This window comes from Triplophysa dalaica, chromosome 18, assembly GCF_015846415.1.
Source record: "Triplophysa dalaica isolate WHDGS20190420 chromosome 18, ASM1584641v1, whole genome shotgun sequence".
Taxonomy (NCBI): Eukaryota; Metazoa; Chordata; class Actinopteri; order Cypriniformes; family Nemacheilidae; genus Triplophysa; species Triplophysa dalaica.
In genome coordinates, this window is record NC_079559.1 from 21,992,353 (window position 1) to 22,057,834 (window position 65,482).

General features: G+C 39.6%; 2 protein-coding genes and 1 long non-coding RNA gene across 6 annotated transcripts; 2 read left to right on the forward strand and 1 right to left on the reverse strand.

Moving 5' to 3' along the window:
• Positions 1-2,530: 2,530 nt before the first annotated feature.
• LOC130406967 (uncharacterized) lies at positions 2,531-7,893 on the reverse strand. 2 transcript variants are annotated; one of them, XM_056729564.1, is made up of 14 exons: positions 7,537-7,893; positions 7,221-7,338; positions 7,082-7,144; positions 6,802-6,870; positions 6,236-6,574; positions 6,069-6,170; positions 5,209-5,440; positions 4,947-5,125; positions 4,774-4,867; positions 4,557-4,686; positions 4,122-4,463; positions 3,893-3,984; positions 3,633-3,750; positions 2,531-3,188 (listed from the first exon to the last, which is right to left on the reverse strand). In XM_056729564.1, the coding sequence occupies exons 1-9, from the start codon at positions 7,573-7,575 to the stop codon at positions 4,863-4,865; spliced, it is 1,146 nt and encodes a 381-aa protein (XP_056585542.1). In that variant the 5' UTR covers positions 7,576-7,893; the 3' UTR covers positions 2,531-3,188; positions 3,633-3,750; positions 3,893-3,984; positions 4,122-4,463; positions 4,557-4,686; positions 4,774-4,862. The 2 variants fall into 2 exon arrangements, with proteins under 2 accessions (XP_056585542.1, XP_056585541.1); XM_056729563.1 differs by having other exon boundaries at positions 4,122-4,239; positions 4,336-4,686.
• An 11,608-nt stretch (positions 7,894-19,501) lies between these two features.
• LOC130406969 (uncharacterized) lies at positions 19,502-21,820 on the forward strand. The gene is made up of 2 exons (XR_008904549.1): positions 19,502-19,758; positions 19,882-21,820. It is a non-coding gene; the product is annotated as an uncharacterized LOC130406969 (long non-coding RNA).
• A 776-nt stretch (positions 21,821-22,596) lies between these two features.
• LOC130407337 (uncharacterized) lies at positions 22,597-31,045 on the forward strand. 3 transcript variants are annotated; one of them, XM_056730130.1, is made up of 2 exons: positions 22,597-23,239; positions 26,324-31,045. In XM_056730130.1, exon 2 carries the CDS (start codon positions 27,316-27,318, stop codon positions 28,939-28,941), a length of 1,626 nt encoding a protein of 541 aa, XP_056586108.1. In that variant the 5' UTR covers positions 22,597-23,239; positions 26,324-27,315; the 3' UTR covers positions 28,942-31,045. The 3 variants fall into 2 exon arrangements, with proteins under 3 accessions (XP_056586108.1, XP_056586110.1, XP_056586109.1); XM_056730131.1 differs by having other exon boundaries at positions 26,353-31,045.
• Positions 31,046-65,482: the final 34,437 nt, after the last annotated feature.

The window sequence follows — 65,482 nt, forward strand, 5'->3', positions numbered from 1 at the left end:
ATTATCGAGAAACGCATCTTTGGTAGTTGAAGTAATCGTTCTACCATATTTGTAACAAGGAGTTTGATTTGCAGCCGTAGGCCATTGAAGCAAACATAATATCAGATAATGATCCGAAATATCTTCACTCTGCTGAACGATTTTAACATCGTCCACATTTATACCATAAGAAAGTATTAAATCTAAAGTATGATTACGAAGGTGAGTGGGTCCTGACACATGTTGACTAACGCCCATGGAGTTAAGAGTGTCTTTGAAAGCCAGTCCCAAGGCATCTGTATCATTGTCTACATGGATATTAAAGTCACCGACGACAAGGACTCTATCTGCGGCCAGTACTAGTTCTGATAAGAACCCACCAAAATCTTTAATAAAATCTGTGTGGTGCCCTGGAGGCCTATATACAATAGCTAGAATAAATTTTAAAAATGTTTTGTCCTTAGTATTAGGTGTCGATACGTGAAGTACCATGACTTCGAAAGAACTGTACTTAAAATTAGACTTCTGAGAGGTAATAAAAGAATTCTTGTAAAGTGCAGCGACACCTCCCCCTCTACCTTTTAGACGAGGCTCGTGTTTATAGTAATAATCATGGGGAACGGATTCATTTAGAGTAATAAAATCATCTGGCTTTAGCCATGTTTCTGTCAAACAAAGCATGTCTATTTTATGATCGATTATCAAATCGTTAACAAAAAGTGCTTTATTTGAGAGAGATCTAATATTAAGCAATCCGAGTCGTAACAGCTGATTATCTGTATTTTGTTCATGTTTGATTTGTTTAACGTTTATTAAATTACTTTCAAGAGGTTTACGCAATATCTTATGTTTGCTAATCCGGGGGACAGACACAGTCTCTATTTTATGTTGTTTGTAAGAAGGGATTATTACATGTTGTATATTTTGTGTATTCTGTAACGCGAGACGGCAAGCAGACAGTTGGTTAAGCCATTCTGTCTCCTTCCTGACCTGGGCCCTAGGTAGTCAGACTTTAGCAGTATTAAGACTGTGTGCCAAATTTCTAGAGAGGAGGGAAACCCCATCCCAGGAGGGATGGAGACCATCTCGTTTCAACAGGTCAGGTCTGCCCTCAAAACTCTTCCAGTTATTTATAAAATCTATATTATTCTGCAGGCACCACTCAGACAACCAGCCATTTAGTGATGATAATCTGCTATAAATCTCATCACCACGGTAAGCAGTAAGGGGGCCAGAGAATATTACGGTGTCTGACATCGTTTTTGCGAGCTCACACACCTCTTTAATATTATCTTTAGTGATCTCCGATTGACGGAGTCTAACATCATTTGTGCCGACATGAATAACAATCTTACTGTATTTACGATTAGCCTTAGCCAGCACATTTAAGTTTGACTTGATGTCAGGCGCTCTGGCTCCCGGTAAACATTTGACTATTGTGGCTGGTGTCTCTATGTTAACGTTCCGGACAATAGAATCACCGATCACTAGGGCACTTTCAGCAGGTTTCTCAGTCGGTGCGTCACTGAGCGGGGCAAACCTGTTCGAGACTTTAATCGGAACGGTTGAGTGATGTTTTGTCCTGCGACTATGCCGTCTCACCGTCACAAAGTTTCCCAGCTGCAGGGGATTTTCAACCGGAACCGAGCTGTGTGCGCTAACATTGCTCGCATCCGAAGTGTTTTCTACGGTTCTTACACTCTTACTATCCTCAAATAAAGATTGGATGCGAGACTCTAATTCTAAAATCTTCTCCGTCAGCCTAACTACTTCCCTGCATTTATCACATGTAAAACCCTCGCCGCTGACAGAGAAGGCTAAACTAAACATATGACATGAGGTGCAAGTAACAACAATAGGAATAGAAGCCATAACTCACCGGGTATGAAGTGCAATCCTAACTTACCAAGGTTGCTTGATGAGTCTTAGTATATACACTTAAAAAGAGAAACAGTTAGCACACAAGACAAATAGGGGGAGATGATATTCCACAATGTAAACAGAAGGCAAGCTAACACGCTAATATGCTAGCGGCGTTACGTTTCAATGAATATAGGTTTAAAATATAAAGTTATAAATAATTCGGCAACGACAGTGATATGTAACGATAGTAAAATACACTAATAATAAGACCAAGAACAAATGTGAGGTGAAGCAAGTGTCAGAGGATACAAACTAGCCGCCGGCAGCGATGCAATCAGGAACCGGAAAAAGGCAGAGTTAGGACAGTTCACTCAATGTACACTCACAGTATAAAGGTTACTAATGGTTCTTGTAGTAGAGTAGGCGGGGCGAGACCGTGGTTCGAGTCCGGTGAGTAATTGTGAATTAGTGCCAGCTGTGCGCACACCGGGCTCGAATCACGTAGGAGATTGGGAGCATATAAAAGGAACGAGCAACCGGACCGTCAAAGAGAGAGGGCTCGTTCCTTTTATATGCTCCCAATCTCCAACGTGATTCGAGCCCGGTGTGCGCACAGCTGGCGCTCATTCACAATTACTCACCGGACTCGAACCACGGTCTCGCCCCGCCTACTCTACTACAGTTCTATATGCACAGTGTACTGTAGATGTGAGACTTCAGTGTTCAGATGTGATAACATTTAAATAACTTAATAATATCAATACATATCACATTTTAAAATTAACCCCACAAGTACATGAGGGCATGGAAAGGGTTAGGAATTGAAAATTCGATTCAAATTCGGAATCGAATCGAATAAGAATCGAACACTTGAAATTTAAATTACACTTATCAATTCCTATGTGCATATTTTCAGAAATGTGCATGTGTTAACTTCGGATAAAGCAAATGAAATACAAATTTATCACACATTTATTTAACCATGATATAGTTGGTATTAAACTATGGTAATACATTTTTTATAAATCAGACAAAACATGGTTGCTATGTACACAGAATGGTGCTCATAAACCAATATTTTTGGCAAACCTGTCAATAAGCAGGCTTAAAGGACACTACAGGTCAAAGTTTTGCTTCAACTGTGGAATCAAAACTGGGAATCGATAACAATCGAAATCGATAAGCAGAATCGGAAATCAAAATCATCAAAATACCCAACCCTAGGCATGGAGCCTACTTACCGGTTAAACGATACAGATCCCTCTTTTTCTGCTGGATACCCAAGAATAGGCCTTAAATCAGATGTTGCAACGCCACTGGATCATCTGTTCGGAGGTCATCTGGAGCTGTAAATATTTAGTAAAGGTATTTAATCAATATCATGCACTTTCTGTTCCATCAAAAATAGAACAATTATACTATTTCTATAAAACACCTAATATAGACATTTTTAGGGATAAGGTGGTTAACATTTAGTAAAAAAAAAGTATTCAATAAGAATGTCATAAGAATATATGAAAATATTGACAATGGATATCAACAAGTGTTTTGCCAAAGAATCTGAGAACATTTGCTCAGTTTGCTAATTGGTGAATAAGTGTTATGAAGTTTTTAGGGAGAAAGTTTCATCATCTAAGTTTACTTTAAAATGAGAAAGAGCTCCCAATTATGCCAATTGTTTTGGTCATTCAATGTCACTAGAGGAGTCAGGTGTTTAAACACAAACCAGCAAGGAAAAATAACGTATTCAATATTTTTTTTATTTAAAGGAGGCAGCAACAAGTACTTACTGTCAACAGCCCACTGTCTCACATCAGTAACCCACTGTTGAAGTTCCTCATCAGACCTTTGCGTGGACTCCTTTATAGCCTCAATGTCCTCTTTGACTTCCTTTGTCTTCTGGATAGTCTAAAAGCATAATTAATGGAAAGTCAAACAAAACTGTGGCAATCCTAAATGTATAAGATACTGAGTACATACAAGTTATCAGTGAACATCAGTCAGATGGAATGTAACCTTCCTTGATGAATATTTTTTAGTTTTTACTTACCTTCAAGTACCGTGTAGACAAGTACTTGTGCAGGTTTCTTTTTTTTCGCTCATTCCATCCTCTGGCATGCAATGTGATCATATCTACTCGTGCTGTAAAGATGAAAGAATTAAATGAGCTTTTTGAGCAGTGATGGTTAATCTCCAAGTATGATTCTTGAAAAAAGCAAGCTGTTTTAATTGTAATGCTACCAAAGCACAATCCGTGAGCACTGAAAAAAAACACTTACCACCCTAACTCATGTATTTTGTAGTTAGAGCCACACGGGACAAAAAGCTGTTGACTTGTTCAACTTCTTCACCAATGGCAGTGACTGCCCCTGTTTGGTTTTTGCCACCCCACTGCACCTGAAGCATGCACACCAGATGTCCAAACCACAAATATTGAGTTCAAGGAGGTCAAACAGGAAAAGAACTTACCATATTGTTTGAAGATATATTTACCTCACATTTTGTAGAATGCCCCTTTGCATGCATGACCGAAAGAAATGGCTTCATCTGAGTCAATTTTTTCATTTCTGGGAATGCTTGACTCACCTTTTGTAGATAAGGCCAATATCTACACATGATGTCTGTGCAGAAGAACTTGCAATTTGTTTTTGTGGCCAGATCATTTTGCAAAAACAGAGGGTATGCAAATATCTCCCCCCTAAACATGTTCAGACCTCTAAGCAATATGCAGTGTCTGCAAACTGCCACCTCTAGGCCTTCTTCGTCACATTTGGAGTTTGTCTTCTTAGAGGTCTCCCTGGCTGCAGCCCATGTTGATGTTCCACAGGTGCCTTTTCCATTTACCTGTAACACAGAGTCATATCAAATATATACACAAAGTAAATGCTGATTTACTGACTACAGTCGTAAGTCTTTTGACAAATATCTTACTGGCTTGATCTTCTCACGAACACAATCAACAAATGTTGCTACAGCTTTGTCATTGGCCAGAAAAACTCCATCAAAAAATGGTTGTTCCTCTAACCTACATAAATAAAATATGTTAATAGCAAAAATGATTCACAAGACATTTTGACAGTGTAATGTTATCAATAATATTATACCCCTTTGTTTTGCTGAATCTATATAATTTTCTGTTTCCATCTGCAGACACAGCAACTGTATCTGGGGTGCAAGCTGGGCAAGAGAAGTGGTCAATGCCGCAGAGTTTTTCTCTTTCATGACGACAATATGTCCATTCAAGGAAAGCTTTTTGGAAGATGTCGCCACAAATGTAACCTCTCTGGAATTACAAAAATTTGAATACAGTGACATGCCAGTTAGACTTGCACAAATGAAGAAAACAAATGACCTTCCAAATGTTACCCTTCCGATTGTTGTGATCGCTGTTCTAACATTTTGACAAATGCTTGTCTTGAAAGACCAGGTGCATTGATCTTCAGGTCCTCAAAAGAGGTGAAAAGGTCTAGCTGGTATATGGTTTGAAATCCCACAGTGCCCGGCCAGTAACCACTACACAGCAGGTCTCCCACTTCAGGTGTCCATGACGCATGACATGTTCTGCAATTCATAACTGGCAGGTACATGTCATAGCGACCTGAAAAAAGATTAGATCACTTAAATTTTTTTATCCATTTCTGATTCCAATTACATAACAAAATTGTAGTTGGAAACCATCACAGTAGTAGGAATCCCATTAAATTACACATTTTAGGTAATAATAAGACAACTTTTAAATAACTTTTGACCTAAATTGTTTCAATGGGATAATATTATACCATATCATTATAAAAATACAAAGAGTAAGAATATTACATTTGTTTTTACTAACAACTTAACATTATATTATGTCAAGGTTTTCCAGAATGGTATTTGTGAAGGAACTGCGGGGGGTTTAAGAGTTTATATGAAAGGCTAACGATTAATTAAATAATACAAATGTTAAATTATAATAAATCATTTTAAAATTAAAATAAAAAACTACTAAAAAATAAAATAATTTATTTGTTTACACGCATGCGATTTTACCCTAACCAATGACAGAGAACCAATGAACATGCAAATGTAATAATTATTCAAAAAAATATTTTAAAATCTCTGGGGTATAAATGAAATTGAATAGAATTAACTGTAGTCTGATTAAAAGTATTTTAAAATGTAATTTAGCCTAATTACATCTATGCCAATAGACAAATACAATACAAAAATTGCGTGTCATACAGTACCATTTATGCAAATGAGTGCAACTGATCGTCCGGCGACAACAGACAGGTTTTGAGGGTCACAATCACACACTTTTTCAGGTTGTGTGATTGGCAGCAAGCACACTAGATGAAAGGAAAAATATATTAACAAAAAATAACATGATTTTAAGTTTTCCAGTAATTCCTACCTTGCTCATATATGACATTTTGGCCACTGAAGTCTTGCACAGCAGTTGATGGAGGGACAGGTTTATAGAACCCATCTATAAGAGTCTCTCTGTTGTGAAAAACTAGATGTTGATGCGTAGAAACATCACACTTCCCACAGTAACGGGGTTTAGGCAAACAGTCCTTGCACCTGATGACTGCTTCTTTCAAGTCTGAAGCAAGCAAACTGTCAAGGAGTTTTGGTCTTGCTTCCTGCCAGCGTTCTTCAGACAAGGATTGCCTCAATGCCCAATCATTAGATGCTGTTGATCTGGGTTCATCACAGTCCATTGCATCTTGGAGTAGATGTTCTTGTAAATCTTGCAATAAATTAATTTACATTACAATTCCTAATCATGAACAAGCTTGTAAACGAAGAACACAAACACAGTTTATGTTGTTTAAAAAAACAATCTCTTGAGTGCAACACCTAAATATTCTGAAGCAAATCTGTACATTTTCATAAAATGCTTGCTCTTTTATTAATTCAGAGACAGTTCTGATTGGTAAAAATTTACTACATAAAACAAATTTAAAGTAAGCATACCAATAATCCGATGTGCATCTACTTCTCCAAAATGTTTGGTAGTTGAGGCTTCAGATGTGTTTGTAGTTTCTAGAATTTTAATGCAGTAGCATGCATACAAAGAACAGAACAGATGCAATGGGAACTCTTTCCACTGTTGAGCAGCTCATATGGGAATGTATTTTATCAAATTACCTGTCTGTTAGTATAAACAGACTTCAGGGTATAAATGTGAAAGATAAACAGCATTTGGTTGAACACATGATTGTACATCGAATCAACAAAAACAAAAATTGCTTACCAAGCTCAACTTCTTTATTATTTGAAGAGGCACTGGTTGAGGCAACTGGTCTTTCAGATCGGTCTAAAAATAAAAGGGAAAAAAATTGTATTTACAAAAACTTAGTGAAAATCAAAGGGTCAAAAATATCAAAACATACCTGTCTTTCGTTTATGCTTCTCATAGACCAAGAATCCTTTTTGGTCTCTTTGTTTCCGCCTGAGTTTTATCTTCTTTCTTTTTCGTTTTTTTGGTGTTTCTTTTACTGCCTCCTCACTCTGTATTACTCAAACACAAGAGGTAGAACAACGACTTCAAAATATACATATTTAAGAATGTGTTGAACACGTTTCTGAATATCAATTTTCATGAAAGTTGCAAAAAATACAAACAGTGGAACACACACGCACGCGCTCACACATACAGTGAAATACTGCTTGATGCAGAATGCTGGTACATAATTTTATAAAAAATACCTGTATCTCCTCCAAATTAGGGGTGTCGAAATTAATCATTTTTACGATGCATCGCGATGCAAGCGAGGACGATTCGGTATCGGTTCAGTTACAGACCATAACCGGTTATTACGTACTTACGTTTTTCTGACGTCATCTCGCATACGTGCTTCAATGCTTTAGCATACAATAGCGGAGGAAGCCGAGTAATCAAAAATGCTCCAACTACTTTAAAAGCCGACATCTTGGCACATTTCGGCTTTTATGAAAAACCTGGTAAGCACGACCTGGAGAGGACACAAGATGTGTGTAAATCTCGTCACGCACAAAGAAAACACGCAGGGGTTAATACCACAAACTTACAAAGCCCGGGTTTCGCCACCTGTTGAATACACTGGAGCAGCGATATAGCCACTTCCCTCACGCAGTCACTTTTCAGAAAACACTCTGCCCGAACTCTACCACGAAACCACGGCCCAGGTAATGAAGTTAATGAGCCGAGCTCATCGAGTTCCAATAACATGCGATTCCTGGTGAAATGCTTCGCACAAACAGTTAATCTGGCGTCCCAGCGAGCGCTTAATGTGGCCGCACTCGCCAGGCTTCTGGGCAGAATCCGACGAATATCAACATTCTTCCATCGCAGCACCACAGCGAGCCACTTTACATTAAAATGTGTTACAAGTACATTGCAGTATTTACTGTAAGTACTAAAGTACACTCCTTGCATTGTGCACTTTAAGTATTTAATTTTTTGTATTTGCTCCTTTTGCTCATGCTAATGCCTAGACTTGAGTTTTGTATGATGTTTGATACTCGAAGAAGACCAGGTAAAATAAAAGTTTCAGTTCATATATCTGACTGCTTGTATTTATTGACAAACATGTGAACTAGTAAAATTTAAATTTGAGACGTCAATGCATCGTCAATGCATCGTGATATCGAATTGAACCGAATCGATGACATGGTAATCGTAATCGAACCGAACCGTGACACCAGTGTAGGTTCACACCTCTACTCCAAATCAGCCATTATTTCATCGAGATCAGGTTGTAATCTCTCCTCCATATTTTACACTGGTGTAGGCTGACGACCCTTTCTCAGTAATTTATTTTTTGACACCTGAGGGGCACAAGTACACATCAAAACAAATGAAAATATGTGGGTAATGGTTTGCATACAACTGGGAGGCCTCCTTGATTAAGTTTTTTTCCTACCCAGGCAGTGCCTAGGTAAATGTTCTCAATGATGGTTAATTGGGTGCCGGTGATGCATTGGGCAGTTTTCATCACCTGCTGGAGTGTTTACTGTCCGATGTGGAGCTCTTGCCATTCCACAATTGAGTGTGGTTTGGGAGTAGATTGAAATGTTAAATGCTTAAGTCAATGAACTGCATTCTAACACAAATTTTGATTGTTTGGTTAAGGAAGAGTGGAGCTCCTTTCTGGTATCAGGAGTGCTCACACATGATTCTATTGTCAACATTTACCATTACAATTACTACTGGTTTATGACTAAATATAAAAGCAAAATGCTTTCATTGTGATATTTTATTTCTGTTTCATCAGCCATGTTTTTTCATCAATGTATTTTTCTACACTTTTTGAAGTATCACATTAGAAAAGGTTGATGGAAACCGCAAAATTGAAACAGATTTGCCCAATAAATTCTGATGTAGTGAACATTTAACTGACATGACTGATCAGCTGTTAACGAAAGGAGAAAATCCACGGCTAAACATGTCTTTAAGGATTTTAAAGGACGACGTGAAGGCCAAGAAGTGCATAAAAATCCTTTAAAATGATCCAGTAAAAAAGGGTCAAATTGTTACGCTACATATCATTATAACATAAATTAACTTTTTTAAACTAGGTTGTTACTTTAAAGTCCAGCCACATGGGCAGTTATCATTAGCTCGAGCTCCACTCATTCTGTGGCAGGTACGGCTGCTACATAAAATGCATGTTCAATACATAAATAAATGTAGTAATATGTACTCATATGCAAGCATGGCATTGGCACAAGTTGGTGCTACATGGAAAGACTAACCTGATAGGTCAACGTTTCACTATACGTTTTTGAATTACCTGTAGTCTGATTAAAAGTATTTTAAAATGTAATTTAGCCTAATTACAACTATGCCAATAGACAAATACAACCAATTTTCATTGCTTAATGGAAAAGTGTTTTAAAGCTTGACGTTTTGCAGAAAATCTGAGTTATATTTGACATAAGAATACAAACTGTATTTAGGGATTACATTTTATGGAACATATATTTCCATAATTATTTATTAAACCTAGTCTGTGGGGTAAAACGACCCCGGCAGGTATCAGTGATAGTAAGTATGTACATCACGTCCTTTCTTATTCCATCATGTAGTTTCTCAGGTTAGATACATTTTCATATAAATAAATAAATAAGTTATTTCGGCTTAGTGCTTGTCACGTATGTAATGTGTTGAAAAACAAGTTAAAAACAGGGGTCACGCATGGATAAATGCATAACATTATAATACCACATCAACTGGAACGATGAATGATGCATGCGTTTTAAATTACTTTTTAACTTCTGTTACTATAATATTTCGTCTTTTCACGTAAACATTTCAAATTGACTTCGATGTGTCTACATTCAACGATGTCTGCAGATTAGGACTACACCAACAACTGTGGGTTTTGACCTAAGTGTGATATTCAGTTACAAATATTATCCTTAAACTGGACATGAGTAACTTGAATTCAGTTCACTGAAGACTCGCTATAAACGGCTCATTTGAATCATTGAGTAGTTCATACAATCGTAGATGAATCATTTGGCGTGATTTGCGAACCGATTTACCCGGTTCGTTAAAAATAATCATTTCTTTCATGAGGGGCACATCGTGATTTCTTTATTTCCAAATAAGGAGTAACGATATGCTTTATGTAATATAGCGGAGTAAAAGATAAAAACGTCATTACTGTCCACCACTGCGAACAATAAAACTGAATTATAAAGCGATCTATTTATATTTTCAAAGGTCGCCAAAAGCTTTATTAAGCTTACCGGATAACAAGCCACATACCTACTAACCCTACCGCAGAATTCGTAACGGTAATTGTAAAAAAAAACTTTAATTGTCGGCGGTGGGTAACGCTAGCTAAATTACTCATGCGTTAGCTTCACTTAACGGTCCTACTGGCGTCACGGGCAGTCGAATGATTCTAACGTTACAGTTTAGTTACCATTAGAGCAAACATGTTTCAGTAAAACAACGTGACACTTTACAATTTAACTAAACTAACGCAGACAGCATTAGGATAATGTGATATACTGTACATACCTCTGACTGTCAATCGTGTTGTATGTGGAGTCGACCGTCTTCGATGTGTCACACAGAGGTCTTCTCTTTAGCGCCCCCAGTGGACTTTCGTGTCGTAAAACTTTAGAAATATGTACCTGCTAGAACGTATTTAGTGGCGCTGCAAAAAGTGTGCATAGGTACGTCTTACCCATGAGACCAGGTTGTTCCTGATCCACTCTTTCACAATTTGAGCCCGATGAATCCTGGCATTGTCATGTTGAAATATGCCCGTGCCATCAGGGAAGAAAGAACCCATTGATGGCATAACTTGATCATTCAGTCAACTGACCTCATTCTCTGGGCACATAACGTTGCTGAACCTAATCCATGCAGTTGTTGACTGTTTTTGAACAGGCAGTGTATATAACTCTGCTTTATAAAAGGGTTTCTCATTCGGTCTGCATGAGCTTATTCAGAAATTGTTTAAAAACCAAAATGATAGAACTATATATTTACATTAACATTTAGTCATTTAGCAGACGCTTTTATCCAAAGAGATTTACAGAGAGTTCAGGGAGCAATAAGCGATTATGTCAAACAGGAGCAATCATACAAAAGGTACTGATACAAATAAGCCAAAGATAATTTGGATACTATCTACAGTACACATGGATGTCCAATTCACAGCATATCTTCAAAACTGTATGACAACAGAAGCCCTAGTTTAGGCACAACATGGTTAGCATATCTATAAATCTGGTCACCTACAGATAGTCATTCCACCACCAAACACATACACACACACTGCTCCCTCAAGCTTTATCTCAAACATTTCCAAAACATAGTGATATGTACATTCTCACAACCTGATAAAGCTGTTATTTTATACTGGTAACAAAGAGTCAATGTCTAAACTAAAAACTAAAACAAAAGACAAATGCTAAAACTATTGTTAATCATACATACAGTGAGGGAAATAATTATTTGATCCCCTTATGATTTAAGTTTGCCTGCTTACAAAGAAATGAAGGGTCCATCATTTTTATGGTAGGTGTATTTTAACTGATAGAGACAGAATATCAACAACAAAAAATGTGGGGAAAATGTTATATAAAGGTTATAAATTGATTTGCATTTCAGTCAGTGAAATAAGAATTTGATCCCAAACCAAAACATAACTTTGTACTTTGTAGAGAAACTAGTGGTGGGCATAGATTAATTTTTTTAATCTAGATTAATCTAGATTAATTCCAAAATTAATCTAGATTAATCTAGATTAAAATGGCTCATTTGAATTCTGCCGAAGTCATTCAGAATATGTGTGCTACCCAAATAATGACTAAAAGTAAGTCTTTGAGAACGGGTTTCTTAAGCCAGGTGGCGCATTAGACCAGGGGCTCATCTCCTGTTTCCAAAATGCATCACAAACTGCTTGAGAAAGCTGTTCTACTATGATAATTGGTGATGAAAATTAAATTATGTTCAATAAGATGAACTTGTGTTTACTTCCGCAATAGCTAAGGGATGATTTGCGTTCAGGTGGTACTTGAGACTGGAAGAGCTCCTACAGTACATTTACATTTAGTCATTTAGCAGACGCTTTTATCCAAAGCGACTTACAAAGAGTGAGGGAGCAACAAGCGATATGTCATACAGGAGCCATAATACATTAGATCTCAATACAAAGTTACTGGTTTCAACTAAAGCTAGACCACTACCTGTTGAGAGAAAGTGTTTTTTTAATCCAATTCCGCATTGCACAAGGTGCAAACAACCTTAGTCTTGTCGATGTTTCCATTGGGAAGCTTCTTAAAAATTAATATTCCCTGAAGCAAACCCGGCGGCTTCATAGCTGCATCCATGTTAGCACGTCACGTTTGATGTGGTCATTTCACAGTAACGTTATGTTGTGTTCAGACCAAACGCGAATGTCGCGTCAAGCGCGAGTGATTTATATGTTAATGCAAATAGCCAATAGACCTACTTGCTGCGCGAATCGCGCGAATGAAGCCCTGGTTATGAGATGATGAGGCGGCGCGAATCAAGGTGAAAGTCATCATAGCTTGCGTAGTATAGACCCAGCTCCCAACCCAACTTTGAGAATAGATTAACGGCGACATTTTTTTTATCGCGCGATAAGAGTCTCACTGCGTTAACGGCGTTAACGGCCCACCACTAAGAGAAACCCTTGTTGGCCAGCACAGAGGTCAGACATTTCTGATAGTTGGTCACCAGGTTTGCACATGTGTCAGGATATATTTGAGTCCACTCCTCTGTCAATCTTTAAGGTTTCTTGGCTGTTGCTCAGTAAATTGGAGTTTTAGCCTCCTTCACAGATTTTCTATAGGACTAGGGTCTAGAGACTGGCTATGACATTTAATGTTCGTCTCCTTAAGGAACTCTTTGGTTGAGTTAGTGGTGGAGAGGTTGAAATGGGAGATACAGATTCTGTTGGAAGGCATCTTTTATATACATAACAAGATGATTTAGGAGTACTGTCTTAAAGTGACAGGACTAATCTGTGGGCCATGTAGGCCCATAACCAATCTTTGGGGCCAGCTATTCTTGCTTGTTGGTAGGGGATCAAATATTATTTTCACTGACTGAAATGCAAATCAATTTATAACCTTTATTTCCACTGATATTTTGGTTGATTTTCAGGTTCTATCAGTTAAAATAAACCTAAACATTATAGATCCTGCATTTATTTGTGAGCAGGCAAACTTACAAAATCAGTGTGGGGATCTAATAATTATTTCCCTCTCTGTACTTACATACATGCATACTGTACATATAATTTACTCAGATCACAATAATTATTGGGCAGGAGAATATTGATTGAATTATTTATTATTGGAATATACTGTAACTGATCAATAATTGATTTATTTATAATAACTACACCAAAGGATGTAATTGAAGCTATCTAGTTGGAGCTAAGGAATCACATGTTTTTATAGATGACATGAACTATTTCTCCTTAAAGAATGTTCCCAATCATCATTACACAATGCTGTTTTAAGTTCAGCAATGTTCAAAAACTTGCACTATACAATTGTTGCTGTTGAAAGAAAATTGTTTGTGATAAATTGACTCAAATTTCTAAAACATTTCAGGTCACATTTCGTTTGGTTCCATGTGATGTTGTGAGAATAAAATAAACGTTTTTGCAGAATTAAATTTTGTGTTTTACAAACTGACATACACATCTGCATGCAGGCTCCCAACTGTGCAGATTCATTGATGTTCCTTATGTGTGATGTTTGTTCTCAGACATACAGCTACGACATATTCATGGCAGTACAGATTAAATGCATAGATATATTTGTTACTTTATCTGTATGGAGAGTGGATCAAGTAGATTGAAAGAGACTGACACTCCCTCTTGTGGACAGAATTAAGAATTATGGTCATCATGGAATTTTTGGAGTTTGATCTAAATTATCTGTAAATAACAATAAGTATATTTGTTGCAGAAAATGTCTTTTATTAACGGAGAAAATGCTAGCCTACCAAAAAGACGAACTGAATAAAAAGGACAAAAAACTGTTAAGTCTCTATGAACAATGGAAAGGGCTAATCAGAACATCTAGAGAAAGCCTAAAGTCGGACTTATAAGAGCACAAATTGTGTGAAATGGCCGATGATATTGAAAGGGGTTTGAATAACATGATGAAGGTGTACAGTGAAATAAGGGAGCATACTGTGCCATCCCCTGACACTAGACGCAAAATGGACTCTTGTGAAGCAGTAACTAAGGACATTATGAAAATACTTAATGAACGCATAACAGCAATAGACGGTGATTTTGAAGCAGATAGAGAAAGACGACGCCTTCATCAGCTATTGTCACACCAGTACGCCCGCTCCATCTACGGCACCGCCTCTCAGTCTAGTGTCGGTAAGCAGTCTGAAACTTCAAGCATCGCAGCCAAAAGGATTGATGCAGCTGCGGAGTTGGCTGCAAAGGAAGCAGAATATAAAATTGTGCAGGAGGAAATTTAACAAAAGGAAAAAATGAAAGATATAGAACATGAACTTGAGCGTTTAATGGCAGAAAAGGAAATGAAAGCTGCTCGCGCTAAACTTGAGATTTACAACAGAGAAATTAACATGGATATGGACAATCAGCAAATACAACCGATTAATATGCCTTTCTCTGTTGACCACCAATCCATTAATGAAGCACCAGCTCCCTCTAGTGGCTTACCTCTATTAATGCCTCAAAACAATGTGTCTATCCATATGTCAAATCACGCGGTGAAGAACCCAAACCCTCAAATGGTCACTCAAGCACCTCCCACAGACATTTCTCAGTTTGCCCAAGCAATTCAAAATAGTATAGCCATAAACCGAATCCCAATGCCAATGCCCACAGTGTTCAGTGGAGATCCGATTACCTACATTGAATGGAAGGCTTCATGCTCTTCACTTGTGGACTGCAAAGGCATCCCACCTGCCGATAAACTTCACTTGCTTAAAAGGTATGTCACAGGCCCAGCACAAAAATGTCTTGAAGGGACATTCTATCGCAGTGATGAAGAGGCATAAAGGGATGCATTGCAAAAGCTTGACCAACGTTTTGGACAGCCTTTTGTTGTCCAGAGAGCTTTCAGAGACAAACTGTCAAAATGGCCTAAAATAAGCTCAAAAGATGCAGAAGGATTAAGGACATTTTCAGACTTTCTAAATGCATGTCTCCAAGCCACACCATATGTAAAAGGCCTAGAGATACTAAGTGACTGTGAGGAAAATCAAAAGTTGCTGCAGAAAGTTCCTGACTGGCTGGCTGCCCGTTGGAACCGCCAGGTCACAGTTACACTTATGAATGGCAAGGATTTTCCCTCCTTTAAGGATTTTGCACAATTTGTGGCAGTCGAGGCAGAAATCGCTTGCAACCCGGTCACTTCTTCATATGCTCTTCACTCATGCAGCTCACCCTACGAGAAAAGGACCACAAAGGACTTCAAACCAAACAGATCCACACAAGTCTTTACAACGCAAACCACGGTACAAAACAACAAGGCAAGGACAAGCAAAATAAAATTAAAAGTACCCTGCATGTTTTGCAAAGATGAAAAGCACCAGTTGTCAAAGTGCCCTAACTTCTCAGATCAGCCCTTAGAAGAGAAGCGCGCGTATGTTAAGGACAATAAACTGTGCTATGGATGCTTAAAGGTGGGTCATAACGCCAAAGATTGTTGCCATCGCCACACTTGTGACATTTGCCAAGGAAGGCATCCCACTTGTCTGCACAATGACAATCACAAGGCATATGAAAGGTCTCGAAGCTCCGACAACACCGCGCCAAGCACTCCAAAGGAAACCGCGGCAGTCACAGCTTTCAACGTTACTAAGGTGGGTCAGTCAAGTAGCACATCTATGATTGTTCCTGTATGGTTGTCTACGGTTCAGAGCCCGTCTAAAGAGGAATTAGTTTACGCATTATTAGACACACAAAGTGACAGCACATTTGTCTGTGAAGAAATAAGCAACCACCAACGAGCAGACAATCACCCTGTAAAGTTAAAGCTAACTACCATGCGGGGTGTTCACTCTATTGTTAAGAGTCACAGAGTATCTGGACTGCGTGTGAGAGGTTTTGACTCAGACATTTGCATCAACCTACCCCCCTCCTATACCAAAGACTTTATTCCTGTAAACTACGACAACATACCCACTAGTGACACTGTAAAACAATGGCCCCACCTGACAGAAATTGCTGATAAGATACCACCTCTTCTGAGTTGTGATGTTGGACTCCTTATTGGATTATTGGATACTGTCCCAAATCTTTAGCTCGAAGACAAGTTCTACTAGGAGAAGGTGAGGAACTATATGCCGTCCGCACAGACCTAGGGTGGAGAACGTTGGTGGCTCCACACCAGTGCTTAATAAAACTCAGTCAAGTTTGTGTCATAGAATCACAATAAAGGAATTACCCCCTGTAACTCCCATGGACGTGATCAATGTGCTAGAGTCAGATTTTAAGGACATAAAGGCAAGCGACAAAACAGTCTCACAAGAGGATCTCATCTTTTTGGACAAGCTCCAAGAGGGAATAAGGAAAAACGAACAACGACACTGTGAGATGCCCCTGCCATTCAGACAATGGCCACACTTACCCAACAACAGAAAGCTTGCTGAAATCAGACTCGAACACTTAAAGCGAAAGTTTAACAAAGATGAAAAGTACAAAAGAGACTATATAACTTACATGGAAGACATTATCGAAAGGGGTGATGTCAAAGAAGTACACAATGAAGGAAAACAAGGTGAACAATGGTACATTCCCCATCATGGGATTTATCACCCCAAAAAACCCACTAAACTTTGTGTTGTGTTCGATTGTTCAGCCAAACACAATGGTACAAGTCTAAACGATCATCTTCTGCAAGGGCCAGACCTGATTAAAAATCCAACAGGCATCCACCTACGGTTCAGACAACATCCTATTGCTCTAATGTGTGATATAGAGAAGATGTTCCACCAGTTTCATGTCCAGCGGTGCGACAGAGATTACCTGAGTTTTCTGTGGTGGAAAAACGGCAACACAGAGACACAGCCACGGGTACACAGAATGAAGGTACATCTTTTCGGTGCGACATCATCCCCAGGGTGTGCAAATTATGGACTAAAGTACTTAGCTAAAGAACACTGTCACACACACCCTGTAGGATCTGAGTTCATGGAAAAGGACTTTTATGTGGACGACGGAGTCACAAGCACAGACACAGTTGAAAAGGCAATACAGCTCGCACAAGAGGCCACAGAGATATGCAAGCAAGGAGGGCTCCGTTTACACAAATTTATCTCAAATAGCCCTGCTGCTCTACAAAGCATCCCGCCGTCTGAATGTGCAGTAGAGATAAAAACAAAGGATCTAACATTCAAAGACATGTCACAAGAAAGGGCCTTAGGCATCCAATGGAACGTTGAAAGGGACTGTTTCAGATTTGACAACACTTTAAAAGACCAACCAGCAACACGTCGCGGTATCTTATCAACTGTTGCATCCATCTACGATCCCCTTGGCTTCCTGGCGCCATATGTGCTCCACGGAAAAAGGATCCTGCAGGAAATGTGTCACCGAGGTATCAACTGGGACGACTCTGTGCCAGAAACACTGAGGCCAAGGTGGGAGAGCTGGCAGCGTGACTTTGCAACCCTGACAAAGTAAACATATCTCGCTGCAACTTTCCTGCTAGTTTTGGAGAGCCTAAAGAATTAGAGTTGCACCACTTTTCGGATGCGAGCACAAGTGGTTATGGACAATGCACCTATTTAAGAGCAAAAAACGTTAAAGAGGAGATTCACTGTTCATTGGTAATAGCCAAATCCCGAGTTTCTCCTACCAAGCTAACTACAATCCCCAGACTCGAGCTAACTGCTGCTGTAGTTTCAGTCTACAAACAAAGGCAACCAGCTCCCACATCACAACAAACTGTTCCACTTCGACATTTTCAGAGACACGGACGGCCTCATCAAGGTTGGAGGGAGACTTTCAGCTATCAAAGACTCTTTCAAACACCCTATTGTGATGCCAAAGGAACATCATGTGACCAAACTCATAATAGCTCACTGTCATGACAAAGTAAAACACCAAGGAAAATGCTTCACCATAAATGAAATCAGATCCAGTGGCTACTGGATCCCAGGGATGAGCAGAACCGTTGCTTCTTTCGTCCGTCAGTGTATCATCTGTCGCAGACTCCGCAAAGCTCCGGAGGGTCAGAGAATGAGCGACCTACCTGCAGAACGCTTAGAACTCTCTTCTCCCTTCACATACTGCGGTATGGACTGTTTTGGCCCTTTTATAACTACAGAAGGCCGAAAACAACATAAACGGAATGGACTTTTATTCACTTGCTTTTGCTCCCGCGCCATTCACATTGAGTTATAAGAGGACTTATCCACTGATACATTCATTAATGCATTAAGGTGTTTCATTGCTATCAGAGGTTCAATTCGCCAAATCCAATGTGATCAGGGAACAAACTTTGTTGGCGCAAAGAACGAGTTTAAAACTGCCCTAAGTGAACTGGACACCCAAAGACTGAGTACCTATCTGTCCCAAAAACAGTGCGACTTTGTTTCCGCACATGGTAGACTTAATGATGCTTCATTAAGAACTTTATTTTATGAAGCTATGGCCATAGTCAATAGTCGCCCACTGACTGTAGACAACCTTAACAACCCTGACAGTTTGGAACCACTGACCCCTAATCACCTGCTGCACCTGAAATCTGGCACAACACTGCCCCCACCTCGTGCCTTCCCTAAGGAGGACCTCTATGGAGCAAAAAGATGGCGTTGTGTGCAGTTTTTGACTGAGCAGTTCTGGGGCAGGTGGAGGCGTGAGTATCTGCACAACATTATTGCTAGGCAGCGCTGGCACTCTCCAAAAAGGAATTTAAGAGTAGGTGATGTTGTGTTGGACATTGATGAACTGTTACCCAGAGGTGAATGGAGACTTGCCAGAGTCCTGGAGACTGTTATCGGCAAGGACGGACTTGTGAGAAGAGTGAAAATCTCCTTTGGAGATAAGAGACTGAATAACAAAGGTCAACGCGGTAATAAGCTTTATATTGTAGAGCGTCCTGTACAAAAGCTAATTCTGATATTAGAATGTTCATAATCTAATTAAGAGAAATGGTTGTTGAAAATTATTCGTTGTTGTTATCCTGATATAACAAACTCTCATAATTTGGTGGGAGTGTAAATAACCATAAGTATATTTGTTGCAGAAAAAATTCTTTTATTTTGAAATGTTTGTATTGAAACGGGTGTCCTCTGGTCTTCCGCTCATGCCTTTGTCCTTCTTTTGGGAAGCGCACGCGCGCCCTGGTTAGTGCTGTTTATAACATATTGCTCATCGCAAGTAAGGCAATAACTTTGACACGGAGCCGTGTTTAAACTTCACTCTTATATTTGCAGCCCCTCTGAAGAGGCAAAAGGTATGTAAAATCATTTGAGATATTAGCATTTTTTTTGTTAATATGTTAGTTTTGGCGCAAATGTAAGATTTGTGAATGTGAACCATGTTAGCTGATCAGTTACATGTTTTGTATACATTTCAGCTCTTACGTTGGTGATATGGTGAATGGATTAAGGTTCATAAAGGATTAAACAACATAAAACCATCAGTAAAAGTCTCATCCTTGTTCGGGGGGCCTGCTACATTATCTGTATCCAAGTTCGTGATATAGAGCCTATTCATCAAATTGTTTTTTAACAATAAACATTAATATAAGTGAAACTTGGCCAAACTTGCATCAGGAGTAGACTTTGAACTTATAGCGCATTAAGAGAGAGAGCATTTAGGCCACGCCCACACCGGGGAACAATCCAACCGCCTTTCTATTGCGGGAAAATACCACCTTGACATTTCTGATTTATAGCAAGAAAACAGAACAATGACTAAAACTGCTGTCTGACAGGGTGCACAGCAAACAAGAGAAAGTCCAGTGACCACGTCCCTCTTAACCTAGCGGGTCTAAGATATGCGAGGCTGTCTGGTGGTTCAAGTAAACATATTTTAAATTGCAAACACTTGTCAGTATCGCACTCGTACAGACTCTTAATCTGCTGGGTAGAATTAAGTCCGTACAGAATGGTGAGCGATTTGACCAATCGGGAGAAAGGGGCGTTAATGCACCGCCCACATATATACGAATCCCATATTGAATCCAAAATCCGTTTTTCAAACGGCAAACGAAAAATGAAAAATCGGGCCGAAATGTAATTTTTCGTTTGGTGAACTAAACGAAAAAACAAAAAACGAGTCATCTTTCAGTTTCCTATAATTTATTTCAAATAGGATATCAAATGAATAAAACGTACACGGACCACATGCAAAGCAAGATAGTTCAAGCCGTGATTTGTCATAATTGTGATGATTATTGCTTCATAATCCGTGTATCATTCGTTCTTTTCATATTCAATTGAGATTCCAAAATCTGAAAATTAAAAAACGGTTTGTTATTTCGTTATTCGTTTATAAATGTGATACCAAAAAACAAATAACGGGTCATTTTTCGTACTTTTGATTTAATGCTCAGATCAAAAATGGGAAATGAAACAAAGGGGACACGACAGATTTTGATTTTGAGATTTAATTTGTTCGATTTGGGTAAGCCGGAAGTTATCTTCGTGTGTGTATGTGTTGCAGTTAAAAGAAGCCTGAAAACCCTCAATCTTGCAGTGATTGACTAAGTAATTTTTTTTGTAATTTCGTATCGACACCCTGGCCGCACTGGAATCATATGCTGATTTAATTAAAGACTTATTTGAAACTGTCAGGACACATAAAGAGATGTCAACTACGCTGCAGAAGATGGGTATCCAGCGAAGTTCTGAAATGAGACGAGGCTGAATCCAGCTTCTTATTCGCAGTTTCTTATTCACGCTTAGCTTCTTAGGGACCATCTCGCGTTTCTCTTCTTTTACGTTTTTAAAATAAAAACTTTTTTGTGTGTGTGTTTCTGTGTGCGCGCGCGTGTGTGTGTGTCTGTTGGCGTGTGTCTGTGCCTGCCTGCGTGCGTGTGTGAGAGAGAGTGCACAGAGGATGGGCTGCTGCTCGCTGTCTAAGTCATGACCTGCTGAATGCCCCTTGAGATGACCGTGAACTTCACGTGGAACCTCCATCACCCACTCCCCTTAACATTCTCTATATTACTTTGATCGAACAGTTTTTTTAGGCAGCCTATGTCCACCATGAATATTAATCGAATCCAAAAGTACCTACATGTTTGAAAGTGCAATATTCTGGTGCAGAACATGCAGTACGGTTTATGCATGAGTAATTTACGTGTATATTTGTAAAAAAAACATAGTATACACCGTTTTGTTATACTTTGCATATATATAATTAACTGTTTTTATTCTATATATTTATTTTTTCTATTTCCTTTGTTTGTCTATACTGTATTTTTTCATTCTGAGCTCCTGAAACCACAACACGTTGCTTGTCTTTGTGTGCACAATTTGAAAATAAAGCTTATTCTAATTTTTTACTGATCCATTGTTCTTATACAATTTATTATACTCTTGTTGGTCTTAGCCAGTGCATTATACACACATTATATTACTGCTATGTAGTTACATGTATATATATTTAAGTAAACTTTGACACAGAACTGTGTTTTTGTACAAGTATGTCTTTGATGGTGCGTTAAAAGTTCCACAGCTAGGTTACACCTTGTCTTGATGTCTACCGTCATGCAAGAAAACAGTTTTACTGTAGCATTTTTGGGTTATTGGACAATTTGGGGTGCCATATCTCGAGTTCTTTGAGGGTGCGTTAGACGTTCTACATTGGAGTTATACCCAGTATTCATGACTAACATCTAGCCAAAAAGCAGATATTTTTATTGTAGCATTTTGTAGCAGAACTTCGCTGGATACCCATCTTCTGCAGCGTAGTTGACATCTCTTTATGTGTCTTGACAGTTTCAAATAAGTCTTTAATTAAATCAGCATATGATTCCAGTACGGCCATGGTGTCGATACGAAATTACAAAAACAATTACTTAGTCAATCACTGCAAGATTGAGGATTTTCAGGCTTCTTTTAACTTTTTGCAAATGCGGCAAACTTCCAAGTGCAACACATACACACGAAGATAACTTCCGGTTTACCCAAATCGAACAAATTAAATCTCAAAATCAAAATCTGTCGTGTCCCCTTTATTTCATTTCCTATTTTTGATCTGAGCATTAAATCAAAAGTACGAAAAATGACCCGTTATTTGTTTTTTGGTATCACATTTATAAACGAATAACGAAATAACAAACCGTTTTTTAATTTTCCGATTTTGGAATCTCAATTGAATATGAAAAGAACGAATGATACACGGATTCTTCATGAAAACCCCAAAGCCACAATCTCAGAAAATGAGAATATTGTGAAAAGGTGCAATATTCTAGACTAAAAGTGTCCCACTCGAATCAGCCGATTAAGCCAAAACACCTGCAAAGGGTTCCTGAGCCTTTAAATGGTCTCTCAGTCTGGATCAGTATGAATCACAATCATGGGAAAGACTGCTGACCTGACAGTTGTGCAGAAAACCATCATTGACACAAGTCAAGCCTCAAAAGGTAATTGCAGAAGAAGTTGGATGTTCCCAAAGTGCTGTATCAAAGCACATTAATAGAAAGTTATGTGGAAGGGAAAAGTGTGGAAGAAAAAGGTGCACAATCAGCCTGGAGAGGATTGTCAGGAAAAGGCCATTCACAAGTGTTGGGGACTTTCACAAGGAGTGGACTGAGGCTGGAGTCAGTGCATCAAGAGCCACCACACACAGACGGATCCTGGACATGGGCTTCCAATGTCGTATTCCTCTTGTCAATGTAAGGTGGTGAAATATGTGAGAAAAGAAGAACCACCAACCACCCACTGGCTCAATGGCGGAGTCCATTACGGAGTGCATATCACATGGTAAATTCCCTTTCTATTTCTTTATTTATTGCCCTTTTATTCCAAATCACATAACGGCTGCTTTTCTGTGTGTTCAAACACCCATTTTTCCATAAGGACTTTTTATGTTTTGTTTTTAACTGTAAAAATGATTTGTATACGTTATATAAAGGTTTACATTTATATGTCTTACTTCATTTTGCAATTGCAGTGGGAATTGATACATTTAAATGTAAATTTCCTGGTCGCACCATCTGACATTGTAATCAATAATGATTGATATTCACAAAATAAAAAGAAAGATATGTCAATGAATTTTATTCAGGTTTCAATTGGCTTTTTTAATTGAATCCTCTGACCAATTTATACTCTATCTCAATAATAAAATTTAATTTAATTAACAAGAAAGTGCAAAGTGCATGTTATGATAACATTTGATCATCGTTTCTTTAAAAATATAAACTTGAAACCTCAAGGAACACATTTCATAAATGAGAACATCTTTTATATGAATCAGTAAATTAGTACAAATATTGGGCCTAGAAACATTAAGGGCAGAATTCAATCTACTGTTCAATAGATTCAGTAGTAACAGTAAGTCAAAATATATGGGACAAACAGGTGAAACTCAAGAAATTTGAGTATCGTGCAAAAGTTCATTTATTTCAGGAATTCAAGTTAAAAGGTGAAACTAATATATTATATAGGCTCATTACACGCAAAGGGAGATATTTCAAGATATGAAAAACCTTTTCACAATATCCTAATTTTGAATTTGGGGTTTTCTTAAGCTGTAACCCATAGTTATCAAAATTATAACAAAGGCTTAAAATATCTTGCTTTCCATGTCATGAGTCTATATAATATATTAGTTTCACCTTTTAACTTGAATTACTGAAATAAAGTAACTATTGCATGATATTCAATTTTTTTGAGTTTCACCATTACTATATCATTTGTAAAAAAAAATTTTTTAGTTTAAATATTTAATAGAATGGGTAATGGTTTGTTAATCATTCGAATTCATTACTAATAACAATGCTTTTCTGTAATGCTGTATGACACTGGTATCAAGTATGTATTATTAACATGTAATAACTGTTATTACCACAAAAAAGTAAGAGAACACCATATTAACTTAAGTTGTAATGTATCTAGATATACAGTTGTGTTCAAAATTATTCAACCCCCACTGAAATTGATTGTTTTGGTCGGTTTGACATTGATTATGATCATTCAGTCATCCTGCTTACAATTACATCAAAGAGGCACGTGTAGGTCAGACAAATAATATAACATTTATAATGAAATAACCACAAATGTCTTTTCTGAGCTCACATCATTATCAGTTTTATTCAACCCCCAAGTGACATTCAATCTTAGTACTTAGTACAACATCCTTTTACAGTTATAACAGCTTTTAAACGTGAAGCATAGCTTGACACAAGTGTCTTGCAGCGATCTACGGGTATCTTCGCCCTTTCATCATGGGCAAAAGCCTCCAGTTCAGTCACATTCTTAGGCTTGCGCACTGCAACTGCTTTCTTTAAGTCCCACTAGAGGTTCTCAATCGGATTTAAGTCTGGTGACTGCGATGGCCACTTCAAAATGTTCCAGCCTTTAATCTGCAACCATGCTCTAGTGGACTTGGAGGTATGCTTGGGATCATTGTCCTGTTGAAAGGTCCAACGTCTTCCAAGCCTCAGGTTTGTGACGGACTGCATCACATTGTCATCCAATATCTCCTGGTACTGAAGAGAATTCATGGTACGTTGCACACGCTGAAGCTTCCCAGTACCTGCCGAAGCAAAACAGCCCCAAAGCATGATTGACCCCCTGCCATGCTTCACAGTAGGCAAGGTGTTCTTTTCTTCATAGGCCTTGTTCTTCCTCCTCCAAACATAGCGTTGATCCATGGGCCCAAACAGTTCTAATTTTGTTTCATCAGTCCACAGAACACTATCCCCAAACTTCTGTGGTTTATCCACATGACTTTTGGCATACTGCAGTCGACTCTTCTTATTCTTTGGGGACAGCAAGGGGGTGCACCTGGGAGTTCTGGCATGGAGGCCTTCATTACGCAGGGTGCGCAGTATTGTCTGAGCAGAAACTTCAGTACGCACATCTGACAAATATTTTCTCAGTTCCTCAGCAGTCACACAGGGACTTTTCTCCACTCTACGCTTCAGGTAGCGCACAGCAGTCGAAGTCAGCATCTTCTTTCTGCCAAGACCAGGTAGCGTTTCAACAGTGCCCTTTGCCTTGAATTTGCGAATGATGCTTCCTATAGTGTCTCTTGGTATGTTTAACATCTTTGCAATCTTTTTATAGCCATTGCCCTTCCTGTTCTCTTGTCTTCCTGGACCATTCTCTTGACCTCACCATGTTTGTAACCACACCAGTAAATGTCTAGAAGGAGCTGAGTATCACAGTCATTTTAAAGCTGCCTAATTGGCGCTTATTAGGCTTTATTGCTGCTCCCTGATATCCACAGGTGTTTTCAATACCTGATTGAAAACACTTCATTGAACCTCTGTTCTTCAGAGTGGTAGTCTTTAAGGGGTTGAATAATTATGTCAATGAAGAATTCACAAAAGAAACATTTACTACTGTATTACAAAAGTAATTGATGTCATTTTAGTTGCATATGGTTCTTTAAGAAGTCCTTGTAGGATTTCATTCTGAATACAATTACAAATTTACTCTAAATTCCCTAAAACCATTTACAGCATTGGGGGTTGAATAATTTTGGACACAACTGTACATAATGAACACAATACCTTGCTTTTCTTTTGGCAAGGTACTCTGCCCTTGCAACTGGATTGCTTTTTAAACGAGCTCTATGTCGTGCTGTTTTCTCCTTGCTTGATAATGGCATCTACAAAAACAAATTAAAATAGATTAATTTAAAGATATAATTGTTTTAGTATCAATGTTGATTATACAGTCCTATATTCTTGAAGAATAGGACTTTAAGATGAACAATGTGCTCTTAAAATTGTCACTCAAACCATAATAAAATAAACATATATATATATATACATATGTAGATTGCACCTTTAAACAACTTAAAAGCTTTATATATTTTGTAAAACGTGTTTCCAGTTTTAAGTTCCTGGGGACCCATATTTCAGAGAACCTGTCCTGGACCACCAACACCTCATGCCTGGTCAAGAAGGCTCACCAGCATCTCTTCTTTCTGAGGACACTGAAGAAGAACAAACTGTCTTCAACTATCCTGGTGAACTTCTATCACTGCACGATAGAGAGCATCCTGACCAACTGTGTCACAGTCTGGTACGGGAACTGTTCTGTTGCTGAGCGCAAGGCACTGCAGCGGGTGGTGAAAACAGCCCAGCGCATCACAGGGACTACACTCTCTTCCATTGAGGACATCCAGAAGAAACGCTGTCTGCATCGAGCTCGCAGCATTCTCAAGGACTCCTCTCACCCCGCTCACAGACTGTTTACACTCCTGCCTTCCGGTAGGCGCTTCAGGTGCCTCCGGACCAGAACCAGCAGACTAGGAAACAGCTTTTTTCCCAGAGCTGTTTCATTATTGAACTCTGTCCCCCACTGATTCGACTACCCCCATAACTTTAACTTTAATGCTGCTATTACATTGTTTACATTGCATACAGCGCTGCAATGCATGACTGAACTGTAGACACCAGTACTTCATGTATCTGCTCTACCGGACTGTTTACACACACACAGCATAATTTGCACTCTATACTGCTCACTTGCACACAAGGAATATTACTGAATGCTCATTTGCACTAATGGACTACTCTCATAACTGCATTACCTCATCTACTGCACTGTAACTTCAATAACTGCACTAACTCATCTACTGCACTGTAACTTTCAGAACTGCATTACCACATCTACTGCACTGCAACTTCAATAACTGCACGAACTCATCTTCTGCACTGTAACTTTAATAGCTAATGTCTATAATTAATGCACACTTAAGTCACTTGCACTATTGTATAGTCTAAATTGTTATCTGTTCATATCCACCTGTACATTAATGTTCACAGTATATATCCTTCTGTATATATTGTCCATAGTACAGTCTCTATTATCATAGAGAGATGGCGCCAGTGTCTACGGCATGCCGTCTGTCTCCTTGTTGTCTGCTTAATTTGTTACTTGCTATCGCTTTGTTCATATGTATATGTTGTCGTGATGTCTCTGCCTTGCTATTTTATGATCGCCAAACACTCTATAATATCGGAGACTTTAATAATACACTGTCTGGAAGACATGTGTTGGAATACCAACATACTACAAACCCTCCACCTTTCCTGGCAGATATACCGGCGTTTTTACACCGATTGCCATGCGTTATTCCTCGAAAGAAGCGCTGGAGACGGAGAGGAAAGCGCGGAGGCGTCCTGGTTAGATTCAAGGCTTACCTGGTATCTTCGTCTGTGGGCGTGGTGTGTCCTCGCGATGGAGTCTCTGTTTCTGTTGCCCGGCTTTCGCTGGATGTGAGAGGCAGATGGCTCCGTCCTGTTTTTCCGACGGCGACTTCTGAGGCCGACCTGTCGATTGTGCCTTCTCCTCCTGCGCGAGCTTGGGCCCGCAGAAGTGGTGTGGATTGTTCGAGCCTTCGCCTGCTGAACCGTGCGGTGCCTTCTGCCACTGAGGATTCCACTCTTCGTTTGGCTTTGAGTAATGTTAGATCTAACAAGACCTTTTTGCTGAACGATTTTTTCACTTCACGTGAGTTGGATTTCATGTTTTTGACAGAAACCTGGCTTCATACTGGTGACTTAGTCCCTTTCTCTGAACTTCTTCCTCCCCGCTGTGATTTCCTAAACTCCCCCCGGATTACCGGTAAGGGTGGAGGACTAGCTTCAGTTTTTAAATCGACTTTTCATTGTCGGGAGATAGCGGTGGACGGTTTCAACAGTTTTGAGTTGCAACTTTTTGAGACACATTTTCCTGCGACTGTGTTATGTGCGGTGGTATATCGACCTCCAAAGTATAATAAGAATTTTATTCAGGATTTTGCAGACTTTGTGGCGGGGATTGTTTTAAAATATGACCGTTTTTTAATTATTGGTGATTTTAACATTCATGTGTGCTGTGAATCTAAACCTTTGGTTAAAGATTTTCTCAGTCTTATTGAGTCGTTTAATCTCACGCAGTCAGTTACAGGCCCGACCCACGAAAAAGGACACACCCTGGACCTTGTATTGTCGTATGGTTTATGTATTACTATCAGTGAAATTTGTGACACATGTATTTCAGATCACCTGCCTGTTTTATTTACTGTTGTTGTTCCCAATCCTGGGTTTTCTACCCGTGCTTCCACGCGCAGTGTGCGGGCGATTAATCCCTCCACTGCTGCACAGTTTTCAAGTACTTATAAAGTTTTATTTTTGAATAATCTTGATGATTGTGGTGTTGGTCTAGAAGAATTCATGGTTTTATTTGACTGTATTTGTACTGAGATTTTGGACTCTGTGGCTCCACTTAGGAAAAAACGTTCTAAAGTTTTGTCAGAACCCTGGTTGAATGATACCACACGCTCTCTCAGACGTGCCTGCAGAGTAGCTGAGAGAAAGTGGAAAAAGGATAAATTAACTATTTCATTCGAAATGATGCAGTATGCATTTTGTAAATACCAGAGAGCAGTTAAATCGGCAAAAACTAAGTTTTTCGCGGACCTTGTAGAAAGTAATAGCCAGCGGCCTCAGGTTCTTTTTTAATATTTTTAAGTCTCTCGTTAACCCTCGTGATTCAGATTGTGTTGTGCCATCTTCATTATTATGTGAAAACTTTCTGAATTATTTTGTGGACAAAATTGATGGTCTTCGCTTTCCACCCATCACAGCTATTAGTGATGCTTCTGGTTTCTCCTGTTGCTCAGCTGTCTTTCAGCAGTTTGAGCCCGTTACATTCTCTTATATCTCTGACATAGTTAAACAGCTACGTCCTGCAAGCTGCCCCCTCGACAGTATTCCTGCACGCTTGGTTAAAGATGTCTTTGACACTGTTTGGGCAAGCGTTGTATTTTTAATTAATACATCTCTTAGCTCAGGGTGTGTACCAGCTGCTTTTAAACATGCCATTGTGCAACCACTTCTGAAAAAGAACAACTTGGATTCTTCAATTTTGTCTAATTTTAGACCTATATCTAAGCTCCCCTTTCTATCCAAAGTCTTAGAGAGAGTTGTTTTTAATCAACTTCAATCATTTCTAGATGAATTTCAGTCTGGTTTTAAGCCCCGTAACAGTACAGAAACTGCCCTTTTGAGAGTTTCAAATGATCTTCTTTTAACTGTGGACAGTGGTAACTCTGCTGTTTTAGTTCTGTTAGATTTGACTTCGGCCTTTGATACTGTTAACCACTCTATTCTCTTGTCTAGACTTGAGCAGTGTGTCGGCATTAAGGGCATAGCACTTAAATGGTTCCACTCATATTTGAGAGACAGAAGTTTCTCTGTTCACCTTGGTGATTTCTCGTCATCTACTGCCCCTCTTTTTTGTGGCGTTCCCCAAGGGTCAATATTGGGCCCTATGCTGTTTTCGTTGTATATGCTGCCCTTGGGGTATATTTTTAGAAAGCACAATATTTCCTTCCATTGTTACGCGGATGATGTTCAAATTTATTTGCCTGTCAAAACTAAGAACAATGCTTCTTTTCAGACATTATTCAATTGCCTGAGAGATCTAAAAATATGGCTGGATCAAAACTTTTTGTGTCTTAATGAAAAGAAGACTGAGATTGTTGTGTTTGGTCGTCCTGGGGACTTGAGTGCTTGTGTAGATGCACTGGGTGATTTGGGCTTGAATGCTCGTCCTTTAACCAAGAATCTCGGTGTGATTTTTGATAGTGCTCTTAAGTTTGAAAAACAAATTAGCTCTGTCGTAAAAGCCAGTTTCTTTCAATTGAGACTCTTGGCAAAAGTCAAGCCTAACCTTCCGCGTAAGGAGTTTGAATGTGTTATTCATGCTTTTATTACATCAAGGCTAGACTACTGTAACTCTTTATATGTTGGTGTGGACCAGTCATCTCTTCAACGTTTACAGCTAGTCCAAAATGCAGCAGCTTGACTTTTGACTGGGACAAAAAAGTATGAGCACATTACCCCAGTGTTAGCTTCACTACATTGGCTTCCTGTTCGTTTCAGGATTGATTTTAAGATTTTATTATTTGTTTTTAAGATCTTAAATGGGCAAGCGCCTGTCTATCTATCTGAGCTTTTGAATGTACAGGTACCTGTAAGAGCACTTAGGTCATGTAATCAGATGCTTCTTGATGTTTCGAGAACCAGGTTAAGAAATAAAGGTGACCGTGCCTTTTCAGTGGTGGCACCAAACTTGTGGAATAGTCTGCCTTTACATTTAAGAACTGCTCAGACTGTTGGAATTTTTAAGGCATTGCTTAAGACACACCTGTATTCTTTGGCTTTTATGACAGGCTGAGGGGAGACATTGCGATGTTATTATTTTTATTAGTATGTGTGTATGTATGTATATATATATGTATGGGTATGTGTATGTTTTTGTTTTGGACATTGTGAAGCACTTTGGTCAACCATGGTTGTTTTTAAATGTGCTATATAAATTAAATTGATTGATTGATTGATTGATACCGACTGTCTATTGTTATAGAACATTTGTATAGTATTTCCCTAATATTGTATTGTGGCGAACCACAAGTGTTATGTTATCAAGAGACATTCACCAGGGTACTGTACCTTTAAGGGAGGGAGGAGTTAGTTTAGTGATGTTCCGGTTTTTACGTGTGTTTGTTTTGATCTGACTCGCTGTTCTGCGTGAGGAATATTAAAGTGGATACTAAGCTGACTCGACGCATCTTCGTCTCTTGTCTCCTCATTTCTTGTACACCACAGTATTCTGTATTTATTCACACTGTATATCCTGCACTTGCTAATTGCACTTCTGGTTAGACCTAAACTACATTTCGTTACACTGTACTTGTATATGTGTAATGACAATAAAGTTGAATCTAAATCTAAATCTAAAATATATTTATTAAAATGTATTTAATATTTTCAAAAACATGAATTAACATGACTTTTTTTGTTGGTTTAACTGTAACTCTGGTCGCCACACCTGACATATTGGTCGCACCACCTGACATTTCAAACTCAATTCAAATCTAACAGGAATTAAAGTGGATACATATACAAATGTTTGACCATGTGCTCAAGGTTATACATACATTTTTTAAAATCAAATACACATTTTTATAATAACAACACATTTTCAAAGTTTTCCAGGGGTCGTACCACCTGACATGATAAGTTGAATCAACCTCATCATTACTCAAAAATGTCAAGTTATCTTATATTAATGGGAGGGTGGCTAACCTTGTTACTGCTTCAAAGGGGTCCTCTGGAGTCTTCTGTGTGATGTCATATGCTGTCACATGGTTTTCTTAAAGGAACATTGCATAAAATTGCATTTTTATGTCGGTCGCTCTCCCTGACATTAGTATAAGTACATTTTTCGGACAAAAGTTTTTTAAGTAATAGATTAGTTTTGAAATAGGACCGTTACACTATTTCCCCTCATTTATAAGAAATTTAACATAAAATCATGCCAAAATATTTGATTAAGAATTTTATTGAGAAAATAAACATTTATTTCTCAGTTTTGTTCTCTGTTTGTTTGTTCGGACGGTCGCACCACCTGACATTTTTGGTCTTTCAAACACCAAAACTCAAAAAATCTATTGAATTTCAATAAAATGAAAAGGGTTTCTTATTAAGGACATATTGTAGACCCATTTGATATATGACATATGAAAATAATGAATTTGGACACAAAAAATACATGTCACGTCATTGAACCATTTATACATGTATTTTACAACCAATAAAGATGAGGGTGTGGCAACACTGAGTCACATGACCAAGAAGTTAAATCAAATATTTCAGAAAATTATATAAAATTAACAAAGCCAGCTTCCTATGTAAAACTTTGTGTACCATGTGTGAAAATCGATTGTGAATATAATACAATACAAGTGGTGTGGCAACGCTGGGTCACATGAACAGGAAGTTAAAAAGATTTCAAAGATTCCGAATATCTTACATTTTTAGGGTTGAAACCTTTTGTAATTGTGAGGATTTTTATTCTTCTTCTCATTATTTTTCTGCCCTTAAACTGATCATGCAGCCAAAACTGTAAGGCCGACAGAGTTTAGACTAATCAGGATGGCACCACCTCCGCCTCATTTTGAGCCAGGAAAAACCCTGTTTCAGTCTGTTTTTTCAATGCAGGCTTTTTAGAAAATGTGACACAGAAGTTATTTTATAACTCATGAATCTATAATTCACCTTTCATGCGATATCAAGTTATACATTTAAATGAACCTCAAGATTAGAGACATTAACCCAGTTTATACCTGGAAATCCCAAGAAGCCACGTGATTGGCTGAACAGTGTTGTTTATTTCACTTTCAGGTGACATCACTTCCTGTTTACATTTAAATGAACCTTAAGGTTATTTAATAACTTTGTTTATATTTGAGAATTCTAAGCACCCACGTGATTGGCTGAACAGTGTTCTAAAATACTGTGTCCTTTTGCTGGAAGCCACCACACTCAAAATCTAAAAGCACACTGAAGAAAGAGCATACAGCATCTTCTCTGAGATATCCCTTGAGATTTTACAAACAATCACTACTTTTCTCTGAGCAGTTTACTTTCAACACCATGAAGGTATGTTAATCCAACCTTGTGGTAACATAAAAAATACTATGGCATTTAAAAAAAAAGATATATCCCCTTGATCAATCTGTACTCAATCTGTCGCTTCACTTTTAAAGTGAAGTGTAGATGGTACCTTCTCTGGTCCAGGCTATAACCTGAGAAAGAGCAGAAAACCTTCGAGCCCTCTGAAGGATCCCAACCTGTGTGACAACCTTGCAGTGATAGCACATGCAGTCAGCTTGGACCACAAGTACAGCTCCAAGTCTGGTAGCTCTCACTCGACACATAAACAACTAAAGGGCATGAATCTAGAGAACCACTTCTTTAAAAACGCAGCTGTAATTCCTGAGTTTTGCCCAGAATTTACAAAGACTCACCCCGTAGCCCATCTGGTGAACACCAGCCCTGAGGAACCTCTTTTAATCCATGGGAACAGCACAGAAGACCATCAAAGAATGTCTCGTGCTGTGGTGGATTCTATGTTAAAGAAATCCACTGGCAAGCCTCTTTACTACAGCCTACAGTTAGGGCTTCGTGTGAAGCAACGCCTCTGGAAAACTCTAAACTGCCCCACCATGCTTGAAGAAGAGCAGCCTGATGGACTCATCCAAGTTAAAGAGATGTTCTCTAGATCAAACCTAAAGAGATCTGCCCCTCGTATAAATGTGGACATTAGTGGTGAACCCCTGCCATATGCACCACAAAGGAAGGGACAAAGATGCAAAAAGAGACTATTATAATAAGTACAATTATGCATTAAAGGGATACTCCAACCCAAAATGAATAAATGAGGATGAAACATCTGATTTCCCTTCATCATCCTTCTCCAAGTAAAATCCTGTAACTGTGTCTTACTTGTCAGATCTGATACAGAATGGACATTTAATTTCAGTGACACTGACACCACAAAAATCATAAGAAACAAGGCAATCTGGGGAAGCACCTAAGAATGGCACACATGGATTAATGAAAAAACCTTTCTTGTGCGCTTTTTTTTTATGAGATTTCTTCTGTTCGTCTGTAAACATATCAAGTGCATATTTCTCATGAGAACATCCCCAGGTAATAGCGTCTGATGTAAATGTGTATGATTGGGGATAGCGTACACTGTTGATCAAGCTCTGACCTGGTGGATTGGGATCAGTACAACATACACTTTTCATTTTAGATGCTGTGATTCGACCAGCACGACACTGAAACCAGTTTAGAAGAAGCTTGATCCCATATACAGTTGAAAGAAAACGTATGTGAACCCTTTGGGCTTACTTGGATTTCTTCATAAATTGGTCATAAAATGTGTTCTGATCTTCATCTAAGTCACAACAATAGAGAAACACAGTCTGCTTAAAGGTACAATGTGTAGGATTTTGAAGGATTTATTCACCTAAATGTAATATATAATACAAAACTATGTTGTGAGTGGTGAAGAAATACCTTACAAAATGAAACGAAATGTTTATATTACCTTACAATGAGCCATTTTATGTATATACACCGCGGGCACACCCTTACATGTAATTTATTAATGTGCACAGCCATGTTTCTATAGTAGCACTACACGGACAAACTGAGCGCGTTTCGTAAAACGAAGGATGCGCGAGAATATGTTCTTCTTCTTCGGCTGTTTTTTGGGGCAGCTTCAAAGCGACTACATAGAAGGATTAGCAGAAGAAGAGGAAGAACAATAACAGCATTTACTTGTCGTGTTTTTTAGTAGAAATATAAACGGTTCTTTGTTGCAGTGAGAAGCAAAATTTGTGCTAATGGCGGACCACACATACTCCGCACAAGAGCCGTTAGAGCGTCAATCTGTTCGTTCAAAAAAGAGAAAAAACGACGCAACAAGGCGAAGTCGAGACAAAAAACGGCAGAAAACCTGAATAAACATCGGCATGGCTTTTCCCAAATGGAGGGCACTGAAGCAGGAAAAGGGTTTGCTAAGCGACGCCGAAGTTGCAAGCTTTCTGCTGGACCGGTAAGTTTGTCTAATTTCCGCTATATAAGTGAAGTGTTTGTTTGATAGCTTTAGCTAATAGATGAGCATGAGCATCAAGTGAGTTTTTCTTGTTTTTAGCACTTTGTTATTGTACTATAATTCCTTTTTGCATGGCCGTGTGCAAATCAAGTTAGAAATCATTTTTACAATCATAATTTGCATACATCGGGTGTAAATTATATTATAATACTGCTTAGCTTCTGTGCATACAAATGTGTAATTTAATAATTGATAAGATAAAATCCAAACTTCCACGTTGCATAGTTTATCAGTAATACAGTGTCAACGAAGATTTGAGAAGATACAATTGATCAATTGGGGTGATGCCTTACTTTAGCATTAGCAAGCGGTTTAAATAGGCTGTATGTTACGAACCAAGTTACCGTGCCAAAAAATGCTATGCAAAATAAGCGAATACATCACTGACACAATGTTATACAAGTAACAATAATTTTCACTATAACAATTAGAGTAAATAATGAATTAAGTCAATTTAATTAATTTGTTTTTCTTTGTAAATAAACCTCGTCACTTGATTGCAAAGGTTACTCTCTGCTGTCTCAGACGACGACATCTCTGTCCTGTGTCCGTAACTTCAGTGTGTTGTCCGCCTGTGAGATGTAGATTGCAATTATCAACACCACCGATAGTGGCCGCTATCATTTATTGAACCCTTTTGTCCTGTGACGGCAACCGTAGCTACTCTAATAGAAGGGAGAGGATGGTGGCGGAGCTTTAGGTTGCAATTTCCAACTACGCCAATAGTGGTCTCTGTTACTTACACAGTTCACCTTTAAACTAATACAGCACAAACATTATACGTTTTCATGTTTTTATTGAACACAACATGTAAACATTCATAGTTCAGGGTGGAAAAAGTATGTGAAACCCTAGACTAATGACTTCTCCAAGAGCTAATTGGAGCCAGGAGTCAGCCAACCTGGGGTCCAATCAATGTGATGAGATTGGATGTGTTGATTAAAGCTGGCCTGTCCAATAAAAAACACACACCAGTTTTGAGTTTGCTGTTCTGAAGAAGCGTTGTCTGATGTGAACCATGCCTCGCACAAAAGAGCTCTCAGAAGACCTACGATCAAGAATTGTTGACTTACATAAAGCTGGAAAGGGCTACAAAAGTATATCTAAAAGCCTTGATGTCCATGTGTCCACGGTAAGACAGATTGTCTACAAATGGAGAAAGTTCAGCACTGTTGCTACACTCCCTAGGCGTGGTCGTCCTGTAAAGATGACTGCAAGAGCACAGCGCAGAATGCTCAATGAGGTGAAGAAGAATCCTAGAGTGTCAGCTAAACACTTACAGAAATCTCTGGCACATGCTAACATTTTTGTTGACAAATCTACAATAAGGAAAACATTAAACAAGAATGGACTTCATGGGAGGACACCACGGAGGAAGCCACTGCTGTCCAAAAAAAACATTGCAGCACGTTTGAAGTTTGCAAATGAGCACCTGGATGTTCCACAGCACTACTGGCAAAACATTCTGTGGACAGATGAAACCAAAATTGAGTTGTTTGGAAAGAACACACAACGCTATGTGTGGAGAACAAAAGGCACAGCACACCAACATCAAAACCTCATCCCAACTGTGAAATATGGTGGAGGGGGCATCATGGTTTGGGGCTGCTTTGCTGCCTCAGGCCCTGGACAGATTACTGTCATCGATGGAAAAATGAATTCCAAAATTTATCAAGACATTTTGCAGGAAAACTTAAGACCATCTGTCCGCCAACTGAAGCTTAACAGAGGATGGACGATGCAACAGGACAACGACCCAAAGCATAGAAGTAAATCAACAACAGAATGGCTTCAACAGAAGAAAACACGCCTTCTGGAGTGGCCCAGTCAGAGCACTGACCTCAACCCGATTGAGATGCTGTGGCATGACCTCAAGAGAGCGATTCACACCAGACATCCCAAGAATATTGCTGAACTGAAACACTTTTGTAAAGAGGAATGGTCCAAAATTTCTCCTGACCGTTGTGCAGGTCTGATCTGCAACTATAGGAAACGTTTGGTTGAGGTTATTGCTGCCAAAGGAGAATCAACCAGTTATTAAACCCAAAGGTTCACATACTTTTTCCACCCTGCACTATGAATGTTTACATGTTGTGTTAAAAAAAACATTAAAACGTATAATGTTTGTGGGGTATTAGTTTAAGCAGACTGTGTTTCTCTATTGTTGTGACTTAGATGAAGATTAGAACACATTTTATGACCAATTTATGAAGAAATCCAAGTAAGCCCAAAGGGTTCACATACTTTTTCTTTCAACTGTAGCTATTGCTCTTCAGATACTGAAATCTTTCAATGATTATAAATGGACAATACATCACTGTAGTCCGTGTGAAGTGTCCCCTCATGCCGCAGTTCAGTCAACACCAGGGAAAAGTTTCGGCGTCGATACTGAATAAAATTGTAGATCGGGTGTCGGTGACAAATTGCACCGATACCCGATCTAGCTGACATAAAAATACTATTAGGCGATAAACTCTCTCGTGGCTGTGCTTTGCGAAGCGTGTGACATCATACGCTAGCAACGTCGTGCACGTGAACAAGCGAACACATAGCTTACATTGAGCAGCGAACATCATGGAGCGAGCCAAAATATCTGCCATATGGAGTTATTTTAGAACAGCTGCGCCAACAAGTTCCACCGCTGTTTGCAATACATGCCAAGTAAATGTTCCTAGGGGTGGTGATAAAGCTTCTAATTATAATACTACTAATTTAATCAAGCATTTACAGAGATGTCATCCCAAAAAGCACGCAGAGTTCAATAAGCTGAAGAAACTAAAATGAAAGCAGCTAACGTTGGAGGAGACAACGGAAAGAATTCAAAATGTGACAGCAGCGAAAATCACTGAAAGCATACTGAATTTCCTTGTTATGGATGGGCAACCGCTGTCCGTCGTGGCGAACAATGGCTTCAGACTCCTTAAAACCACCTGGAGCTGTGGTACAACATGGTGCTGGTTTAATAAATAATTCACTAAATTTGTGAATCATTTGTTCCTTATTTTGTTTTACAGGGTAAGGAAATTAATGTTAAGTCGGGGCCTGATGTCTTACACAGCAAAGCACTCAGTTTATTAAGTAATTGTGCATTTTAAAAATGTTACCTTAGTATCGGATCAGTACTCTGTATCGGCCGATACTGAATCTCAGGTATCGGAATCGGAAGCAAGAAAGGTGGATCGGAGCATCCCTACTTTTGACATTGCAGTAGGTAACATCCAATGCGTCTTTTCCTGCGTCACTGTCTTTGAGTCCCTCAACTTCACTGTTGCTTCAATCAGAAACAACAAATCAGTGACATGTGTGCACGTCTCCCCCAGGCCAGCCATACAAGTACAGTGGGCTCCAAGAATCCTTCCAGACTTTCCTGCAATCGTATTCACTGAGAATGAAGTACCTGGACACAGTCTAGTTTCAGTTCAAGAGCCACACATCTCTCCTCTTGGTAGTGGGGATCCTGTGAGTCAAGTTTATGTTTGAAGGCCATTACAACGCAAACAGAGACAGACAGACAGACAGACAGACACAGACACAGACACAGACACAGACACAGACAGACTGTATAAAGAGAGGTTGTGAGAGTTAGTCACAGGCAGGCAACTGCACAGACTAATTATATATGAACAGTTACACATGTTTATTATTGCACAGGCTTAGGAAGGCTGAAGGCCCAAATGCATCAGTGTGAAGTGTTTTAGTTATGTTTAATAGTGATGATGGCCAAGAAGTGAATAAAAGATTTTTATCTTTTTTTGGACCAGAAGAAGTGCCTTGAATTTATTTCTATAAATCGAGTTATCTTATATTGAAGTTAGCTAGCCCCGTTCAGCAAGCCTAATTTCTTGTTATTGTATTATTTTTCGATAATAAGGAGCAAACCAAAGGTCGGTTATAAATTGTTGCTCAAGCATTTTAACCATTTGAGTTTAATTGCAAAGAAAGGCATCAATTACAACATTTAAACAAAACGTGATCATAACTAGCCCGTGACTGTGCTTCGAGTGAGATTTCGAGAGATAACTAAAAATGTTCACGTGCTACTTAAGACTGGTTTTGTTGTCCAGGGTAAAAACTGTCATGTGTACAACCAGATCAACAATTGCAAGTTCGCATTACGTTTTATAAATACATTTATGATCAAAACCTCTTTAAGAAGCTTATTTTATTTACTGGAACTTTGATTTGGGTTATGTTCGTGGTGGAGGTCAAGAAAGATTTTTGACAATGAAATAGATTTGATAGAAGTTCGTGCTGAGTGACACGAAAAAAGTGGGAAATTCGTTTTTACCATCACGGACCAATCGATTAAATTTTGTGACTATATCACGAATTGCCGCGTGACTTCATGTTAACAAATTGTTTATAAACTCACAACAAAGCTTTTCTCTTTCGAGAGCAGTCACTTCGACATTGCTGAGAACCGCATATGAAACTCCTCCCCTTTTTCACTTTTCCTGAAGTCTTATTGGATAACGCCAGTAAAAAAACTGGCCAATTGTCGCAAGAATGCAACAGTATGGAAATACTGACGAATCCAGACAGTATAAATACAGCGCATGTGAAGACAATCCTCAGAATCTTCCATTTCACACTGCCATCTGGATACTTCTTTCACCTGCATCCGATGGCTTCTAACTGTTGTGTTTGCGCGGTTCCCATTGACCCGCCGGATACTCACGAGCACTGCATTGCCTGCCAGGGCCTGGCTCATGCGGAGGCTGCATTCTGCGAGTCTGATTGAGGAACATCGTTCATGGACTCATAGGGTCGGGGCTCACTGCCACCAACAAGTCGCTGGTGAGTCTACCCATTCCACGAGGTAGCGGCGATGACACGGCTCCGGGCCGCCGTCCTCTGCCTTCACCTCATTCCCCAGTCCTCTACGTCGACGAGTGCCTTCATCCTCCGCGGACGCCGTTTCCTTAGGCACTTCCTTCGGCACTCCATCTCAGCTTCGGACAAGGACTGGGCAGGATCGGAGCGGGCTCGCCCCGACCAAGAGAGCACCCCAGACCTCCACGAAGAGTTCGTAAGGGTCCTCGAGAAGGCCGTAAGCGAGCTCGACATCACTTGTAGTTCATCTGAGGAGCCGGCTAAAAGTAACCTCGACTCCTGCGACCTTTAGGCGGGCTGCCATCAGGCCACGTCGAAGAGGAGTGCGCCATTTTTCCCAGATGTCGACAAGCACGTGGTGAAATCGTGGTCTGCTCCTCAATCGACGCGTGTTCACGCTGCTACGCAGGCCATGTTCGCCTACGTGGTCGGAGCGGAGGCCCACGGCTACATGCGCATGCCACCCGTTGAAGAGACCATCGCCGCTCATTTGACCCAGGCTTGCTGTTGAAGACGTGCAGATTTACTACCCATCTCGCTGGTAAGGCTAACGCATCACCCGGGGAAGCCGCTTACGCTTTGCACGCAATGGCGTTGCTGCAGGTGTTCCAAGATCCTTTAGTCGCTGGATATCGGCAGCCAGGAGTCGGACGCCACGGACTCCACTCTGATGGCTACAAAGCGGACCGCACAAGCTATCGGCAGATCTATGGGGTTTATGGTCGTCCTCCATCGTCATCTGTGGCTTACGGTCGCGGATCTAAAAGACGCAGATCGTAAGTCTCTTCTCAACGCGCAGATCACTCCCTCCGGCCTCTTTGGTGACGTCGTGGAGTCGGTAGTAGACCGCTTCGGGGAGGCGCAAAAGCACGCCAAGGCCATGAGTCACGTTCTCCCTCGACGCTCTTATCAACTGTCTGCCAGAGCAGCCCGTTCTTCATCCGCACCTCACTCAACGCAGAGACCGGCCAAACAGCACGCTGCTCCCGCGCCGGCTTCTCGAGGTTGTGAGCCTGATGCCCGGGCTAAACAATGGTCGGGCCCAGCTTAGAAGAGGTACGGGCCGAAGAGAGGTCCGCGCCACAACGGCAGAGTGTCATCGGCTTCCAAGCCATCGTCCTGACGGACCTGTGAAGAGGAGGAGAGAGTTTGTGAGCGTGCCGGTGGCCCCCAAACGCCGCTGTTTGCATCACTTTTCTCCCGCGGTTGCGGGCAAAACTGCAATGTTGTAAATGTTTGTGTGGATGCAATAAAAACACATACCTGTTCACAAAAGGAGCTCTTTCCCCCTCACCCAGCCAATGCTGCGTTCCTTGCCCTGCCACGGTGCAGCGCGAAGCCGCAGTTAATCCCAGCTATAACCAGCCTTCCCTCGTCCACGGACTCTCCCGTGGGCGAGAAACGGCTGGATTCTCAAGCACGAGCGGCATTTCAATGAACAAAACATTGAGGAATTTTTATTGACCACCAGATGACGAAGTAGATCACTGTGTCAAAGGCTTTGAAGCACCGATGCGGTTTGTTGAAAAAGCCTCACTGATTCAGAAGCTTCATTCAGCACATCCCTAGGCTAATAGCGAATGATTGTATAAAACAAATTTATCTGTGCGTTTTATGACGATTTTGGTATGGGATACACTTAAGGATAAGTTTTACCCTCTGTGAAATATCAATTTAAAACATAAATTTTAAAGCGGCCCTGCAAAAATGTGTCATGCATTCAGACTTCTTTACAATGTTAAAGTGCTGTCTTCAACCTGTCAAAAAACGAGTTGGGCGTATGACGTAGTATATCTGTGCTCGATACACTCCCCCAGCGATCCTACAGGTTTTGGAAAGTTTTTTTTCGAACATATAAAACTGTTTGGTAACAACTTTTTTAGTCCCTTATTGGATAATTCTCCCGGAATAGCAAGTAACACGCCCACAGGAGAGCTGGAGAAGGAGCATGTGCAGACGTTATCTTGTGTTACGCCCGCTTTGAGATATTTGAGACTTTTTTTACTTTTTCAATTAACAGACACAATGAAAAAATACAAAACCACAGCAACGATATAAAACAATACATTTCTATGAAACTATGCTTTTGATGCACACTAACTTATGAATTAATTATCATTTATGTATCAATTTCTCTTCATTCCTAGATTATTCTTCGAAACACTGATGAAATGTATATTCTAGAGTCTTAGGCTTTTCCAACGATATAATGTTTGTCATGATAAGATAAGAATTTACATGCAAATTATTGAAGTAAATGTCGGTGTACTGCAGGATGTTTATGTTTAATACAAACTGACTCTTGTCATTTATGAATCAATCACACTTCCTACATAATTTATTTTATAAAACACTGATGAAACATGTATTTTCAAAGTCTCAGAGCTTTCCAATTATGTATAGTTTGTAAAGAAATTAACGCACAATATTGACGCAAACTTTGCGTTATGTTTCCCATATATGTTTCCCAGCTAATATGCATCTTTATGACCTCCTAGCAACTTTACAAAATACCAGTCCAAATTATAACAGTTACTGTGCGCTCACAGAAACAACATGAAGAAGTTGAATGGATCACAGTTCCCTTTCGAGAGAGGTCTCTCTACATTGCGTGAAACGCTAGGGGACTCTCGTTCTCTAAACCTCACTGAAACCTTATTTAATAACTGTGGTGGAAATGAAAATGTAACTAGCCAAGATTGCGTTTAGGGGCGTGGTCTCCACCCCTGTATATTACACCATCTGGACCACATACTCAGAATCTTTCTTCTTCACTTACCTTTGCGTGCTGTTGAGGATACACCCAGGAGACGAGGAAGATCTAGGATCCTCCGACTTGTGTGTTCCAGCATGCCCGTGTGTGCCTTATGTTCCTTGCCCATCGATCCACAGGACACGCATACACACTGCGTACTCTGCCCGGGACTGGACCATGGTGAGGCGGCTCTCTCCGATTATACTGCCCGCACTGCGAGTTCCTTCCGGTGCGGGTGTCGAAGCTCGGAGAGTCGCCGCCCTCTGAGATTTTGTTAGGCAAAATCCCCAAAAGAATTTGCTGTAACATCGGTATGCTTGACCTTTAAAACCGAGACTTGCGGTCTGTGGAGGACTTTGGAGACATGAATGAGCCTAAAATGTCATAAAATCGTTTGTTTGTTTGTTTGTTTTTGAGCGTTGTCACAAAACCGTCTTACGGTGTGCAACGGGAGAGATTAAGAGAAAAGTGTCTCTATTGATAAAGCAAACAGCACGATTACAGCGTCCGAAACATAGCAGATGGCGCGCGTGCCTGTAAACTTTGAAACTGCACGTACTCGCGAAAGCGCGAAGGAAATAACGTCAGCCTCTCCTGTATATATATTGCCGAAAGGGCCACGCCAGTTTCGTGGACGGTATGCACCAAACAGTTTCGTTAACCTTTATTAGAATCGACATTTGCGGGTCCGAAATGGTTCATTATACACACTTTTGCCCAAAAACGAACTCTAAAGACATTAGTTTTATGATAAACTGATGAAAACATCGCCGACCGGCGCCCTCCGAAGCCCCGCCTCATTAGCTAGTCAGAGCAACAGCCAATGGCGAGTCGCCATAGGCAGATCATAGAATACGACCATAATTCACACATTGTTAGTAATACTTTTGCAAACAATCACATAATAACCTATTTTGACATTATAACGTGAAATGTGGAGGAGTTTGGAGACATGAATGAGCCTGAAGTTTCGTAAACATAAGGCAGCACTGAATTGAATGGGTCGACGCTTCGTTTGATTGTTTTTGAGCATTTTTACTAAACCGTCTTATGGTGTTACATGGGAGAGATTAAGAGGAAAATGTCTCAATCGAAAAAGCAAAGAGCACGATGACAGTGACCGAGACAGAGCAGAGCGCGCCTGTATCCAAGGCAACACGAGGGTCAGAAGCAAGTGACATCATCCGCACGTAATCCAACCAATGACTTGATTTTCTTTTGGAAATCGCCGGCCAAAGTGTGCTGCAAAAAAAAACAAAGAAGAATTTTGTTACTTGTAGTCTACTTAACAATCTTCAGTTTTATACACAGCAGTGTAAGATTTGTTTACCAAAATGAAAACAAAATACTTACAGATAACAGATTGCACTCGCAGTCTCATCTGTGCATTAATCCAGCGCTCACAGAGCCGTCTCTGGAGTGTCAAAGACACCAGTGAGAGCACATTCCTGTCAGGCACTTCCTCGTCCAATGTCACTGGGTGTGTGAGGAGCCGTGTGTCGTATGCTTTCTGCACGTCGATCTTCTCCTCGGGTGCATGTGTGCTCTCAGCCTCACTGCCGGAAGAAAGGGGGGATGGAGCTTTTCCACACTGTGCTTCTGGTTCAGATCTAATAAAAACAATAGACATACATGTAAGAATATTGATAACAATTCAATTCAATTGTGTTGAGATGATACAACCATGCTTACCCAGATTCACCAGCCAGCTGGCCCAGCAGTTTGCGAGCAAATATCACATCCTTCAGTGTCTTCATGTGGTAATGCTTGTCTGCTGTGGTGGTGGAATGTGTGAGGTAATCTGCCACGAAATCCCTTTCTGAGTCACCCTGAGATTTGGCGGCAGTCTCAAACACCTTCCTGGCCATCTGACTGGTGACCGGCTTCACTCCATATCTAAATAGAAATATGTAAACAACATGTTATTACAAGACCTGGGACTAAGAGAAGTACATTTCAGAGAATTGCCGTGAAGCTGGTTGATGTCATTGGAGGCGTTGAAGATCGGCCTCCCTGTGCTGGAAATGAAGGAGCGGTCTAGTCCTTCCGCCTCATCCCATGTTCTCTTCTGTGTTTGGCCGTTGAGAAGTTCTGGACTGATCCCTTCATAGTAAGCACCAAACAACTATTGGCAGAAGACAAACACGAATAAAGATCAAGTTCTGTTTTTTTTCTGGTAGATAAAGACAACGTACATGAATCTGATGAACTTGTGCTCTCGTGGCCGGTCGCTGCACAGATAGAGCAAGAGAAAGACGAGCTGCGTGGGTAAAGCAAAACCTTTTTTAAAGTCGATTATCCATAAAACAATGTCAACACATCGCCCAGCCCTAGCCCTTACACAATGCAGACACTACAAAGATACTCGACCACTCCCGGCCGCTGGAGATGTTAAAGGATAACCACTGCAATTGTGTCCTCAAACGCTCTCTTCGGGAAGACCTTCAACAATGACGGCAAGGAAGTCTCTCTTGGCCTTCTCCAGCACTGTCCAGCAGTTGCTTTGTGTAAGCTGCCCTGGCTGTGTCAGCAAATCGTCCCTTTTTAAAAAGATAAAAGTGTATTAAATAACTTGCTCGCGTATATCTGTTATATGATCTGATCAAATTGGTTCAAAAGATTACATTTACATTTAGTCATTTAGTAGACGCTTTTATCCAAAGAAACTTACAGAGAGTTCAGGAGCAATCCGCAATGATGTCATACAGGAGCAATAATACAACAGGTGCTAATACAAAGTTAAGAGTTTCAATAAAAGCTAGACCAAAACATGTTGAGAGAAAGAGAGAGAGAGGGTTAGTTGTTTTCCTATTTGTCTGTCAAGTATTCAAAGAAGAGATGAGATTCAAGTCGTTTTTTGAATGTTGTGAGAGATGTGGTTGACCGGAGGGATCTTGATGGGGTGTAGGAGTGTAGGAAGCTGTGAAAGTATGCCATCAGCTGGAGGTGATGCTCTTTCATCCCTGAGGGACCCCAGTGATCATGTGGTAAGCAGTGGACGGCGAGCCCCTCCATGTAACCCTGAAGGATCTGCCGGAGAGGTAGGATTTGAACCAGCGGAGAGGAGTGCCTGAGATTCCTAGAGATGACGGGGTTGAAAGCAGTATCTGGTGATTGACAGTGTCAAACGCTGCAGATAGGTCTAGCAGAAATAGGACTGAGGATTTCCATTGATTGGTTGAAAGCTGCCCTTAACAGTGTTTTTGCAATAAGTGGGAGGAGAGCAACAGAGGTGTAGAAGGGGAGGTGTGAACGGGACGTGCGTGAGAGTGAGCGCATTGTGCTTTGCGTCTTGGGTGAGAACACTGTCTGCGGTGGAGTACAGGAATAAACTTGAAACACATGATGTTAGACTACAATTAAATAAAAGCAAAGGTATGTTAAAGGGTTTTTTTCATGAAAAACAGACTTTTTCCATGTTAAAATGCTAAAATCTGGTCTCTTGTGCATCTGCCGACTCAGAAAACGTGTAATGATGTAAAAAGTCGTTCTTATTCTTATATTTCCGCCACTTGTTCTGAACGTCTCCACCAATTGCGAGTGTGAAGTTTTAACACCATGGCAAAAGTAGCAAACCTTACAAAATGTTCTGTTGCTGGCTGCACAGACCCACACATAACAATGTTCCCCACCTCACGGGAGACAAGAGAGCCATGGATTTATTTAGTTTTCAAACGAAATCATCCACACTGAACGAGTCAAAGCTGCAAATAAAGACATTGTCTGTACCGGTATTTTTTAACCTCAGGGACCGGCGGCAACATAAAAGTAGATCAAATGTCAGCGTGACACGTTTGTTCGTTCACTATTAGAAAGCAATGTCTGTGGCTTGTAAAGATGTGACGGGATGGTCCTGTGTAACGTTAATTTGACTTTGAGAAATAGCGATGCGTTTGTCTTGAGTATCTTCAGTTCAGAAACTGTGTGTATGGTTTGTTAACACGTGACGCGGTTCTCTCTCCCAAATGTGGTGGTGACCGGACCAACAGGGACCGGAGGGGCTTCGGGAATGGCCCAGAGGTAAGTTGGTGTACCAATCGAAAACAATATGTTTGGTGTTCAAAGACGAGACCTTGTTTCTCGTTTGCTTTATCTGACTAAACTTTATTTTATTTGTCGCTGGAAGCTGATGGACATCAGCTGTCCTGCATATCCAAAAATTGGACTAAGGGATTCGGTTGAACAAAAATTGAAGTTTATTAATTTGAAAATCAGCGCTGGACAATCTCAGACACAATGTCTTTCAGAGATTCTGCCCCGCCTCAATGGTTTACAACAATTTTATATGTGTATGTGTGGGTGTGTCTTCAAGCTTGCTTCGGACAGTGGCCAACCCCTGAGCGCCTTGACCTCTGCTACTTTCTTTGTGTCCAATGGAGTGATGCTTCATCTCATATTTTCGTAGACTACGTCCTTCTTCTTTTACTATCTGCAACACAATATACTTCCCCCACCTGCCTCCACATAAACTTAGGACCCCTCACTATTAGGGTATGTGTGTTTGGATGTGCAGCACACATCTCTTATCTTCTCCCCTGCATGGAATGCTGCCCACACATACTCAACCCCCACATCCTGTTGAAAATACCTCTTTGCCCTCTAATATTCTCTCTTAACTCTGAGACCCTACCCAACATAGTAAAATAATGCAATGTTATATTAGGTAAGCCGTAATAAGTAATAATCATATGAAAAAACACACAGAAAATGCAATTGATATAAACCCTTAGATAAAACATATAGAACCCAGATAAAATATATAAAATCCTTCAAAGCACAGGCTCACAGCACGTTTTCTGCTGAAAAGGAGGCATAAGACTTGCAGCTCACTTGCACTTAAAGAGACACACACCAAAACAGCGCTTTTCTCCTCACATGCAAAAGTGGGAATGTAGCGCATGGTATATTAAAGATCTGTGTTGTATAATGAGCTGAAACTTCCCGGACACATTATGTGGACCCCTATAATTTATATTACATTTGTGTAAAACTAGAAAAGAAATTCACCCTTTTAAATAAACTGATGTGCCTTGCCGGTGTCTTAGCTCGGTGGAGTCATGCTGGAAGAGTCGCAGGTCTTAACACTCGTCAGTCTGTACACGAGGAGGGGTGATGCTTACCTCTTCTGGACGATTTCCTTGTTGACCAATTTCGCGCAGCTTTTCTGCAGAGACCCGATGTGCTCGATGTACGGCAGCTCTTTGCTGTGCATGAGGTCTGTGTTGACCGTGTGGTGCTGGAGAAAGAATGACAAGCGTTTAAGTCATGACACGCATTTAAAGGTACAGTGTGTAGCATTTTGAAGGATTTATTTACCAAAATGTAATATATAATACAAAACTATGTTGTGAGTGGTGAAGAAATACCTTAAAAAAATGAACCGAAATGTTTATATTACCTTACAATGAGCGATTTTATGTATATACACCGCGGGCACACCCTTACATGTAATTTATCAAATGGCACGGCCATGTTTCTATAGTAGCACTACACGGACAAACTGAGCGCGTTTTGTAAAACGAAGGGTGCACGGGACTATGTTCTTCTTCTTCAGCTGTGTTTTGGAGGCAGCTTGCAAAGCCACTACATAGAAGGATTAGCAAAAGAAGTAGAAGAACAATATCAAAATTAACTTGTCGTGTTTTTTATTAGAAATAGAAACGGTTCTTTGTTGCAGTAAGAAGTGAAATTTGCGCTAATGGCGGACCACACATACTCTGCACACGAGCCGACAGAGCGTCAATCTGTGTCGTCAAAAAATAGAAAATGCGATGCAGCAAGGCCAAGTCGAGACATGAAAACGGCAGAAAACCTGAATAAACATCGGCGTGGTTCTTTTCAAAAAGGAGGGCACTGAAGCAGGAAACAGGTTTGCTAAGCGACACTGAAGTTGCCAGCTTTCTGCTGGACCAGTAAGTTTGTCTAATTTCCGCAATGTAAGTGAACTGTTTGTTTGATACCTTTAGCTAATAGATGAGCTGATCATCAAGTGAAGTAGCGTTTTTCCTTGTAAATTTTTAGCACTTTGTAATTGTATCATAAATCCTTGTTGCATGGCCGTGTGGAAATCAAGTTAGAAATCATGTTTTCAATCATAATTTGTATAAATCGGGTGCAAGTTATATTATAATACTGCTTAGCTTCCACATCCTCTCTTGTGCGGTCCTCCCGGGTAACGTTAGCTCCTCTGCCTCTCCTCACCCTGCCTGCATCTCCAACACCCCTACCTCTCCCTCTTACTACCAGTGTTAAGTCCTCTGATTGACTCTGTGATGATGAGAAAAACGTCTGCTTAGACTTTCGCGATTAGATTACAGGCCTTTAGCATTAGCAAGCCGTATCAATATGCTGTAAATTACAAACCAAGTTACCGTGCCAAAACATGCTTAGCAAAATAAGCGAATAAATCACTGACACAATGTTAAAAAAGTAACAAAAATATTCACTATAACGATTAGAGTAAATTTTATTTATTTTTCTTTGTAAATAAACCTTGTCACTTGACTTGCAAAGGTTACTCTCAGCTGTCTCAGACGACGACATCTCTGTCCTGTGTCCGTAACTTCAGTCTGTTGTTCGACTGTGAGACTTAGATTGCAATTATCAACACCACCGATAATGGCCAACTATCACTTACAGAACCCTTTTGTCCTGTGACGGCTACCGTAGTTTCTCTTATAGTAGGGGGAGGAGGGTAGCGGAGCTGTAGGTTGCAATTTCCTACATCGCCAATAGTGGCCTCTGAAACTTACACACAGAACCTTTAAGCCCAATGAAGTGTCCAAATATAAAAAAACATCCAACATACTAACCTTTTCAGGCTCTTCAGGTAGTTGAGTGGAGTCTGTTTGGTCGATTTGGCCTCAGTGAGCTCACAGAGATCAAGCTTTGATTTCTCCCTGTTCCTCACAGACAACAGGGACAGCCGTTGTGGGTCCATGAAGGGGAGAAAACTAGCCACATTATTTACCTGAAAAGAAAGAAAAGCATTTGACATGACCACACAGATGAGACTTTTTGCAATGTTAAAACGAAACACTTTCAAATGATACTCACCTCCTGTTTGAAATCTTCATTCTGGAGGTCTTTCTCCAGGTTCGTGGCAAAGTCTTTCAGGAGCGGATGATCCAGGGAGTGTTTCTGATACAGTCCCTTCTCTGCCATCAGCTTCCTCGCATGACTCTTCTACTGCATGTCGGGCTCGCTGAATGTGAAAAACAAAGCATGTTATAAAAGTGCATATAAGTGAGTAGAACAACGTTCAAAACAAAGAGCTTTATTCTCACATCTGAAAGGTCACTGCCAACCTCAGAGGGCTCAGTCTCCTCAGTCTCTGCCACAGCTGGTGGTTCTGGGGTGGTGCCCGTGGACGACATTGGCGCCACTGCACCCGTCAGTGCTGGAGGAACATCAGTCACCACCACCTCAATCCACCTTTTAGGAAGAATTGAAACAAAGCTAAATTCACAGCTCCTGCAAATCACACAAACAAAAAGCAAGACGACACATTTCTGCTTCACCAACCTGTCGATGGGACTGGAGTCCAACATGATCTTTGCAAAGTGGCCAGAACTGCAGACTATTCCAGACTGCAGAATCTCCAGAGAATTGGCCTTGGCCTTCTCCACCAGCTCAGCGATGGCCTCAGATGTGTGAATGAAGCTGCAGCTTGATATAATGATCATGTGAATGGAAACATTAGCGAGTCAGAATCAGTCCAGGGCCAGGGCTGACCAAATTATGACTGACTTACAGCTCTTAAATAAATGAATTAAAAAACACTGTTAACCATTTCTGTAGACATTACAGTATTACTGGCAGTAGTTTGTTCAAAGATAACTTGAACATCAACAAATATTTATCTTGACAGAAAAAAACTAAGTTTGATACTTTCACCCATTTGAAACCCTTTTAAACTCTTGAGCTTTTATTTATTTTTGCTAGAAAACAAGACAAAAATGCTATACAAATCTTGTCAACTTACCTTTGAGAAGCCATTCTTGATTGAAGAAGAAGGTTTTTTGAAAATCCAAAAACTGCATCAAAAGAATCTGCGTCGGATGCTCTAGCAGAAAGTGGGTGACTGGTCCTGTGGGGTCTCCTCGTTTATATCTACCTGAGAGGGAGGGTCTGAAAATGGGAGGGGCTTCATCAATCATGTCAGTTTTAGGGATGCTCCGATCCACCTTTTTTGCTTCCGATACCGATTTCGATACCTGAGATTCAGTATTAGCCGATACTGAGTACCGATCCAATACCAAGGTAACATTTTTAAAGTGCACAATTACTTAATAAACTGTGTGCATTGCTGTCCAAGACATCAGGCTCGACTTAACATTCATTTCCTGACCCGTAAAACAAAATAACAAAAATGATTCACAAATTTAGTGAATTATTTATTAAACCAGCAAAATAAAACAAAATGTTCCCTATCCTAAACTTGAAATTCAAAATTAAAGTGCAAATTAAGCAGCTGAATAAAACAACAGCTTCACTAGCTTGATAAACAGGTATAAATTAATGGAAACAAAATCTCTGAATAACTGTTATGTGCAAATATAATTTAAAAATCAATGCACAATAAACAATAAAGCAGCTGAAATTGAGCAAAAAAGCAATAGCTTCACTGCTTTAGATATTCAAACAGGAATCTGCTCTTTTTAATGCTTTAGTCATTAAAGCAAAGTCCACTAAACTAAGCTAAAGTTTAGTGGAAATCAAATTTAACATCCAACACCGAAAGATAAATAAAACACTAGCTTCCCTAGCTTGGTAAAACTGCACATGTAAAAATAAACGGAAAAAGATAGAATAGTTTAGTCGGTGCAAATAGAAATTCAAAATCAAATTATCCCCAAAACTCAGCGCATTGACATCTTTATTTTTTTCCGTATACGTGTTTGCAGACTTTTTGGTACAGTTCAGGTCTCGGTAAAATATTTACGCTTCACCGTGTCGTACCGCGGCTCCAGGTGGTTTATAAGGAGTCTGAAGCCATTGTTCGCAACGACGGACAGCGGTCGCAAATCCATAACAATGAAATTCAGTATGCTTTCAGTGATTTTCGCTGCTTTCACACTACTAGATGGAAATTTCTGAATTATTTCCGCTGTCTCCTCCAAAGTTATCTGCTTCGTACCGTCTCGTTTTAGTTTCTTCAGCTTATTGAACTCGGCGTGCTTAAATTAGTAGTATTATAATGAACAGCTTTATCACCACCCCTCGGAACATTTACTTCGCATGTATTGCAAACAGCGGTGTAACTTGTTGGCATAGCTGTTCTAAAGTAAATCTAAATGGCAGATATTTTTTGTCGCTCCATGCTGTTCGCTGCTCAATGTAAGCTATGTTCGCTTGTTCACGCGCACTACGTACAGAGCACGTTGCTAGCGTATGATGTCACACGCTTCTCAAAGCACAGCCTTGAGAGTGTTTAAGCGCCGGTGTCTCCAGGAACTTTTACATCGCCTAGCAGAAATTTTATGTAAGCTAGATCGGGTATCGGTGCAATTTGTCACCGATACCCGATCTAGAATTTTATTCAGTATCGACGCCGATTTCCGATACAAATATCGGATCGGAGCATCCCTAGTCAGTTTCAAACAAGATTTAAAATAAAGTGAAATAAATTTATAGTACATATACTTGTATTTTTGTTAAAGTTACTTTTTTGTACAAGTTTACCAAAGCAAGTGAGTGCACATGAGCCTCAGATTCACCAGACTTTGGACCTAATGAACAAAGGGTCACCAAGTGTTGTATCAAGTTTGGTCATGATACAGCACATTATTTTTGGAGGGGTCTGTGAGTTTTTTAGCCGCCCTACCACCAAAATCCACTAGGGGGCCCATAGGCTTCCATTGGTTTTAACACTTGGTCTGAAATTTGACCACAACAGACATTGAGATGCTTTTTGTTTATTATTTTTTTAATTTTCCAGTTAACAGATACATTGAAAAATACAAAAGCACAGAAACAATATAAAACAATACATTTGTATGAAACTATACTTTTGATGCACACTAATTTATGAATCAATTATCATTTCTGTATCAACTTCTCTTCCGAAATAGATTATTATTCGAGACACTGATCAGATGTGTATTCTAGAGTCTCAGAGCTTTCCAAAAATATATACTTTGTCGTGATTCGATTAGAAATTAACGCACAATATTGACGCAAACTTCGCGTTATGTTTCCCATATACGGGACAATGACAGTTAACAACAAACAAGTACAATAACCTAACACAAGAAAGATTCATAGTTCATGTTGTGCTCTTTGTGTTTTTTTATTTTCGACATTCACTAAAACAAATGATTCTTAACTTAAAGTTGTGTTGTGGGTTGTTTGTCATTCATGCACGGGCGACGCCATGTTTGTTTAAGGGGCAGCATTCTGGGAATTGTAGTACCTCCGTGTTAGTAAAGACGTTAGGTCAGCAAGTCGCTTTTTATTAAACGTATATATAATGAACTACTAAATATATTTATATATCGCAAATGTGCATTGGACTACGTGCACAAACAATGATTTACTGCGTTCGCCTCTTATTTCCCCACACTCAAATTCCCAGAATGCTTTGCAGCGTAAACAAACATGGCGGCGCCCTTGAATGAAGGAATTTGAACGAACAGTACAAACAGTAAAAGACGAGAGAAACCAAGTGTGTAGATAAACCAGAAACAACGTCGGAGTGTCTTTAAACACCTCCGGTTTTAAAGGAAATGGGGAACTACTTTCTTCCGCCACGAATCCAAACCCAGCATACCTCCGCTACCAAGGCCAAAGAATCACTTCCTTTATATTTGCGCTGTGCTGAGAGAGACTTTTAAAAGTCATCTCACCAGGAATGTGTTAATCCCATTTCTATTCTCTTGATCGAGACCCTCGCGTCCCACTCTGTAACATTTTTAAACAATGAGTGCAGAGCGCTGTCAACCAATTGCTATAGACACCGCCAACACGTCCTCCAATTATCATGGTGTTTTTCCGCCACCTAGTGGCCATTTTCCAGTATTGAAGTTTGCGCAGTGTTGAGATTTACAGGTGAAACTCGAATAATTCGAATATCGAGCAAAAGTTAATTTATTTCACTAATGCAACTTAAAAGGTGAAACTAATATATGAGATAGACTCATTACATGCAAAGCAAGATAGTTCAAGCCGTGATTTGTCATAATTGTGATGATTATGGCTTCATGAAAACCCCAAATCCACAATCTCAGAAAATGAGAATATTGTGAAAAGATGCAATATTCTAGACTAAAAGTGTCCCACTCGAATCAGCTGATTAAGCCAAAACACCTGCAAAGGGTTCCTGAGCCTTTAAATGGTCTCTCAGTCTGGACCAGTATGAATCACAATCATGGGAAAGACTGCTGACCTGACAGTTGTGCAGAAAACCATCATTGACACAAGTCAAGCCTCAAAAGGTAATTGCAGAAGAAGTTGGATGTTCCCAAAGTGCTGTATCAAAGCACATTAATAGAAAGTTATGTGGAAGAAAAAGGTGTGATCGGAAAAAACACAGTTCTGTGTGTCTGAAGGCACCATGAGGTTCATCTTAGTAAGAATGCCCCAGAACATTTGACCAGCTTCCCTTAAATACTCAGACCAAAATATCCTTCCTCTCTGACATCCATGTCTGCAGGATAGTTAGATCTATCAGTTTTGGCATATGAACAATATGGAACACTACTATGCTATCATTTGGATCAATAACAAGATAGTCAAATCTATCAGATCTATCATACCGAGTGGTGACATCTGACTTATCAATGTGTTAAAATCTTTGGTTAACTATTTGTCTTTGGAAAAACTCAATGTTTTCATCCTGAGATTGACAATTGCAAGAATTGCCCATAACCATGATGGCCAACCAAAGAATATTGGGTTATAATCAACTCAGTACGCCCAAAGGAGTCAAAAGAGAGACTTTTGCTCTTTAAGGCCAAAGGATTCAAAGTTATAACCAGTTGTACATTTTTCAGGAACAATAAATGGATCTGTGTCTAGTCTTCAATTACATATGTGTTTTGTATCAATATGCCAAAGAGACGGCCTCATGTCCATTTTGATATATCAATTTTATCTATGAAACCTATTTTGCCCCCCCCAAAATGCTTTTGATCACTTTTTTTGATGTGACTAACCAATATTGTAACAAAATAACATAATTTTATGCAAATCAGACAAACGGTAGTAGTTTGAAATAATCTGCCTTTTCCTTTTACTTGTCATTCTTTTTAGTACGCATTTCAAAATAAACTTCATTTCCTTTTGTATTTTGCATTCTTAAGCACTTGTGATTTTAACCAATTTACTTTCTAAAGAATTCATTCATTAAGTATCGTTTTCTTTGTGAATCAATTCTATGTAAAGCACTTTGAATTACCTTTGTGTATGAATTTTGTTATATAAGTAAACGTTGCCTTGCAATGCCCAACCGTGAGAGAATCGTTGATGGCAGAAAAAAAGTATAGACGGAAATGCAAAACAGAGATAAACATTTAGTAGAGTATGAATCAAGAATTCCTCATCAACGAGACAAAAAATGCATTCAATTCTTGTTTATATCATCCGTTGTGAAATTAGTAAGAATTGAAATAATGAAATGTTTGTGAAAAAAGTGCCAAATTGTAAAATCTGAAGACAAGAGCTATTGTTACAACTGCAGAAGACTACCAAAAGAGAAACAAATGTTTGAAATTGACTAACTACTAAGACATACTACTTAAAAGTAAGTGTAGCACATGTGGTATGGAAGGATAGTAACATTTCTAAATATTGCTTCAAAACAAACTTTTTGTGTATTTTTAAGATTGGGACATTAACAAATGAATCAACAGATGAAAAAACACACACAAAACCAGAACTTACAATGACACCAAAGAGCAAAACAACAAACATATAGCTGTAAAATCTTTTATCTCACCAGTGCTTGTCAGCTGTCAGGCTTTGCCTTTAGTTTTATTTTATTTTTTGGTTGGTGTTTTTCTTTTCTGCTGTATTTTGTCCTTTGTATATTTATCTCGTCTGGTACCCTGTTTAGCCTCCTTGCTTTATTAATTACCCACACCTGTTCCTCATTTGTGTTTCCCTCTATTTTAGCTTGGCTGTGCCAGCTTTCTTTGTGGCGATGTAATTATTTGTTACCGCGGTTCTCTAGCTGTGCTTGGTGCTTAACCTTTTCATTATATTTGTAGGAACGTGGCAACCCGTGAGCCGGTTTGGATTATTTTTTCTCCCTCACGGCTCTTTTTTGGTTCTGTTCCCGTTTACCTTTTGCCGGATTTAGTGGATTTCTTGGTTTTTCTCAGAGACCTCAGCCAGCTGTGTACCTGTGTGTTGGTTAGGAGTTCCCTGCCTATCTTTTGTAGCTGTTGTGGAGCCCTGTCTAATAAACTGTGTTGACCTTACCTGCATCTGAGTCCTTTTGTGCAACCGTGACAGTACATCGCCACCAAAGATGGACCCTTCAGGAGAGGTTCATGTTTGCCAAGCCGTTGCAAGCCAGGGAGTGCTTTTAGAAGGTCAGCAGCAGGATGTAGCAGAGATTCATCTTGGCATCTCTACTCTCTCCCAACAACTCGCTGCTATCGCTCAGCACCTGGACCAGACCCAGGCTATACAAGCGGCAGCTTCTGCAAGTGCAGCACCGGTCGAGATGGACGCAGTCTCTTTCTGTCGACCTGAGCCTCGTCTCAATCCTCCAGTTACCTACGCCGGTGAGCCCACTTCCTATCGCTCATTTCTCTCACAATGTTCTCTGACCTTCTCCCTACAGCCCTCCTGCTTTTCAACCGAGCAGTCGAAGGTAGCATTCGTGGTAATTCAGCTGAAGGGAGTCGTCAGTGAATGGGGTACGGCGCTCTGGGACAATAATCATGCCTGCTGCGGTTCTTTTGAGTTGATCTCCCAGTAGCTTAGGAAGGTATTTGTTCGGTCTGCACTTAACCGTGAGGCAGCTCTGTTGTTGTCCCTCTTTCAACAAGGTTGCAGGACAGTTTCTGAGTACTCCATTGAGTTTCGCACTTAGGCTTTGTCTTGTGGCTGGAACGACAAGGCTCTCTGGGAATGGTTCTTACATGGATTAGCGTATCGTGTGCTGGATGAGACTTATTCGCTGGAGCTTCTTCTGACGCTTGACGGGCTGATACAGCTCGCCCTCCAGGTCTACTTTCTTCTGGGACTCCGTTCTCAGTGACGCTGGAGGGGATCTTTGGATGGGGAGTCCTCTGGCGCATTCTGTGATGTTGTCCAACCACCTTCTGTTGCTCCGCCCCTGGATGAGCCCATGAAGATCAGCCGCGCCCAGCTCTCCAACTACAAACGTCATCTACGCCGGGCTAACAACTTGTGCCTCTATTGTGGTAACCCTGGACATTTGGTGCCGGGTTTCCACGTATTTTGGATCGCCCTGGCAGCTCGTCTTCCCGTAGGGTAGGTGCGGAGGGTGATTTTATTGACATTGAGCTGGCCAAGAGGTGGAGGATTCCTGTAGTTCCATTCACTCAATCCATCGCGGCTGAGATGCTCTGCGGCACGCCTCTCACCGACATTTCTTACACCACTGAACCTGTTTTGCTCCCCATTTCTGGTAATCACACTGAGATGTGTCAGTTTCTCCTGATTCAGTCTCCCTCCGCTCCTATTGTGTTGGGTGATGCCTGGCTTTCTAAGCAAAACCCCCCATATTGACTGGAGGAAGAATGTTGTTTGTGAATTGAGTTTTTTTTTTTGTGCCTCTAATTGTTTGAATACTGCTCTCCTTTGATCTCTTCCCCTCTGTTTCAGGAGAAGCCTGTAGACCTTACGCAGGTACCTAGAGTCTATCATGATCTGAGAGCGGTTTTTAGTAAGTCTTGAGCGACATCCCTACATCCGCACCGCCCGTACGACTGTGCGATCGACCTTTTACCCGGCACTTCTTTATTTTACATCGAAACCTGTTTCAATCAATAAAGCAAATTGTACTTGGAAACTATAACGTAATGTCATCTCTTTATCGGACTACAAAACAAATGATTTCTAATTGACCTATGTTCTGTTAACAATTTAATTCTGTTTCTGTATTCCTGAGGTTCCTTGAGACTCTTGGGTTGTTTGCTCTGGTTCAGTGATCTCTGTCATGTCTGCTACCTTGGAATGTTGCAGTTTGTGAGTTTCTCTACCTTGTTTCTTATTACTTGCAGCACTTCGTAATCTTTAAAGTTGAAGCCGCTGTATGTTTTTTGCGTCTCAAAGCCTTTGTTAGGTGAGGGTTAGGGTTACTGTATTACTTGTATTGCCATTCGTGGTGTATGTTTGGGAAAACAAATGTAGTGTGCTTGTTTAGAAGAGTTGTCTCAGTGCAGCACATCTACCTGCTGGAGTCCACAATTTTGTCACTATAAATTGCTTTCTTTAAATTGCTTTCCATTTGTTCACAGCAGTTAATCGATCAATTCAACTTTTGGCTGTTAGTGTTTGTTTTTCTTCTCTCTCTGCTTTAAAGCTGTTCAATCTTACTCTTGGAATTTTATATCCAACTGTAGAGTTTCGACCCAACCGTTATTACTGTAAGAGTGTGGTTGGCAGCTTCAGATGTGTTTACAGTTCATATGTGTAATGTGGTTTTAGCTAAACTCTTTAGGAAGGTAAATGTTATGGTTGAGGGAAAATTACACTTTGTTCTCTGAACTGCGTATGCTTTACATTTTCTACTTCAGATCTATGGACTTTTTCATGATTTAGTGAGCAGTCCTTTTCAAGCTCGTTTTCAGAAATTTCCAGATTGTCTGTGTGTTTGAGGAACTGACCAAATACATTCAAAGGTGTTTTATTTGTTCAAGACTTTAAATGTGGTAGGTCACATACATTGACTTAAGCCAATGTTTTTCACCATTTAATAAAATGAATGAGTTAAATGCAATTCAATAGAATTTATGTAGTTCTGTCATTCCAGAGCAGCTCATCATATGGCATGGTTCAGTATCCGACTTCTCCAGAAAGCATTTATGTGGTGTGTTCAGTCCAGTTCTTAGAGTGTACGTGATGAACACATAGCAGATCTATCTTCATAAATATTTAGGCTTATTATGTACTCTGTGATAATCTGCCCGTTGTATTACGATTTTATCCTTGATTAACCAACTTCGTCAAATATATAACTACTTGTATATGACTGACTGGTGTCTTGATGCTGTTTGTTCTGGAGAAGCATTTAGTCTCTGTTAACAGTAGCTATATTGGGTGCTTGGTCAGTTGACTCTTGTAGTTTGATGTGATGGTATTTTGTTGCTTCCATTGAGCATTTTATTTCTTTTTATTATTGTGTTGTCATGATTTTAATGTGCGTTGCAGTAGATTTGTAAGACTGGCAGTTGATTTGAACTGTTGTTTTGAAAATTGTCTCTAGCTTATTTTTCCTTCACTACTAACACATCCTTGCCTCTGTAGAACTTTAAACCCATCTGAAGCAATAAACCAAGCTTTCAGTTTAGATGACAATTACATTAGATGGGTAAGTTTGTGATTTCTACAATAATGGCTCTTCATGTACATAAGCCATTCTTTTTGTTACAAGTACCATTTTGAGGGTTGATTGTAGGAATTATAAATTTATGTCCTCAACTTGTTCACTGGACAAAATGCTTCCACATGCAACATGAATCACAGTCATTTGTTTGCTCAATGGGAGCAATAACCTTGTGAATACTTTACTTGTCTAAAGTCCTGCATGTGTATGGCCTGTATTGTTTAACTTATTGCAAGGTCGGATTATTAAGTGATTGGAGATTCACTTGAATCAAACACAATCAAAACAAAACAGTTTAATGGACCGTTGTTTTGCAGAAGTGTTTGCCAAATATGTGAATGTACAGTGAAACATTTTTTATGCAAATAAGTGCATATAAAGTTGCTAGTGTTTCCCCACTGCTTATTGTGCTTATTGTTTTCCTTTTTACCCAAAGAGCTGCAGGTGCCTTGATTGCACAGGAAGAACTGTCTGTTTTCTCAAGGTCATATGTGTTTTCAATCACAAATGTTTAGTGGCATTCGCTTCATGGCTTCAAAAACATGCATTTAAAAAGCTACTGAATGGGAAGATGTCTTTAGGTTTGTTTTAACTCTGAAAATGTTGTTTATAGAACATAAAACCTACACTTCTCTGGAATTGTATTTCTTTTCAGGGTTTGTTTTTGTTTGCTAGAGAAAATCCAATCCCAAACCACACTCCAGTAACACTTTAAAATGTATAGACAAGAATTGATGATTTTCAGATTTCCTCTATATCCCTCCATAACGCATTGAGCTCTACTGTGTGTCTGTAACAACTTGCTGACATTGGCACAATCTCTAAAGCATTTACTGCAGTGTTAAGTTGTGGTTCTTCATCAGGAGTTTGTCTGGAAGGCTTTTCTATCATGTTACCTTCATTATTAATCCATCCCAAACAAAAGTCTTGTCCCATTTGTTTTGTTGATGATATTTCGAAGACTAACTTTGTGTTTGTCCTGTCTAAGTGGCACTTCTATCCCTGTTTAACTGCAGAATGAATCGATTTTTGGGTTGTTGTGCTTTTGCACTGGTGCAAAAGTTATGAAGCACAAGCGGGTTTTTTTTTCAGTTGATTCGGTGCTAGTTATGGAATTTAATCTTTAAAATGCATTTTTCTTTTATTTAAATCAAGTTGAAGCGGAGCTAGATAAATTTAAGTATTTGCATTGTGGGTAGAGTAAAGTGGTTTTTGCATCTCATGGTAGTGTAATTGTTGGCCATTTTTGTCTATTTAAATGTCAGTTAGTTTTATGAAGCAAGGGTCTCTAACTTTCACTTAATATTGTGTGAAAGTGTACCAACTTGAAAATATGTGCTATATTAATTTTCGAGTGCTGAATCTGGAATTAACAATGGGCGTATTTGTATCTTGTTAAAGTCAGATTTACTTTTTGTTTCAATCCGTAATCTTTTTTGTTTGTGGTACAAATATTAACCAAAACCTTTTTGAATTGCTAAAAACAAATTAAAATTAAAGTTTTTATAAATCAAGATGAATATTTGCATTGATTTACCAGTGAATTTCTGTTCTTGTCCTTGTTTTTTACCTTCATCCTAGTTTACATTTTTAATATATCCTATGGTGTATTTTGAATTTGTGTTGCATATCATTGTATTCTGTTGTATTTTTTTCCATTGTTTTATTACATTCTTGTTTAACATCCTTGTTCTTATGTGGATATTAAACTATATTCTTGAAGTTTCTTATTTTTATTTGCAAAAGTTTAGGTCTGTTGACATTTTTCAGACTTTGTTAGGATGTATATTGTTGATCCTCTTGTATGTGATGTTCTTTTGCGGTTGAACTTTTTACACGCTAGGTATATACACATTTTATTTTCTTTTATTTAGCATATTTGTTTTTTTATGTTTTACATACATTTTATGTAGTTTAAAGTCACTATGTGCTTGAGTGGGATTTTGTTCATGGCTTAATTTGTTAAATAAGGTAAATTTACTAACTGCATTTTGAGGCTTTACAGGTGTCTGGTGAAATTAAATTATCAACATTTTGTTTCACTTGATAAATGTTCTTTTGAATTCCCAATCTGATCTTTAATATGTCTTGGTTTTCACACTGAGTGTATAGGACTCATGTCATTCTTGTTCATGCTGCAGTGTAGAAGTAAAAAAACTGAGCGTTGTTACATTTAAGGTATTTTTTACCCATTTTAAGATGTGAGTTGAGAATAGCAGTAATTCACAAACGATCAGTTTAAATAAGTTTAAATCCAGTTACCCCTCAATTTTAAAACTCACCTTATGAAACTCCCTTGGCCTTAAAAGTGTGAAATGTTTTCATGTAGCTCAGTGGTAAGCGCATTGTAGGTTGTGGGTTTGATCCCAGGGAATTGCAAATACCTTTTGTAAAATGTATAGGATAAAGCAATGGAAGTCGTTTTGGATAAAAACGTCTGCCAAATGCCTTAATGTAAAAAGATGCAATAATCAGTGCTCCCTATAGACATGTACAGCATAATTGAAGATTATTTGTATTTCTTTGAACCTTGGACTTTTTTCCCCATGCAAGAAACTTGAGCAAAGCCACAAGATTGTAATTGATTGTTCCAACAGTGTCTAAGTTCTTTCTTACATTTATTGCCCCAGGTTGTGAGAACCCCTTATTTCTAAACAAAACAAACAGTCAAACTTACCCATCTCAAACTTATTTTTTGCTGTTTTCCATGAACCTGCCCCTTTTATTCTCATGCCCTCAATAATGTCTTGAACCATTTACAGTTACTTGGCCATATCTTTAAATAAGCATTAGGTCTGACAAAAAAAATGTTTCGACACTCTGTAATGTAATTTTGTATTTGAATGTAGTTTCCTGCCATTTCTGTTTTGAAGAGTGGTGCAAATCTTTTTTAGCATGTTGCATTTCCTTTCCTAGGGGGAAACTGATGGTTGACATTTAATGCATCTGCCAGTGATGGCTTTTGACCCAAATGACCTGGATACCTAGCGGTGTTAATGAAAGGCTGTTTGCAATTACAGAAGGACTACTTTGTCTAGTGACTGTTTTACATCTGTATCTCGTTTTATACTTCAAAAAATGTTGGTACTTGGTCTGTACCTCATTTTATATCATGTTCTCATTTATATGGTTCACTTGTGGTCTTTGATATTTTGTTTCTTATCCTTCGTCAAAACAGGCCAAGCGGTTTTACATGTAACTTTGTTTCTGCCAGGTTTTTTGGGGGCATGTGGTTTACATTTGAATTAGCTCTGGACTTATCTGTAATACGACTGGTCTGTGATAAATCGCACTGTAGAACAATACATACAAAGCTTCAAGATTTTTTTGTTTGTAAAATAACTAGTACTACACCAATGATATTACTTAGTTTTGTGTGTGTTTGAGTTCAGCAGTTCAACCAAACCCTATGGTCCCCATTTGGTCTTTATTTCCCTTCAGCTGTACCAAAGAATAATTTGTTTACTTCTACGCAGCTTTTGTTGAAGTGAGTTTGCCATCCCACTTAAATGCAATTGGTTTTAAATTTGAATGTTACTCCAACGTCTAAACGGTCTTAATAAAAGACAATTGTAATTCTGTTGATAATATTTTTTTTTTTTTATTCAGGTTACATTCGGCTTTACTCCCCGTGTGGTTTGCAATCTTACATTCCTTTCATTCAGTTTTACACAATGTATATTACATTTTTTAGGGATTATTTTCAACGGGTGTATGTTATCACTAAATAACATTTTATCATCTGCATGTTTGAAGTGTTTTACATTCACTTGATTTGAAACTTTTTGGTGTGCAGAATATTTATGTGGGAAAGTGTCTGCGCCATTATAAGATTTAATTAAACTTGGTTCCTAAATTAATTTAAATTGCCTTGAATTTGTATGTAAACCTTTAGATGCTGAATCACTGCATGTATTGAATGTTATTCAAGTAATTAATTCTTATATTGAATTTATTGCTTGATATTGAATACACTTTTGTTTTTGTTTTCATTGTTTTTGGTGTACAGATGTGAATTTAAAAGAAATGTTACAAGTTGTGCTCATTTTCTGTAAAATTGCTCGTAGAAGCTTGCTTTTATGTAGCCATCTGTACGGACTCTACCTGAAAACCCTCAATACCTTTCGGTGTTAACGAAAGGCTTCGACGAAGAGTCTGTCCAATTAAATGGTAATTAAACTCTGAACTGCTCTGAACACTAAGATCATACTAAATTACAAATTAAAATAAATATTGTAGGAGTTTCAGTGTTTGCAGAGGGAATCTTTGTGTAATTGATGGTCATTTACGTTTTCTGCAATCTTATCAATGTAGTTTTCTTTAGCAAGACAATGAAGGCAACTGAAGATATTTGTATTTCCTTATTGAGGATATTCTTCCATGCACATTGCTTTTATTGTCTTTCATTTCACTCTGCCAGGAATATTGTACTAGAGCATCAATGTCTTTCTCTCTTGATTTCTCTTCTGTAAATTCCTTGCTAGAGTTCTTTACATACCTTGCCCCAAGTTGTAAGAGGTTCCAACTCTTAAATCAAACTAATCCTGAACACTTTCCCTCTTACTTCACCTCACACTTATTATATTGCTGAGTTTCTACCAACATGCTTAATTCATTCGTAGGCCCTAAATATTATCTTGCCCTTTGTAATAAGAATTTTTCATTGACCCAAATGCATCAAAATTTCCCAGAATATGTTGTGTATTTGGATTATAGCCATGTAATTTAAATGTGAAATGTAGTTTCTTGAAGTGTTATGTTTGCTGCTGTTTTAAAGAGTTGAAAAGTGGTGTAAACATTTTTATTGATCATTGCTTTTATTTCATATGTTTTGTCTTCGGTATTGCTGGAAGAAGCTTTATGCAACTGCCAGTGAAGGCTCTTGATCCAAATAGTCTGGATACCTTGCGGTGTTAACGAAGGCCTATTTGGTGAAAGCAGCTAAAGGTACTTTTTTTTTGAAATATTGGTAGCCCATTTATAATTAGAGACCCGTTACTTGTTTTATACCATATTTTTCATTAGGTGTTTGACAAATTGTTTCTTTTGTTGCTTAATTGTTTCTTATCTGTTGCACACTGCATTTGTGGTTTTGATTTACATGTTATGACGGGTCTAAAGAAATTGTGTTGTTAAACAAAACATGTTTTTTTGATGTTGAAGGTTTTCATTAAATGAAAGTAATTTTAGGCATGTGATATTCTTACTTGCATGATATTCAATGTTGTTTGTTTTGAAGAAAAAAAAATTGGGTATACAGTTTTGGTCAAAACAGGGTTTTATGACTAAGTTGGGGAGGCCCCTCGTTCCTTGGTGTTAGGGTTGGTGCATAAGTTGGGGAGGCCCCTCGTTCCTTGGTGTTAGGGTTGGTGCATAAGTTGGGGAGGCCCCTCGTTCCTTGGTGTTAGGGTTGGTGCATAAGTTGGGGAGGCCCCTCGTTCCTTGGTGTTAGGGTTGGTGCATAAGTTGGGGAGGCCCCTCGTTCCTTGGTGTTAGGGTTGGTGCATAAGTTGGGGAGGCCCCTCGTTCCTTGGTGTTAGGGTTGGTGCATAAGTTGGGGAGGCCCCTCGTTCCTTGGTGTTAGGGTTGGTGCATAAGTTGGGGAGGCCCCTCGTTCCTTGGTGTTAGGGTTGGTGCATAAGTTGGGGAGGCCCCTCGTTCCTTGGTGTTAGGGTTGGTGCATAAGTTGGGGAGGCCCCTCGTTCCTTGGTGTTAGGGTTGGTGCATAAGTTGGGGAGGCCCCTCGTTCCTTGGTGTTAGGGTTGGTGCATAAGTTGGGGAGGCCCCTCGTTCCTTGGTGTTAGGGTTGGTGCATAAGTTGGGGAGGCCCCTCGTTCCTTGGTGTTAGGGTTGGTGCATAAGTTGGGGAGGCCCCTCGTTCCTTGGTGTTAGGGTTGGTGCATAAGTTGGGGAGGCCCCTCGTTCCTTGGTGTTAGGGTTGGTGCATAAGTTGGGGAGGCCCCTCGTTCCTTGGTGTTAGGGTTGGTGCATAAGTTGGGGAGGCCCCTCGTTCCTTGGTGTTAGGGTTGGTGCATAAGTTGGGGAGGCCCCTCGTTCCTTGGTGTTAGGGTTGGTGCATAAGTTGGGGAGGCCCCTCGTTCCTTGGTGTTAGGGTTGGTGCATAAGTTGGGGAGGCCCCTCGTTCCTTGGTGTTAGGGTTGGTGCATAAGTTGGGGAGGCCCCTCGTTCCTTGGTGTTAGGGTTGGTGCATAAGTTGGGGAGGCCCCTCGTTCCTTGGTGTTAGGGTTGGTGCATAAGTTGGGGAGGCCCCTCGTTCCTTGGTGTTAGGGTTGGTGCATAAGTTGGGGAGGCCCCTCGTTCCTTGGTGTTAGGGTTGGTGCATAAGTTGGGGAGGCCCCTCGTTCCTTGGTGTTAGGGTTGGTGCATAAGTTGGGGAGGCCCCTCGTTCCTTGGTGTT

Bases quoted from the DNA above. Each gene is read 5' to 3' on its own strand.
- LOC130406967 (XM_056729564.1), bottom strand. From the start codon at position 7,575: ATGATTAATTTCGACACCCCTAATTTGGAGGAGATACAG. The intron at 7,339-7,536 runs GTATTTTTTATA...TGAGTAATACAG, and splicing joins CTAATTTGGAGGAGATACAG to AGTGAGGAGGCAGTAAAAGA. The intron at 6,575-6,801 runs GTATGCTTACTT...ATTTATTGCAAG, and splicing joins AGATGCACATCGGATTATTG to ATTTACAAGAACATCTACTC.
- LOC130407337 (XM_056730130.1), top strand. From the start codon at position 27,316: ATGGCGCCAGTGTCTACGGCATGCCGTCTGTCTCCTTGTTGTCTGCTT.